Genomic DNA, 72089 nt, shown 5'->3' on the forward strand with positions numbered 1-72089 from the left:
TTGCATTGCTATCCATTGCATTCGATATATGAACTACATTATTTGTGCCTTATCGATCAATTGTATGATTTCTTAAAATTCTTTATTCACATAGAAAAATGGCCAAATTATACATAATGTACCTCAACTTTATGTCATGTACAACGACTCCTTAACTCTTATATTTTTTAAATATTACCCCTACTATTAATTTTGTTCATTTCTTGTATGCATATACCTCAAAGTCTAAGCAGTCATATGCACTCAAAAATAAAGTTTAAGGGGTATGTATATAATTGATGGTTGTGTCCATTGTATTAAAAAATACATTAATTATTTAAATATATAAATGTACGTGGTGGGGAGCATGCTTCATGCTCAGCTTGATTATTAGTAAGTCATTAATTATTAATATATAAATATTGCAAGATATGATGTAAGTCAGTAAGTGTACTTATACATGCGGTATATAGAGATTTTGTAGTTGAACTATTAAATATTAACATATAGTTTAATTTCCGTCCCCAAAAGGATTAATAATAGTTTCATATGTTTAATTTCAAGCTTTGCAATACCCCAATATTAATTAATTAATTAACGCGTCAAGCAAGAATCATTGCCTTTTGATGCCTCCAATTGATATGGGAAAATTCAGTCCAAAGTCAATATATATATATATATATATATCGAAGTAAAGTGATATTTCATTTTGAAGCTTTGGTGTGTAAATGGAAGAATAAGGAGCCTAAAGCATGAACTTTCTCATGTTATTTTTATTATGATAATACTTTTTGTTATTTTAGAATTTAGATTATTTGAGTCTGACATAAAATTCAGGTTTTTTAAAAAAAGTTAATATTTTTAAAATCATATATTTAATAAATAATTGTTTTTATTGATCTCAAATGAACTTCAAGTCAAGGGAAAACCATTAAAAGTTTTCCTTTAAAAAAAAAAACTAAGCCCAATCATATCTAATTAGGCGTGGTTCAAATAAACAAAGGCAAAAACTTATTAGCTAAAACCAACCTATGGCGTGTTTGGGTTGGCATTTAAGCCACCTCAGATCAAAATGCAATTTTTAACTAAAAGCACAAATTGTCGCTATATTGGGGAAATAGTGTGGTGGCATAGTTCCAAAGTCCAAACACAAACATTTCATTTATTTGGGGAAGTTGAAAATAAAATCAAACTTTATTTAAATCAGTCTTAATCTACTCATATTAATTCAGTTATATTAGATTAAATCGATTTTGAACACCTTTACTCCTTAATGCAACAAAACCTGTTTTAGAAACAAAAAAAAAATCTGTTTTTGGCTAAAAAAAGATATAGTTATACTTATAGAGTTATACTTGCGCAGTTGCGCATATTTTCAACTTGATTGTCTCGATTTGAATTTGTTAGCGCCTAATGTGAAACTGATAGGTATTGAATAAATAAATAAATAAATAAATGAGATGGGAGATCAGCTACTCTCTTCTTGTTTTATTATTATATTATTTTTTTTTGGCCAGCAAAAATCAGCTACTCTGATACAGACTCGATATGATATGATAATATTATATGGCAAGTAGTAAAATAAATTGAAGAAAAATAAATAATAAATAAATAAAAGAGGGAGGGGGGCGTGTAGAGTTGACTGAGTGCATGTAGGTTGAATGGCGAACCGAGGCGTGTGGGCTTAACTGCATGCAATGTGCTTTCCCACACTGACACTGTTCACTATTCTCAGCCTTTATTTCTTTTTTGTTTTATTTATTATTTATATTCCACTTGCCATCTTCTACCATTAATCCATTATATATATATATATATATATCTATATCTATGATAAAATTTACATAAACCTATAAAATAAATGTAGATTTTTAGGAGCATTTTGCAGCTCAGTTAGTTAATTACTTCCTCCATATCAAATTATAAGATATTTTTAGATAAAATCTCATATACTAATAAATTTTATTAAATACACTTAACGACTTTATTTTTTTCAAAATAAAAATATAAAATTTTAAAAATACTCATCATTTAATATATTGAAAAGAGAAGAGACGAAAATTAATTATAGAGGGATAAAGGGTAATACTCTTTTGGTCTTATTTATAAGTCGTTTCCAACATATTTCACCAGTACCATAAAAAAGTTAAAACTCATTAATTCTATTTTAAAATTTAATAAGTTCTCAACTTTACCCATATTAAATATATATATATATATATATATTTTTTAATAATATATTTTCTCTCTCCGACATTCAATGAGGGTGAAACAGGCAATTTGTGTTGAAAATTAAAATATGTGACTTATAAATATGACCAAAAAAATTTTGTCTCTCTCTGCCCTATAAATAGGACCAGATGGAGTATTAAAATTAATGCATTTAATGAAACCTTAATCTATATAAAGTGTCTTATATTTTGAGATAAAAGATTTTTTCAAAAGTGCCTTATAATTTGGGGCGGAGGGAGTACTTTCTAAGAATAAACGTCAAAATATCAATCAAGCTAATTGCTATGGTTTACCATCTTTATTTGAAATACCTGTTTAGATTTTTTTTTTTCAAAGTAATTGTTACTTTATAATTTTAATATTTTTTGTATAGTTTTTCCCAATATTACTAACGATAATCATAGGTCAAATGACCAGATGATATATCGCTTAAAAAAATAAACAATGAAAGTGTAGATGATCTATATATATATATATATATTAGTCAAATAACATCAAATGTTACGGTATAAAATTTAAGTTGTTTATTAGCTTTCTTAAACCATGAGACAAACAAAAGCTTAAAGGTTGGCAGGACGGCTGTGTCTTGGAAGGGAAGCTAGGGAAAGGGTTAAAAAACCTAAAAAGGGACTCTCTGGAAAACCGAAAATAATTAGATTCTATGGTTTTGAGAAAATGACAAATAAGGATCTACAAGACATTAATTACAATTATGAATCTTGATTTATTGAAATTCTAATAATGAACCATGGTCAACTTTACTTAGAATTAAAAAGCATGAGTTTAAAATTAAAAACAGATGCTACTGAAAAATTATTATTATAAATTGGGACTATTGTTAATTTTAGTTAGGAAAATGAAAATCCAAACTTGAAAATGGGATTAACAATAGTCATCCTAACCCACAAGAATAATTTTAGTAATCCCAACTCATAATACTTAAGATCCTAATTTTTTTAACTGAGATTAACAATAATCCCAATGTAATGTCTTTTCTTAATTTTTTTAATTGATTTATCTATATATTGACAAGCATAAAAATTTATAGTGATTGGTTTCATATTTAAAAATTCAAGAGTACCTTTTAAAAGTTTTACAAGTGAATCTCAGTTTCATACTCGAAAACAATATTTCCAAGCATGGATCCTAGTTTTTTCAACTAGTATTAACAATATTCCCAACCCAAATAGTAATTTCAATAATGTCTTTTCTTAATTTTAAACTCATACATTTTTATTTCAAGTAAGGATCATGGTGCATTATTGAGATTTTAATATTTCAAGGTCATCAATTATAATTAATGATCTTCTAGAGTCCTTAATTGTCAATTTCCCTATGGATTTTAAGATGGAAGCCATCTCCACTCATTTTCTTGGAAATATTTTTTTGGGTAAAAACCAAATATATGTTAATATTTAAAAACAAATACAAACACATAAGGGTATATTTGGAGCATGCTCCCGCTATCCCTTTGTAATATACGTAGTGTATAACATAAATTTCTATAACATAGAATTATCGGAATATAAGTAGGTACAAAAATAATTAGCAAAAAAGATGATGGAGATGAGATCCAAGGCGGATTATTGATAAACACTAAGCCATATCAAACCATCAGCAAAAGTACTTGGATGTTGTTCCTCATACATATCTTTGACTCCCTGGAGTATAATACGCAATCATTGAATACAATGTGTAGATGAGTCTTCTTGATAATCTTGGATTTTCTGATTCAACAATGAACTTTCCATGTTTTGGAACTCTGAAGAATATCTTCATTGAAATTCCATGGACAAAATTGAGTATGTGGATGTTGGGAATTTATCCATGTATGAGATGGAGCTTGAAACATATTGCAATGGAGGATGTAAAACCAGTTTCTTTGTGCCATTAACAGAGCTTCCATTGGCATGACATTCAAATTTTGAAAACACTTTTGGTTCCTGCATCTCCATATAGCGTAAAAAAAAAAAAAACAAAAACAAAAACAATGCAGAATTGTATAAAAGTTGATCCTTTTCCTCTATGAGTGATAAAATCCATTGTTTAATCCAATGACACATATAGACTAGCTTATTTCTAATTTGTAAATAAATTTTATTAGATATATTACTGTCGTGGTTTTTCTAATTATCAAATGAGACATATAGACTAGCTTATTAAGCAAAAGAATCCTACAATGCACTTTTGTTAGAGACCTAATACTTCCAATGACTTCAATCCACATCATTGCACTCGCCTTTCACTACTCAGTTTTGTGATTAGCCATCCCAGAATATTAGCCTAATAATTAGAAGGAAGAACCATTTGCACTTATAAAATAAATCACATTTCGCTTATATAAACTTCTCCAGTGTGAGACTTGTCACACGCAAATATGTACACATCCTGCTAATTACTCCACATGTGTGGCATTAGTTGAAATTATAAAAGCTTGATTAAAACAAAATAAATTATAAAAACCTACTTCAAAATTAAAGAAAACTATAGGAGACTTGCAAATTACTTGATGCTTTTTAAATATTGCTAAAATTTCAAATGGACTCTTCTCGATAATGACACCAACCCATTTTATCAAAAATACTTACTTTACGGTTTTCAATTGCCATCAAGCTAGTACCAAATATAAACATAATTAATTAGTAATATTACCGTAATTATTTATAAATGAAATCATTTATATTCATGTAATTATATATTTAAAAAACCCAAAAAATAAAAAAAATTATTTAATACAGTATCAACCTAGCTACTTGGTGGAGGGTGACAAGAAAATTCGGTGGAAGAAGTACGAGAGGTTGGATCATTGATTTGATTGCACCGTTGTCTTGATATGAACTGATAACCTTTAAGAGAGAGATGAGAAGATAATAATAGATACAGAGGAAGCTTGTTGATTGGTTGAATGAAGAATCTAATTATTTATTTATTTAATTATCAATTTGTTTATTTAATTAATTAAGTGTCAGCACCGGGAATAACGGTGTGCCACCACGCCCCCACGTTACTTTCTTCTTTCTCCTTATCTCTCCCCTTTCAATTCTTTAATTAATTACAGAAGCTACCAAATCAAATGGATCGGACCAAAACCATCTTAATTTTTTTTTGTTCATATAAATATTTAGATGAAAATTAAATTTGAGTTTCAATGGTTATTAGGGCTAAGATAGTTACCACGGCTGAAAAAATATTTACAAATTATTCACTATCATAAAAGAGATTTAATCCCGTGTTTTTTGAAAGAATATGAATTGTGTTCTTACCGGTTAAACCAAACTTATATATATATATATATATATAACCCTTCTTCCCCCCCCCCCCCAAATTCTCTCATTGTCTCCGTCAAAACGCAAACAAAACAAAATTATTTACGTAAATAAAGTAAATGGCAAGTTAGGGCGCGCCTTGGAGATATATATATATATATATATATATAGTTATGATAAATGATCCAACAAAAAAGCATCGGTTGTAATATTTGCAGTCAACGATTCCTCCCACCAACTCTTTCCCCTGCTTCTCAAATCCAAGTTTCTTCGTCACCAATATATATATATACATATATATATTCATTTTCATGCTTATGTATCTCGGGTGTAAATTATTCATGAAAAGTTTCTTTAGTTTATTTTAGTTTTCATTTCTAGGTCAAATGAATTAATTGTTTAAATGCCAAACCCCTTGATCGATATTAATGAAGAGGAGTGATGAAAAGAAAATCAAAATTCTTAAGAATGTGAACTCTCTGAGACGATCCACCTTCCTGATTCAATTATTGTTAGTTATATAACATATTTCTATATGTTCCCTCTCAATTTTCATTTTTCAGAGCCAACTCACAAGCACATAAAGCATGGCTAACATATACCTGAATTATTATTTATTTTTGTAATTTTTTTGTTCATTATTTATTCACTTTAATCACGTAGTAGTAACAGAAATGAATATGTCCACACATTTTCTCTATCAGTCTCATTCAAGGAAAATAATAATTGTGTGCGTGTCTGTGTGTGTGACACCGCCGCGTCAAATATAGCCTTCAAAGTCATGAAAATGAACCCTAATGTTTAATCAATTAGACGATAAACCTGTTTGACCATTGAAATATATTAATTAACCTAGCATTTTGGTGGTAAACTTCGAAGAAATACCTATATTGATTATATTCGTATTTGTAGCTCACATGGCACATAATGCATGCTAGTGTTAATGCTAGTTTGGCTCAAGAGGCTCACTTAACCTTAGCTTGTGTGTAGACCACTAATTAAGTCTCTTATTTATATATTCTTATTTTGATATATTACAAGAGTCTTGATTATGAATCTAACTCTTGGCACTCCACCTTTTGTTAATTACCTGAACTAGCCCTAAAGTGGAATGCATGCAATTTTTTTGCACTATTTGCAAAATTAGTGTTTTTCTTTGCCCTCAAACTTTGTATTGAAGTTCTTTGTAATTAAACCAAAAAAAAAAATCAGTATTTTAAGTTATATGCATGGTTTTAGGGTTAGGTAAGCATTTGCAGATCTCATAATTAGTTTCACATTATGCCACATCAAGACAAGGATTAATACAAAATAATACTCTTTCAATGACCTAATTATAGTTGAAAACACCCACAAGGTGTGTTGTTATTAATTAGATGATCAAACTAATGAAATTGTCCATTCATCTTAAAAAATAATGAAAAATTAACTCAATTACTAGGTAGTGTGCATAGTTCACTAATGTTATTTTATGAATTGTTCAATGAATTGAGGTTCATATATATATATATATTACAAATTTATAATTAACTTGAATCAATAATTCCCAGCTTTCTGATCAACCTTTTACACAAATGAACAGCTTTTATAAGTTACACATAAAAAATTAATATATTTTAACGAAGGTTCATGTAGTTGCAACGTTTGTGAGAAGAGCCATCAGTAAATTTTTATAAAGAAGTGCGTGTGAGTGTGTATGTAAAGCCGGACTGAAACTCCATAGCTTTCAAAAGTTGTTAATTTTTGAGTCACTGTCGTAAACTTAAAGCTGATTGAAACACCAATGTTCTGGGGTTCATGAAGTTCATTAAAGAACGTTTGATTCGCGGAATTTATTAATTAATTTAAGGATTGTTCTACCACAAGTCGCCAACTTTTAGATGCGTCTTCAGATTATTACACTTAATAATCAATTAGTTACGTTGTGTGTGTATGAACTAAAATACAGCATTAAAATACATATAATAATGACCCATATAATTACCCGTGTTTCAGAATTTCAAATCCTTGTAATTATTTGACATACTAAAAAATAGACAATAATATAATCGAATAATTAATATATTTTTGTGTATGATGTTGAGGGTCAAGTGTGACTTAATATAGGAAGAAATTTTATATTGGATATAAAGTTGGGATGAAAAAATAGGTCTACGAAAAGAAATATAATATGTATAAACTCAGTGTCTTAAGATTTTGAATCAAATTAAAACATAGTATCAAGTTTACTTATATGTGTCGTCTGTCTAGTGAAATTAAAGGCTAAGCAGTAGTTTCAACAAGTGTGCGTAAATATATTTGAATATAGGGAGAATGAAAAATAAATCTCATCCTTGGCCAAAAAAGAATACCATGAAATGGGGTAATTACTCTGAAATTCCTAAAGGGTCTTATTTGACATAATTTGTTGTGAAATTATGCTTTTGGCCCTCTATAAAATAGTAGAAAAACGTAGTTGTTAAAGCTTAAGTTAATGTTGTTAACATAAGATATGTAGTTGCTATTGCATACTAAATTGAAGTTATGATTAACGTTAATAACAATGACAAATTGTTGTTGATATAGGTAATGTTGTTGCTATCGCATAACTAAACTGAAGTTATGGTTAAGTATGTTGTTTATACTTAAACTGAAGTTATTAATCATTAAAATAGAAACCGTACTTGTTATTGCATAATTAAACTAAAAGTATATATATGCTTCGTTTATTAATAAATTTACCTTCATTATTAGCAATTCTAGTTTAAGTTTTAACATTGCACTTTCTATAATTATTTTTTTGAGGATTCAGCAGAAACATAATTCTATAAAAAAAATTATGTTAGATAAATCGTATGTAGACTTCAAAGTAATTACTTTATTTCATAGTACTCTTTTATCATTTATCCATACTTCAGTAAGATTTCTTTTTCATTCTGTCTTAATTTAAATATATATGCTTTTGAAATGTGTGAAGTGTCCAAGAAAGATAGTGTTGTCCCTTTAGAGAGAGAAGAAGTAGCAGAGAATGAAAATGAGTCCATGAGAGAGAGAGGGGGGTTATTGGAGGGTGATATTGTGAAGTGGAACAACTTTAAGAAGATGCTTATCTTAATCAAGTCTTTTTATACTAAACAAATGGAACCCATTATGGGAGTTCAAAACTTAAACAATTAATTAATTGAATTACTAGCTAGTAAAGTTAATCCAAAGGGTAAGGACCACGATTACAAAAGTAAAGGAGAAATTGTTAATTTAATATTTTTGTTGGTATTAATTAATTAAAGGCCACATGTGAAGGCCACCGTATTGCTTGGAATTGGACAAGATACTCGCATAGCAGCACGATGGTGCATGTTGTGTTGTGTGGTGTTGTGTTGTGAGTGCCACTTTTTCACTGAAAGTGGGTGAGAGATGTTAATTGCATGCTCACCCTACAACTCACATCTTGTCCTCCATGGAAGCACAATCCAAGACTTTCAAATTTAATCTTAATTAATTTAATTAATTAATTCCAAACCTCTTTCTCCTTCCAATTATTTTAAGCCCTAATTGGCCGACCAAACTGAGGTTGCCATGTGATGGACTGTGATGGATTTGGAACCTTTCTAGCTAGTATTACTCATATACATACATATATCTATATATATATATCCACCTATTGTTTGCCTAGTTCATCTTCTCTCTCTCCCTAAATTAAACTTGAGAGACTATTGGCCATCATAATGTCAACGATGTTGTGTTTAATCTTTTTTATTTAATCTAGAATCTCACATTTGTTGGCATTACTCCTTTGCTGATTTTCTCTATGTAAAACATTTTCTATACGTTATTGTTGGTCTAAAATGTAAGTTTTGTATATAGATTTTATTTAATCCATGTTAGTTAATGTGTACTTAGTAATTATGATTGGGAAATTGTGAGTATTAGTTATGAATAAGAAAAAAAACTGAAAAAAAGTCAATTATTAATGATATTTAAATAAAATTTATTTTTCTTAATTCAAGTTATATATACATTTTTTTAACTAAAAATAGAGCCAATTTTATTAATCACTAAAAAAAGAGAATTATACACGCTAATGGCCGAAACAAAAACAACACTAAAAAAAACAAGATACAAACTAACAAATAAAACTCACCAAAAAAAAAAACATAACAAGGCAAAGGTAAAACATATTAACCAATGCCTTCTTTGTTTTAACAATCAAAGTCATTAACAAAAACAAAATCTCTAGTAACCCTTACATCAATAAGTAAAAGTCTAGATAAAGAAGATTTAGCTTTATAAAGCCATTCAAGAGGACACATTTTCTTAAACTCATCACTGTTAAACAATTAACAGTTTCATTACCCTAGTAAGCCCCCAAGGAAAAAGAGACACCCTTACATGAATCTCGAGCAACCAAAATACCCTACAACAAATTAGAACAATGCCAATCATAAACATTAGAAAACTTATCTAAAAGAATAAGAAAAAGCACTTCACAATCTATCTCAATAACATCCTTCTTTCCTTCAAACATCTCAACAATCTTCAAACCCTCTAATACTGCTAAACATTTTAACATGAAAGGCGATATAACAGACACTTCTTTTACACAATCACCCAAAAACATACCTTAAAAATCCCTACACACAAGCCCAATACCAACCCATTAGAAACCGTAGAAATAGATTCATCCACATTAGATTTAATCTCATCTTCTGAAGGGAAACTCCAAGACATGTGTCTGGGAATTTTATCCAAATAATTAGTTTTCACACAAGAAGATTTGACATATTTCAAGGATTTACACTCACTAACAATCCTCTTAGAATTCAAAATCACCTTTACCGTATCCATTTTATCACCATTAAACACCTAATTGCACCTACCATTCTAAACTTCCTAACATATAGCAGAAATTAAAGCCTTGTCTAAAGCATCTAATTACTAGTTACTAGTTTATACAAAAAAAAACATCATCAAACCACTTAATAGCATTAGAGATATCAAAGTTAGAAATTTTAAATCCCAAAGTTGCAACTAACCAACAAGCTCTGACCTAAGGACAAGCAAACAAGAGATGTTCAATAGATTTAATATCAATTAAACAAATAAGGCAAAAAGCCTAATTAGAACATTTCATTTTAGTTAAAGCTTCCTTGGTAGCTATGGCCATATGAAGAACTTTCCAAATGAAACGTTTGATTCTAAGAGGAACTTCCAAACCCCATATAACATCCAAAAAAAATTTAACCCTGATTTATTAACCTAATAAGGGTAATTAGTCAGTTAATGAGGTGTGCGGTTAGAGGGGCTTAACTTGATGTATTTGTGGTAATTTCAGCCATAGTAGTAGTTTCGGATCAATGGCAAACTACCTGGGCAAGAAAAGAGGAAGAAAAAGTGAAAAATTGCCCTCTGTGTCATATGCCATGACGTGTGGTCAATCCACCATGATGCACAGAGATGAATTTGAATGCAACAGGCTCCTCTATGCTATAGGCCGTGGCAGAAGGCAGCGTGCGCTGCGGTGCACAGGCAAAAAATTTGATAAATTAGATACATTTTACGTGTGAAAAAAGAAGAAAAGGAGAGGAAAATGAAGAGCTCAACTTAAGCTTTGCTAGGGCACAGCATTGACTTCTATTGTTGACATTTTAAAGCTCCAAACACCTAAGGTAAATTTATAGTACCTTATTCTTCCTTTCTCTCCCTCATTTATGATGAGTTATGGTAGGGTTTAAGTTGAAAGATAGATTTTCAGTCCATAGAATTATGGGTTCAATTTCATTAGTTAAAATGAGTATAATGAGATTGTTTAAGGTATTAAAACATCATATTGATGATTTTGGAAGTGGTTGGTCCACAGGAGCATTTAATATTCAAAAATTAACATAAATTTGGTAGTTGGGAGAAGTTTATGTACATTAATGATGGTTTAAGGTGCTATTAGTAATAATGTGCATTAATGAAACCTAAAGAGCCCATTAGGTATAAATAGGTAGAGATTTATGAGATTGGTAGAATAGAGGAAAGGTGAAATCAATGTTGATATTTCCCTTAGAGTAAGATTGTAATGATATTCTTGCTTATGATTGTAGTGTGAATCATTTAGCACCATTCAAGCTTGTTGAAGCTTTAGAAAGTTGGCATAGTAAGGGGTAAATCTTTGACCTCTCAAAGGTTTGAGGTAACTGGGGAAACTTAATTTTTATAGTTTAATATTAATTGTGTTTGAGAAATGTGATTTATGATTTAAATCAATGATACATGTTGGCAATATAATGTGTTTGACTTGCAAAATGGTTTTGAAAAGATAACCTTGATTATGCCATCCTTTGTGTTTTACAAAATTGATTATGATTTGTTATTATGGGTGAAGAATTGTGATATATTATGTATTAAGTTTATGGAGTATTTGAGTTCATGTACTATGAGTTATTGTTAAAATGTATATTATGTGAGAAATGTGCATAGCATGATCATTGGCGGGAGTTCGCCTAAGGAAAGGAGTAGATTGATTTAAGTTCACATGATATTGGCAGTAACTGTTGAAATTGAAAACTAGCCTTAGCACCAACTATTAGAATTAGGAGGTAGCCCTTGTCTCATGGTTGATTCGGGATTATCCTACTTATTCTACAAGGGACTTAAACTTAACTAGTCTCCACCGGTTTATGAGGAGGTTAAATTAAGGATACGATACCTCATAGTTATTAGTATTGAGAGAAACTAGATTACATAAGTGAGTGAGTTCACCCTGGTCTGATAGCTCTTCACAAGTAGAAGGTTGGGTTAGTCAGTGAAGGACATAGCCATGTGATAGCTACTGGTTTCGTGTTAGAGGTAACAGGAGGATATAAGGTTGGCATATGATCATGCATATAAGTCCGGTCACATGGTTGTTAGTTTTATGGTCTGGCATATGTTAAGGGTGCATGGTTGTTATTTTTACGACCCCGTGTTATGTTTTGTGAAATAACGTGACAAGGTGTGTTGTAGCAAGCTCAGTCACATGGTTGTTAGTTTTGTGAATCATGGCTAAGTGTTATATGTGGTATCTGTGTGTTTGCTTAATTATGTCTATTTACAATTGATACGCAATTGTATAGATAAAATAAAACTTGATTACTGAGTGGTTGTACTCACCCCTTAATTCTTAATATTTTTAGGACTTAACTTATCAGATCTGAATAGGAGAAAACACACAGACACCTAGGATTGTGGAGTAATCCTCTTTATGCCTCTTTTTGTTACTTTCATGTGTATTTATTGATGTAATTGCCAATTAGGATTATTTGACATGTTTTATACACTGCTTGCATAATTTTATGTATCACCTGTGTATTTTGTGCCTTGGGTTAGTGAGTTTTGGTTATAAACATGTGGATAAGGCAAAAATACTTTGTACAAGTAGAAACATATGTATTTTGAAAGATTTGGAATGAAATTGATAATTTTGTGCAACATTCCATCCCCTTAAATATTTTGTGAAAATCAGGGTTGAGTGGTGATTTTATGATATGAGTGTGTTGTTTGTATGTGGTGTGTTGCATGGGTCCGTGAGAGTCCATTAAGTAGAGTCCAAAGGTTGGTGTGAACTATTGGCACGAGTATTTAAGTTGGGACACCCATTTGTGAAATTTTGTAAGAAAGTGGTCAAAATGGGTTTTAGTATCCAACTTATTATAAAAAATGAGTTTGAGTGTAAAACCGGTGCTATTAGTTAGAGCTAGGAGAAAGCTTCATGTAGATGCCAAAACCACCTTAATCAAATGTTGAACAAAGATTTGGGATGGGTCAGAAGTTCTCTCCTGTGCTGTCAAATGATAGCACTGACACTATTAAATTCATGCAATGCGCCGCGACACATGGCACCTCACGTCGTGATGCATGGCATAGAGAAAACAAGCCGAGGCACACATGTCGTAAGCTGTGACGCACGTGTCATTTTCTATACAAATTTTTTTTAGTTTTAAAACTCATGATTTTGGGTCCTAATTAATTTCTAAGCTTCCGCATTACTTTCAAAACTCTGATTTGAAATTATTAAATAATGTTTGAGATTTGACATATTGAATTTGGGATTCTTTTCAAAAAAGATTGGAGAAATTCCTTTTTATGAAATTTTATAATTTGGTAATTCTTTGAGGGTTAAACCCTAGATTGCCATGATTTAGAATTAAACGTGGTTTAGTAAGAGAGACCTTACAGTTTGGTCTCTTAGTTTTTATACTCCACATACTCTTCAATAATCACCTAGAAGGAAAGTAAGAATAATTTGGTTGATGATTATCTTGAACCTCAACCTTAATCTTGGAAAAATAATAACCAGACTTCATAATATATACAACAGCCCTATAATGAGGCCAAATCAATTTATCTCTACCCACCATGGAATTTATTATAATCTTGAGAATCTCTCTCTTCTCCTCATCTGATATCAAGCTACTAATAGAGATAAGATACCATTAAACCATTTGAAACTAAGACAAAAACTCTCAATTTCTTCATTTCATCTATAATACCTTCTCTTTCAAATGTATATCCTAATCCCAAAACCCATGGATCCTTCCATACATTCAGAAAATCACCATAAGAAATTTTTCACACATAATTATTTTTAAACAAATCACAATGTTCCAGAATACTACTCTAACACCATGAAGGTCTTATAACTTTCTTAGGGACATACAATCCCTTTAAGATTTCTTTAAAAATAGATTGCACTTAGGGAAATACAATCCCTTTAAAATCTAAAATGAAAAATCATTAGGATCATTAATCAATCTCTAAACTATTTTAGTTAAAAGAACCTTACTATTAGTAAGGAAATCCTTGAAACCCATGCCCCCATCACTTTTAGAATTAATCATTAAGTCCTATCTATGCCAATGTATTTTCCATCATCATCCTCTCGAAAACCTAACCAAAAATCAGAAATTAATCTATCCAATTCTTTACAAATTCTAACAAGAAAAGCAAAATAAGCCATTAGATAGATGTGAATGCATTAGCTACAGTCTTAATTAAGACCTCTGTACCTAAAAAAGTTAATAACTTTTGCTTCTAACCTTAAATTTTTAGGCCAACTTTATTCCTAACAAAAGAAAGAGAGGCAACTTTGAATCTCCCCCAGATTATAGGGAGACATAAGTATTTACCTGGCTAATTAGCATCAATAATTTGAAATATTTATAAAATCTTACTTCTTAAATCAATATTAGCATTAGCTAAGAAGAGACAAGATTCTTCCAAATTAATCTCTTGCCATGAGGCTGCATAATACACATCAAGAATCTTTTTAAAACCCTACAATTATCCTTTTTAGCTTTAATGAAAAATAATGAGTTATTAGCAAAAAAAAAAAAGTAGGACAATACAAGGCACCCCCTTCACCAACCTTATACCCTTTAAATCACCTCCCTTAACATGATATAATACCATAAATAAAAAAATCAGCAACTATAATTAAGAGAAGTGGAGAGAGAGGATCACCCTACCTTACTTCTCTTTGAGCCTTAAATTTATCCACTCTCTTCTTTGAAATCAATAATTCAAATTAAATAGAAAAAATGCATTTCATAATATTTCTCACCCAAACCTCATTAAATTCCATCCTTAACAATACAACCCTAAGCAAATCCCACTCAACTCGGTCATAAGCCTTATTTATATCAGCCTTTTAGGCTAACTCAACCTTCTTATACTCCTTTTTACCCTTTAAGTAATGAAAAGCCTCATGTGCCATAATTACATTATCATGAATCATTCCTAGAAATGAAACCTCTCGATTGTTGAGTAATACATTTGTTTTTTAACCTTCTCATTCCACTAGTCATAATTTTTACTAGAATCTTATATATAACATTGCATAAACTAAAAGGTATAAATTGAGATACAAATTTAGGTTTGTCAACTTTCGAACTAAGAACAATGCTAGTCATATTAATATCTCTTAAACTAGCATCATTATTAAAAAATTAGGCAACCAGATTACAAACATCTTCTTTCACCATAGACCAAGAAGACTAATAGAACAAACTTATAAAACCATGTAATCTAGGAGCATTAGTAGGATGCAGCTGAGACATAAACAACCCAATCTCTCTAATTGTAACAGTAGCCATAAGTGTAGAATTATCCTCATCTATGGTAACTCTTTAAACATATTGCAGTTACTTCTATCGATCTAGAGCCCACAGAAGAGAACAAATTCTTGTAAAAGTTAGAAAGCACACCGCAAATTTCATTAATAGTTTCTAGCCATGATATGTAAGGTCTCCCTTACTTAACCATATTTAACTCTATAATTAAGGTAATTGAGGGAATTAACCATCAAAGGATTACCAAAGTTATAAAATTTTATAAAAGAGAAAATTTTCAAATCATATACAATGGGATCTCAAAATTCAATAATTTCAATCTCAAATACATTTAATATGCTCAAATCAGAGTTTGAAAGTAGTGCGAAAGCTTGAAAAACAAATGGGGCCTAAAATAATGAATTTAAAACTCAAAACTGAATTTTATGCAAAAAACGTGACATGCGTCGTGGCTTGCGACATTTATGCTAAGGTTCACCTTTCTCTATACCATATGCCACAACGCATTGCATAAATTTGACAGTATAAGGAGCAAACTTTTGACACATTCCAAATCTCCATCCAATGTCTGATTGAGAGGGTTTCAATGTCTACACAGAGCTTTCTCCTAGTTCTAGCTAATAGCACCAATTTCATACTTAAATTCTTTTTCTATAAAAAGCTGGATACCAAAACTTATTTTTACCATTTTTCACAAAAATCTCACAATTTTAGTATCCTAACTCAACCACAAGTGCTAATAGCCTATATTGACCATCCGATTATACTCAATAAACTCTAGCAGACCCATGCAATATACTATACACAACCAAAAATACATAATTCTCAAAATCACTAATCAACCCTTAATTTTACAAAATGCAAGGGGAGGAAGTTCGTGCACAAAACCATCATTTTCATTTTAAATCATTTAAAATACACATGTATCTACTTGCACAAGTATTTTAATCTTATTCATGAATTTGCAACCAAAACTCACTAACCTAGGCTGCAAAATACATAAGTTGTGCCTAAGCTAATATAAGTAGTGTAAAAATAATGACATATAATCTTGGTTGGCATTTATATTGACATTTACACATAAAACAACTAAAGGCATACACATAAAACAACTAAGAGAGGCATACATAAAGGATTACTCTACAATCCTTGACCTCCGTGTGTTTTTCCTGACTTAGATCCAATGAGCTAGACCCTAAAAATATTGAGAATTGAGGGGTAAGTATAATCACTCAGTAACCAAGTTTACCTAATCTATGCAGTTGTATATCAATTGTAAATAGATACAAATAGGCAAAATACAACATTTCAACACTTACAATAGATTTAGCCATGGTTCACAATACAAACAATCATGTGATTAGCTCTAAAAACACACATATTCATATTAATTTAGAATACAAATCATGAGGTCGCAATAACACCAACCATGCGCTCTAACATGTAACATCCAGAAAATTTTAACCCTGATTTATTAACTTAATTAGGGTAGTTAGTGAGTTAATGAGGTGTGTGGCCAGAAGAGCTTAACTTGGTATAATTGATGTGATTTCAGCCTTAGAAGTGGTTTCAGATTGATGGCGGGCCACTCGAGTAAAGAAAAAGGATGAAAAGGTAAAGAGTTGTGTTTTGTGCCACACGCCGCGGCATGTGGTTGGTCCGCCACAGTGCACGAACACAATTTAAATGTAACGGGCTCCTCTATGTCATGCACTGTGGTGGAGGGCATCATGTGCCGCGGTGTGCACGGCTAAAAATCAAATGTATCTGATTCGTCTCTGCGTGAAAACAGAAGAGAGAAAAGGGAGGAAAATGAAGAGTTTGGTTTTGGCTCTACTAGGGCATGACTTTTAGTCCCATTATTGATAGATTAGAGCTCCCAAACACTTAAGGTAAGATCATGGTGCCTTCTTCTTCCTTTCTCTCCCTTATTTATGATTATTTATGATAGGGTTTGAAATTGAGAGATAGATTTTCAATCCATAAGAGTATAAGTCTGATTCCATTGGTTAAAGTAAGTTAAATGGGAGTTGTTTTATGTATTAGAACACCGCATTAATGATTTTGAAAATGGTTGGTCTATGGGAGCATTTAATATCCGAAATTTGAATTTGAGGTAGTTGGGAGAGGTTAATGTGCATTAATGATGGTTTGAGGTGTTATTAATATAATGTGCATTAATGAAATCTAATGAGCCCATTGGGTATAAATGGGTAATGGTTATGAGTTGGTAAAATAGTGTTTGTAAAGTTTTATGTTCAAGAGTTAAGTAATAATGATATCCTTGTGATATAGTTGTAGAGAGGTTTATTTTGGCACCATTCAAGCTCGTTGAAGCTTGGGAAAGTTGCTATAGTGAGGGTTAAACTTTTCGCCTCTCAAAGATTTGAAGTAATCAGGAGAAACTTAATTTTTATAGTTGTATGTTAATTGTATTGTGAAATGTGATTTATGGTTAATTTAATGATGCATGTTGGCAAGTGCGTGATTGTGAAATGGTTTCTCTTGAAAGAAAACCTTGATTTCTACCACCCTTGATGTTTTATGAAATTAATTATGAATTATGAATAGGGGTGGAGAATTGTGATTAAATATGTGTTAAAGTGTAGAGCAATTGTGTTATGTGAGTTCATGTGTTAAGAAAAGATTTTTAAAATGCATATTATGTGTGAAATGTGTATAGCATGATCATTAGTGGGAGTTCGCCTAGGGAGAGGAGTAAATTGGTTGAAATCCACGTGATATTGGCTGTGACCGTTGGAATTAGGAGGTAGCCTTGGCACCAACCACTAGAATCGAGAGGTAGTCCTTGTCCCATGGTTGTTCTAGGACTATCCCACTTGTTCTACAAGGACTCAAACCTAACTAGTCTCCATCGATTCATGAGGAGGCTAGATTAGAGGTATGACACCCTATGATTGTTAGTATTAGGGGAAACCGGATTACACAAGTGAGGACGTAGTCATGTGATAGCCACCAATTTCATGTTAAACATAGAAAGAGGATATAAGGTTAGCATATAATCATGCATATAAGTCCGGTCATATGGTTGTCAGTTTTGTGGTCTGACATGTGTTAAAGGCGCATGGTTGTTATTTTTGCGACCTTGAGTTATGTTTTTGAAAAAACATGATATAGTATTTTGTGGCAAGCTCGATCACATGTTGTTAGTTTCATGAACTGTGGGCTAATACTATATGATATGTGTGTTTATGTGCCTAATTGCATCTATTTATAATTCATATATAACTATAAGGGTTAAGTGAAACTTGGTTATTGAGTGGATGTACTCACCCCTCAATTCTTAATATTTTTTGGACCTACCTGATCGGATCCAAGTCGGGGAAAACATACTAAGGCTTAGGATTAGTGGAGTAAATCTTCTATATACCTCTCTGTTGTTATTTACATGTTATTTGTTAATCTAATTGCCAATTAGGATTAATTGTCATGATTGTGTATTACTTACATGATTTTATATTTAACTAGTGTATTTTATGCCCTGGGTTATAAATTTTTGTTGTGAACCCGAAGATAGAGCCAAAATACTTCTGCAAGTATGAATATATGTATTTTTGAGAAATATGAATGAAATGGTTAATTTTGTGCAACTTTTTCTCCCCCTTTATGTTTTGTGAAAATTGAGGCTGAGTGATGATTTTATGAAATAAGTATTTTTGATTGTGTGTGGTGTGTTGCACAAGTCCACAAGAGTCTATTGAATGTGGTCGGAGGGTTGGTGTAGTCTATTGGCATGTGTGGTTAAGTTGCGACACCCCATCTGGGAAATTTTGTGAAAATGTATCAAAATGGGTTTTAGTGTCCAACTTTTGATAGAAAATGAATTTGAGTGTGAAATTGGTGCCATTAGCTAAAGCTAGGAGAAAGTCACCTCAATCGAATGTCGGACGGAGATTTGGGATGTGTCGGAAGCTCACTCCCTGTGTTGTCAAATGACAACACTAATCTGTCAAATTTCGTGCAATGTGCCGTGGTGCTTGGCACAAAGAAGACACATCGTGATGCACGAGCCGTAAGCCATGGCGCACGTATCAAATTCTATATGAAAATTTATTTAGAGTTTAAAAACTCATTATTTGGGTCCCATTGTCTTCCAAGCTTCCGCTTTGCTTTTAAAACTCTGATTTGGAATCCTTAAGTCCTTAAATTTTATGTTTGTTTGGAGTCCTTAAATTTTATGTTTGGGATTTGAAATGACAAATTGGGATTCCTTTGAAATAATTTTAAGAAATTCTCTTTAACACCTTGGATAATTATGAGATTGGAGTTAATTTATGGTTTAACCTCTGGGATGTTACATAACACATGCAGAATCATAATACTAACAACCATGTGGCCGGACTTATATGCATGATCATATGCCAACCTTATATCCTCCTATTACCTCCGACACAAAACCGATAGCTATCACGTAACTACATCTTCACAAGCTAACCCAGCCTTTCACTTGTGAGGAGCTACCAGACTAAGGTTAACTCACTCACTTATGTAATCTAGTTTCCCCTAATACTAACAACCATAGGGTGTCGTACCCCTAATCTAGCCTCCTCATGAATCACTGAAGACTAGTTAAGTTTGAGTCCCTCATAAAATAAGTAGGACAGTCCTGAATTAATTATGGGACAAGGGCTACGTCTCAATTCCAATAATCGGTGCCAAGGTAAATTCCCAATTCTAATTATTACTACCAATACCATGTGAATTTAACTGACTACTCCTTTCCCTAGGCGAACTCCCGCTGATGATCATGCTATGCACATTATCACATATTTATGCAACTCAATCACAAATCATATCATAACTCATTTCACTTTTCTCACTCAATCATTTCATACTACCCTTCACAACAACACATTATTCTCAAATCGTCATCATTATTCATATATATGAGCACACATATCATTTTCACATTGTTAAATTAACAGTATGCCAAATTTGCATCAAAGATTTAAAATATAAATCAAATCTCAAATCAACCCATTTTTAATAAATAAACAATTAATATTCAATTATATAAAATTAGATTCCCCCAGTTACTTTAAACCTTTGAGAAGTTAAAATTTTACCCTTCACACAAATGGTGCCAAATTGAACCTCACTATATTCATAACATAAGGATATCATCATTGTCTCAATCTTGAGGATTTACCCTTACTAATCTCCACATATATATTCTATCAATCTTATAAATTTACTACCCATTCGTACCCAATGGGTTGACTAGGTTCTATTGAAGCACATTATCACTTATAGATCTTCAAATCACTATTAATGGACATAACCCTTTCCCACTTATCTCATTAATAATAATTTTCGGACATTAATGGCTCTACTTAACAAACTCTTGATACAGTCATCAATGTAGGGTTTATCTATCACAAAATACTCACATTATATCCATTTTAACTAATGGGATCGGACCCATACTCTTATGGATCAAAAATCACCATTAATGCTTAAAGCCTAACTCGAATCTCTATAAATAAGGGAGAGAAAGGAAGAAGAAGGCATAGATTGCTTATCTTGGGTGTTTGGGAGCTTCAAACTATCCTCAATGTGATCCGACAACGTGCCCTACTAGAGCTTTAGTCAAGCTCTTCATTTTCTTCCTCTGCTCTTCTCTAATTTTTCACACAGAGATGTATCTAATAAAGCAAATTTTTAATCATGTGCTGTAGTGCACATAGCCCTCCACCATGCTTCATGGCATAGAGAGGCCCATTGTAGTCAAATTTACCCCTATGTACCGCAGTAGATTGACTGCACGCCATGGCATATGGCACAGAGAGCAATCCTTCACTTTTTCTTCCTCTTTCCTTGCCCGAGTGGCCCACCATCTATTTAGACCCACTTTTAGGGTTGAAATTACAATAAATTACACCAATTAGGCCCTTCTAGCCACACATTTCATTAACTCATTAATCACATTCATTAGTTCAATTAATTCTTCATAATTTTTCTCGAATGTTACATGACCCATCATTTGCTTTCAACCTCATACATTACAATACCCTACTGTGGAAAAATATTATATTTCAATCTCCAAAGTTAATCCAATTAACCCTCACCTTTTGCCACCAAAACACTTCCTTTCTTTTCCAAGCTTTCTCAATCTGACCAACAATATAGTCATCTTTAGCCTTCAAATTTTCATCCCAAGCACCTTGATTGTAGATCTACAATTGACTAGTTTGTTATTATTAGGAAATTCCTTTTTGCTCCACTTCCACAAATCTTTTTTACAAGAATTTTAACAAGTCACAATTTCTTGACTAATACTATCCCATCCATTCTTTACTCTCTTCCACACTTAATCAACTATTGATAAATAATCCTTATGTGAAACCCAGTTAGCATCAAACCTTTTTTTTAGATTTTTCATTATTATAGCAACAATTTGGAAGAATAAGGTGATGGTCAGATCCAAGTGGTTCAAGATGAAACACCATAGCCTTCTCAAAAGCTTCTTTAAATTTAGAATTTCTCACACATCTATCTAATCTTTCTTTTACATGATCTTCCCCTATCCTTCTATTAGTCTATGTGAATTGAGGACCATGAAAACCAATATACATTAAGCCATACTTAGAAAGAGTAAGCTGAAAATTCATAATCATCCTCAAAGGTCTTGGTCTTCCCCCATCTTCTCTAAAATAGAAGCAAGATCATTAAAATTCCTAGTACAACACCAAGAGCCAACAACATCATAGGCAAGAGATTTAAATCTGTTCCAAACTACCCTTCTTTCATTTTCCAAAAGATGCCCATAAACAAAAGTTATGACATTAGGAACAAAAAAAACATAAGAGGACAGCTTAGCATGAATAAGATTCCGAGAGCTAAAAACAACATTGACAGAGATTAAATCCTCCTACCACAGCACCAAACCTCCAAACTACCAGGATTAACATAAAACTCCTTTACAAAACCATATCTTCTTCTAGTTTCCAAAAGGAAAACCATTAAGGGCTTAACTTTTTGACTAATCTCATTGAGATTTTTTAACTGTCAAGGCTTTCCAAAATATTATCTTCACGACTCCTTGGTGGCTGCTAAAGGACAGCCACCCGCTCCATTAGTCAAATTATATCGAGTATCCTCTAAAACAATCATAAAGCACTTCACAACTATCAATATTCATAAGGATTTCAACTAAAGGACCTTTACTAACCTTTAATTTATCTGAAGCTTTCCCTCAGCTTGCAGATTTCTTTCAAATTCAATGAAATTTGGCATAAAAATAGAAGTAGTTGCATCTTTGCTAACTTTCCATTAACCAATCTTCCTCTTCTTAATTGCATTAGCCCCTAGTTCTCCTTAGCATCTCTCTTTAAATGAAAAGATCTCAACTTCTTAGTAACTTCTACTAGAATTTCAAGCTTCATATAAGGTACAATGGCCTTTAAGAGAAATTCCCCTTCTTCACATAATTGAGATGAAGAACTAACTTCAATAGAAAAAGGAATATCTTGACTCTCTAAGCCCAGGCCCATCAAACAAGTTTTCAAACTAATGTAAATCACTGTTCTTAGAACCAAGCCCAACTACCTCACTACTTGAACTACCAAGTCCATTACCATAACTATCCTTATCTAATATTACAATTTTTTGACTTTTCTCCTTCAAGTCTTCACCTAAGAAACCTTCTACTAGCCTCTTTTAGATTAACACAGGGTAAAATAATTTTTCCACTAAACTCCTTTATCTCCACATATGACAAATCATTTTTCTGAGTAGACTCCATCATTTCAACCACCGATACATTAGTTAAAATACTTTTTTTCCTCTAGATTCTTTAAACTTTAAAGGTCCATTCTCCTTAATCCTGCTTAACATTCCTAAATCATCAGATAATCAAACATCCTTTCCACTAGTTTCCCAATTCATCTCCATTAATGTCAATAACATTTTTTCTACTTAACTCTTTCATCTCCAAAGATCTTAATTCATATTTTCCACTCAACTTCTTCACTTCCATTTGTAAGGACAGACTTGGATTATCTTTTCATCATCCCTTCCTTTTGCTACACCACCTTTCGATTCATACCAAACCACATTCTTCACTACTAAAGCATCATCCAATCCCTTTACCTAGTATGCAACCAACCAACTACCATATCGAGGCTTATTCAAGTCATATTTAGATTTCAATCTCTCACCATTACACAAATGAGAGTGATGATCAACCCGTCCACATTTAAAATAGTAATTTAGAAGTTTTTCATATTTAACTTTCACTTAAGATCTCCTACTATCAGGCTAATAAATCAAAAAACTAACAACTAAAGCTCTATCAACACTCCATCATGTTATATACACATGTTAAAAGTTTTAATATATTATATGTTATGATTCAGAAGGAGTAACTATAGGTTCATGAGTGTCTATGACTCTAAACTTCATTTTTTGTGTAATATTTTCCTTCAACTTTTGAAAATGGTGTGATATCACCTCTGTTATAAACAAAAGTTAACTTTAACTGTTAGTTGATTTGAAAATTAGAAAAAATAATCTCAAAAATGACAAAAATTACACTAAAAAAGAGTTTATAATCCCAAACACTCATGAACCTATATTTTAAAGCTGATTTGCCATTTAACCCTAATTTTTATCAATATAGTCTCTTTTATTACGTTTTGTTCTTTTATTTTTTAAAATTTTTGAGTTAGTTCTTTCTTACCTAAATAATTACACCTCTTTTCAATAATTTTCATGGTTACCATGAATATTCTATCATTCATGTCAGCAAATTTTAACCGTTACGTCCTCTTTAACCAATATAAAAGAACCAAATTGATAAAGAACTTAAACAAATTTAAAGGATTAAATTAATAAATACTATACTTAAGTAATCAAATTGATAATTGAAATAAATTTGAGAGACCAAAAATTTTGTTATCCCTTTTTTAAAAAATTATTGTGGTTCAAAGAATTTAGATAAGTTAAATTTTGTCATTCCTAAATGGAAAAAAAAAATATTTCTAGTGAACTTGAATCACGGAAATTAATTTTGAACGATCAAATTTATTTAAAATGATGGTCATTTAATTAATTTAACCTTGCGAGGAAAAATTCATTCATTTTCTTTTGGCTCGCTTCGATGTGGACGTTCATTATTTGTATGGCCACTCTCCCAATTCATTACTCCTCAGCGTCAATCGTTATCTCTTCTTTTGATGTACTTTGAAATTTGAATTCATTGACTTCTGTGTGCTTACTTAAAGCCATTTTTTCTCCATAAAAAGAACCCAATGCTTAATTAGTTTTAAAGTCGTAGAGGAGTGCACTGTGTATATTGATGAATAATTATTAATTACTCACTTTGTGTTAAATTATAAGATACTTTTAAATAAAATTTACATACCAATAAATTTCATTAAATACACTTAATAACATTATTTTTTAAAATAAAAATATAAAATTTTAAAAATATTTATAATTTAATATATTGAAAAAAGAAGAAATGAAAATTAATTATAGAAAGATAAAAGGTAATATTAAAATTAGTACATTTAATAAAACATTAATCTACATAAAATATCTTATATTTTAAAATAAAATTTTTTTTTAAAAGTGTCTTATAATTTAAGATGAGGGAGTAATTATTATAATTACCAATAAAAATTGAACTGGTCCATCAACCACTGCATGCAGTTGGACCCTACCAAAATTGAACTGGTCCATCACTGCTTAATTAAATATGCTTAATTAGTTTTAAAGTCGCAGAATAGTGCACTGTGTATATTGATGAATAATTATTAATTATTTAGAATAGTTACCAATAAAAATTGAACTGGTCCATCACTGCATGAGTTGGCTCGCTTTTATCAATTTGTGCAACATTTTTTAATCAAAATTAATTAATTATCCCTTGGAGATAATAAGATCGATTAAAACGTCATGTTATAAGGACTTACAATTTGGCTGTGATCGATGATATTATCTATAGAGATTGATGATAAAAACACAAAAATTTGTTTTATTTCGAATTTAGATTAATTAATTAATTGATTAGATAATTAACAAAAAGTCAAACTTGCATTCTGTTTGTACTTATCTGTTGTCTGTAGATTGATAAAAACATTATGACTGTTTGATTTGAAAATGTCAAACAAATGAACCATCATTTCCATGCAAAACATAATATATCCAGATAGAAAGTTATATTGTAATAAAAAATAATAATGTGACCTAAATCTGATCATATTTTATCTTGTACTTTTTTCTGATGAGCAAAGCACTGCATGTGAATTTTTTATCAATACAGATATTTAGATTTGTGGGTATTGATTTCCCATAATCATTTTAAAATATAAAGTAAATATAGGTTGATGTGCCCAGAGAAAAAAATTTAGCTAATATCACCATTAAAGAATTAAGTTCCAACATATTTGGAAGTGCAATTATTGAAACTTCTATGATTTAAAAAAATGTTTCTAGTGATGAATAAATTAAATTGTACTTTGGTGGAGCTTAGGAAACTTCTTCTAATTAATAACATATAGGTAGTTAAATAATAAAAAGAACACTATAGCTAGCTGCTATGAGACATTGGTTTTGATAATATCGTATGAGAGAAAAAAGGAATATTATTTTCCTTAAAAAATGAACTCAATTGGAACCATGAATTTCAAGAGTTGTTTACTACATTGTTGTTTAAGTTATCAATGAAAAGTGCTTTGCTTTGAATTTAATAACTAGGTTTTGCCTTTAAATTAACATGTATGGAAGATATGAATGTTAGCATGGAACTTAAAGAAATGAGTAGATTAATAAGAACAAAGAAAACACCATGATTGCATTTCAGACATATATATTGTTTATATATATATATATATATATATTTCTTATTATAGACACACACACATACACTCTATAGTGATAGTGTCACGATAATATTGCGTGTGATCTGCTTTTTTAGATCATTTGCCTTATAAAGAAAGATGGATTAAGCCACTTGAGATATAAAAAAGTGTGATTATTTTTTTTTTGAGATAATTATATTTTTACTTATTCTTTAATAGAAGCAATAGATTGCGAGAAAGATTTCGTCCCACATATTTATATTTCTTGTCCCTGCGCTGTCTTGTCAAAACAACATTACATGAGTATAAAATTTACGGGTTATTTATTATATACAATTATTATATTATTATATATCCAAGAATCTGGAAAAATTCTGCTTCATCAATCAATTAATCTTCTAAATGCTGAAGTCTTTGTTCCCTGCATCTTATAAATCTGTGCTCGCTGGTGAACCCTTTAATTTCTATCATAATTGTATTTTTCATCATTATTATTATGTAGCAACTAGACACATTTCCTCTTGCAATATTTTGCTATTTGGCAAATAACTCACATTACACCATTAATAATGAATAATAATTTTGTTTTAATAATGATTCAATAATAAAACTTCGTACTGCCATTAAAATGAAAATTTCACTTTAATTTCTCAAACTCTCTTTCCAATAAAAAATAAAAAAATTTTGTTTGCTCACATTCTCCTATAAGTGAGCCTGTCACGAGCTTCAAACTATTTGAAACAAAAAATTGCTTTGAGGATATTACCAGAAAAAATATTTCTTTGAGAATAAGAAATTGATATTTATTTTACCAAATAAAATAAATTGACATTTTTTAAATGAAATTTACAATAAAAATTATGAAAATAAACCTGAATCATTGAAATATAATTTAAAAGATCAAAATAAATAGTAACAATCAAATACAATGAATTTTTTTCCGGAAAAGCGTAGTTACTTTACACGCCTTAAACAATCAAACAACTATGAATATTTTTTCTTCTTAACCACTGAATTAATTAAAAAAGGATGATTAATAAAGCTGAATAAAAGGGAGGTAATTAAAAAAAAAACAAAATGAATGGTTCTGGGGTTTTCAAATGAATTATAACGATGGCCCATAATCGAAGGGCTATGGGCTTTTATTTTGGGCCGAAGGAGATAACGGTCCACCAGAAAGTCAAATTAAATGGTTACATTTGCATTGTCATTGATTCAATGGATAAACTCAAGAATTTGCATTGAATTATTATAATTGTGATTTTTTTTTTTGACCTTCAATTATTATAATTATGATAAGCATACAAGAAGATATTGACTTTTCCTCACACAAGTCATTTCACCTGACCGCGACAAATAATAATGTCCTTTGTGAATTTTATTTTATTCTCTTTAGGAAAAATTGCAAACACGGACCACTAAAGAACATTTATTGTTTTACAAGACCAAATAATTTTAAATTGTTCTGCAAAACCATGAAACTAAATATAATTAAAATTTATTATGAAAAGATAAAATTACACCTCATGCAAACCATTGTTGGTGGTTGTTGAAGCTCTAGGGTAAGCTATTAGACTATTGTCAATTAGTGGAACTCCAACGGACAAGTCTCCTTTTAAAAAAATATTTTTTTTTATTTTAATAAACAATCAATTCACTCATTAATAACTTTAGAAAATTAACTTGATAGTAACAAAAGATAAATATTATGATTTAGTAAACAAGTTACCATTTAAAAAAAAAAATCTCATTTTTATTTTAACAATAATCAATTCTCTTATCACAACACTTGTTTTTTCCCAATGGAAATGGTGATGAAGAGAAATAAGTGTTGTGATGAGGAAATATATTCATTATTGTTAAAATTATGTAAATGGGACTTGCTTTTTTTTGAATAATAACTTGTTCACTAGATTACAACACTTGTTCCTCTCTACTATTGAGTTAATGGAAATGGAATTGTTTTATTTTTTAATATATATATATATATAAAGGGTAGTTTTGTTTTCTCAAAATATTTTGATTACATTTAAGTTCTTTGATCATGTAGAGTAGTATATTTCAAAATTGTTTGGTTTTGCAAAACAATAAATGTTCTTTAGTGGTCCTTGGTTGTAATTTTTTCTAGAATTTATTGCATACCTCAAAAATATCAATACCAATGGATATATAATTATATACACAACTCACCAAAAAAAAAAAAGCATAAGTGTGTGTCCATTTTTTAAACTCTGTGTGATGCATAAAATTCAAATATAGAGTCGAAGCTAAAAATAACTTGTGAGAAGACAATATCTCATTTTAAGATATACGCATATATAACTGAAAAAACAAGTTGAGAAAGGGTCGACAATGTGTTAAACCTGCACGCCAAATAAGCATATTTATTAATAATTCGTTATTATATTCTAATTTGACTAGTTATTATTACACAACTTTGGCACAAGCTTGCAGGCTTTTGACCAAGCAAGTGAACAAAGGAGATGAATGGGGAGTAGGGATTGGGGGGCCATTTTCGTCTTAACAAATTTAATCCCAATATTTGTTTTTTTCTTCCCCAATACCAAGAGGTGTTGATATGGGATAAAATCTTGTAAATAGGAATAGGGTTGGGATTGGATTTGCTAATTAATGACCCCATACCAAACAAAAGCCGGACATTTTAATCTCAATCTCAACTCCCCAATCTCTCTTACCAAACAAAGTCAAAGAATCTCTAAAAAATAATAATTAAATTTTAAAATATTAAATTAATAATAGTTAAATTTTTGACAATTTTTTTAAAAAATAAATTAAAAATGTCGATTCAAATTATTATAAATATAAAAGTTTTAATTGCAAATGACTATTTAAATATCAAATATAACTTTTAAATTATAAAAAAAATTTCATTTGTAGATGTTTGAATTAATATTTATAATTTATTTTATAAAAAGTTTATTTTTATTAAAGATAATTATATTTAAAATATCATAAGACATTAAATGTGAGTATCTTTTTCAATAAGATTTAAATATTAATTAGCCAAATTGTGAAGAATAGATTCAATCATATTGGTTATTAATTTCTATTATTAGGAGTCTCACAAGATGAGCTCTCTAAGCAATAAAGAGAAATATCTTCTCATTTCGACACTTAATTTGTTTCTAGCAATATAATATAAATTTCCCAAAAGCATCAAAAGAAAAGAGGGGGAACAAAAGAAAAAAGAAAAGTTAATTCCACAGTCATAACGTATAACTACAGTCTCTGCTCTGTTCCAATGTGAGAATCCTACACCTACGGTCTAAGGATGAGCGCACTTTTCCTAAAATAGATTGCCACTATATACTTCAAATTCACAGAAACATCTTTGGGAAAAAGAAGAGATAACGTAAAAAACTACAGGGGGAAAAACCTTTCAATGATGCCGATTGGAAAGTACAGTAACAGAACTAGACCTCATCATTGATCGGAACTCATGAAAATCCACAAACCCATCTCCGTTCAGATCAACGGCTCCGATCATCTTCTTGCAGTCTCCAACGCTGCAATCCCTCCACCCCAAACTCAGCATCACTCTTCTCAGTTCCTTCGCCGATATCAGACCGTTCCGATCACTGTCATATATCAGAAACGCATCCCTCAGCTCTCCTTCTTCTTCTTCTGCATCTTCTTCCTCTTCCTTCATCACCACCATCATGAACTCATCCAAGTCCACGAACCCGTCTCCGTTAAAGTCCAAAACTTTCACTATCCCTTCAGCTTCTTTCTCAGCCAATTCCTTCTTCTTCTTCTTCTTCTTCTTCTTCTTCTTCTCTGCGTTTTCAAGGCATGCGAGGACGTGGCTGAGCTCGGAGGCTGATATTTTGCCGTCGCCATTAGCGTCAATGAGCTTGAAAACTTGCTTGAACTGGTTAGACACACTTACGATGGCTTCTTTGCCGTTGTGGTCGTCCCTGCTGAAAGAATTGGAAGAGAAAAATGATGATGATCTGCGAGGCTGTCTTGATCTTGTCTGTCTGTCGATGGGATTGTGATGGAGGAGGAAAGTGAAGCAGGTGGTGAAAGGATCAAACATGGTTATTGGATCAGTAAAGTGTTTGGTGTGTGCATAGAAAGGAACGTTAGGTAAGTGAAGAAGAGAAATCTGAAAACATTAAATGGGAATTGACGTTTTCTAACTTTATGAGAAACCCCCCTTTTGTCGCTTCGTGATTGGCTGGTTCAGGTTTTCGAAGTCCGGTCATCCAAGCCTCGCCGGAACGATTTGGGTATATGGGGTCGGGTATTGATTAGGGTTTAAAACAGCCTGCCAACCCGGCCCGAAATGTGTTTTTTAAAAAAATTAATTTTAAATTCTTCAACTTTTAACTCACTTATAACTATATTTCTTAACTATCACTTGTTGCAACTCACTCCTTCAATTTTTAACTCATTTATAATTTAATTTTTTAACTGTTGACTCGTCTATGACTTAGTTTCTCAATTTTTGTTAGTTTTTTTTCATGTTAGCTTACATCCCATCAAAGAGCAAGAGGAATGTATTTTAGAGCAAGATATAAGCATTTCTTTTATCCTTCTTATTTGATAAGGATATTTTTTAAAAAAAATTTGAAAAATAAAGATAGAGTTATAAGTGAGTCAAAAATTGAGGGATTGAATTATAACAAGTTATAGTTGAATGACTAAGGTACAGTGAATTATAATTGAAAAATTGAGTTATAAGTAAATTAAAAGTTAAAATATTTATACATGAATTTCTTCATTTTTTAATATTTTTGGTAAAAAATATTTATTTTATGCAGATTTTTTTTTGAAGAAATACTTTATTGAACATAACAATATGATCAAGTTAAAGATATTAACTCACACAAAAAAAAGCAGCCATTTAAAAAAGAAAAAATATAATTTTATATCTTTATGCTTTGCTCGCGTTTTATTATTGGTCTCTGCATTTTTTTGGTATTTTAGGTTTTTATACTTTTATTTTTCAATGTTTTAAGTCCCTCTATAAATAAAGTATAGAGACTTTAAAATGATCTAAAACATTGAAAAATAAAAGTATAGAAATCTAAAACACTAAAAAAAAGTACAGAGACTAATAGCAAAATATGAGCGGAATGCAAAGATCCAAAGTTATGTTTTCACTTTAAAAAATATTTGAAAAAAATTAATTTATTGTAAACAAAATTAAAAATTATAAAAAAAAAGTGTAAATAGTTTTTAAGTGAGGCATAAAAGGATCATTAGTTTACAGCAGAAACTAATCTCTTCTTAGTGCTGAGACAAAGGATAAGTATTCTAATTAATTAAGTTTACTTTATACACAAAAATTTATACTTGAGCACTGTATAAATATCTAGGTTATGGAGGAGATCCAAGTTAACTCCACCTTTAAATCCATCTCACAAGTGTATAGAAGGATGATAAATTAATAAATTAAACCAAATCAAACCTCATCCTTTTTTTTTTAATTAAAAAATTTAGGTTAACTACGTCTTAGACATTTACAAGAATAAGACATGTCTCTAGAATAAAAGAAACATTTATATGAATACTTATAAATTTTTTATTAACAAGATTCTCAGATTGATAGCAGAGTCGAAATCCACAACTTTCAAAAATTATGAGTTAAATTCTTACCAGTCCCATGAATTTTTATTGGCTCAAGTCTTGTCTTTTATAGGAAAACTTGAAAAAGAATCATTAGGCTTTCTCTAAGAGCAAAAAAGTAAAAGTGAAGCCGTTTGAATTGTGAGGTGTTTTTGATTAGGTGTAGTTTTGATTGAGTGATGATAATGACAGAATGTGAAGGCCGGCAGAACCCAAAAGAGCAGAAAAAATCTATTTTGTTGGATATCTCTGAATCATTTGGCAAACTTTGTTTTACTTTTCTTGCCGCTCTTGGATTTTTTGAAAAATCCCTTCTTGTGGGACCCAAGCATGTTCACATCTCTTGAGATATTTTAGATTTGAACAGCCTTTGCCTTGTTCATTAACACAAGTGTATTAATTCAAGATTCTAGGGTAAATTAATTTAATTCTCTTGCCTAATTGAATCAAGCATTTATGCGTTTTTATTTTCCTCTCATCAATTTTATATACTTCCTTCATTTAAAAATATAAAAAATATTTTAAGAAATTAAATGTTAAAAAATATAAAGCATGTTTAATCTTTCAAAATGTAATTGTTGCTCTTTTTTCAAAAGTACCTCAATTAAATAAATTACTTTATATTTATTTCAGGGTGAAATATGCTATTAAATAGAGATAAATATAAAAGGATAGGGTTAGTTTGAAGACAAATAACTATTTTATTGGGATGAAATTTTATTAAAAATGCATTATATTTTTTAACAAAAAGAGTATAAATCATTTTTAACTATCTCACTATGATTAAGAAGAGGTAGTTAAAGTATTGATATTGTTTAAAAAAGAAAGTAATTTTCTGGTTTAACCTTATTTTTTATTGATAAAAGATATCTTCTTATTGAAAGTAATTTTATTCAAAACATGGTTGAATACAAACAGTGAGCACTCCTCTTAATAAGAATTCAAACATTGGTTCCCACATTATAAGGGACTAACTTGTTTAGGTTGACCCACTCTTTCTTGATCTGGTTTATCCTTAAAATATCTTTGCTCTCATTTGTATCATTTTATTCTACTTATAGAAAATTGTAAAAGAATAAAATTGAAAAAAAAAAATCAATGATCCACTTTTTTTGTACAAGGTGACTTGTAAGAAGGATCACAAATTCTTTGTAGAAAGAGACTTTTATCAATGAGAATACTATTTTTATTTATTATTACTTTCCATTAAAATCTATTATCATCAACTATATGATTTTACAATAAAAAACCAATGACTTGTGAATAGTAACGGGATTTAATAGATGTGGCTTGTCTTTGGTGATGTATTTCATATATATACATATATATATATATATATAAATTTTTTAAACATTATATTTTGTTGATAATTATAATTTGTTATGATAGTAGGTCTTGCATTGTTATAATACATATGGTATGGGCAATACACAGATCACCATATTAGGTTGTTATGTTATACTCCTCCATTTTTAAATATAAAAGTAACTGCCCTGTATTTTATTATTTTTTATTATAAGTAAAATTATAAATTTTAAAAAATATTAATTATATTTTTCTCAAATTGCCCTTCATATAGTATCATTAAATTAGAGGAAAAAGTAAACATTAATTATAAAGGTATTTTAATTTAAATATTTCAATTTCAAACATAATTATTAAAAACTAACTTTCTTAAATTTTATGAGTCGGTTATAATTCTCTGGTATTTGAGAATGAAGGTAAGTTGATAGTTGTGATATCATTTTATATTTACTTTTTGAGATAAAAGCATTATCAAAATTCAATTAAAAAAATTAAGATATGAATAATGATACGGGTGAGAAAAGAAATTCTTAAGTAGCCCTGAAGCACTAAGCACTATGTTATTTATCATCTAGCCAACTAAAATATAACATTTCATCAAATTTTAATATAAGCTGGCACTGACTTAGCATTTATTTAAGAAAAAATTAATCTTTTAATCCTTTAACTTTTAACTTATTTGTAACTCATCCCTCAATTATAATTCGCTACGACTCAATCCCTCAACTTTTGATTCACCTATAATTCAATCCTTATTTTTAAATTTTTTTAAAATTTTTTGTCAAATAAGAGGAATAAAAAATGCTCATATATTATTTTAAAATACCCTCCTTAATGTGAGATATAAGCTAACATAAAAAAAATTAACAAAAATTTAGGGATTAATTTGTAAGTAATTTAAAAGTTAAGAGATTGAGTTATAGGCGAGTCATAATTAAAATATTAAGTTATAAGTGAATTAAAAGTTGAAGAATTAAAAGATCAATTTCTTATCCATTTAATTAATATTACATACATACATACATATATATATATATATATATGAAAATAACTACAATCCAATTCAATTTGAATAGAATATTTTATTCCTTTTCCCTCGAGTATATCAATCAACCTTACTCCTTGTTTGGAGGACATATGCCTAGGCTTCTGCAGCTTCTTGTTCATGGAACCCCCATGCTCTTTGCTCCTCAATCCGCTTTCATCCCCTTTTAAGTGTCTGCACCTTGTCCATCATGATTATATGGATGTTTGGATTTTTTTTAAAATATATAATTTTAAATTCATAATTAATTTTAATATAGGAGTGTTTAAATATATTTTTATAAAATTATAATTTTAACCTCTATGATTATAAACGTTATGCAAACAGGCCCTATCACTTTTAGCAGCAATCAGAGTCAAGCCTAGGAAGTAGGAACTCACTAGAGTTAACTTGAGCCTTCAAGACTCAAGTTATTGCTCAGACCATGAATATGAGAGCTTCCCTATGTCACTGACAGAAAGAGAAGAGAGCTGAGATGGGGGGAAAAAAGAAGAATAAAATATTCTATTCAAAATGGATTGAATTGTAGTTATTTTTCAAAAAATATATATATATATATATATATAAATTAAATAAAAGTCAAGTTAGTGCCAGCTCATATTAAATTTGATGGCATGTCATATTTTAGTTGGCTGGACCACAAATGATGTGGTGCCAGCTTCAGGTCTACTTTAAGAATTTTTCAGGACAAGAAGTATACACTTGACACTTCCATCTCTTTCCTTTTTCCTCAGTTCCCAAGAGAAAAGAAATAATAATATTATTATTATCTCTTATCCATTCACTTTCCAATGTCCTTGATTAATTTAAGCCCATTGTATCATATACTTGATCCCAGGTTTTCCCATGCATCCGTGTTGTCATATTCTTATTATTGTCTTTCTAAAATTATGTGGACTTGTTTTAAATGTAACTTTATTTATTGAGACAATATTGCGGCCTCAACTTGTTTGCTAACTTTATCAATGTGATGTACATCACTCGGAGTTATATATATAATTAGATTGTGGATCAATGCCTTATCCAAAGTTTTAGAAAAACTACTGTTTCTGACTTCAACATATAAATAATCCATATTTATATGAATTATATATATATATATATATAGATGTAAAATGTTTTCTTCTGGACTTCCCTTCCAAGTGTGTCAAATCTCGAAAGCTCATTAAGATTCAGATATGCTTACAAACTTAAATATAGCATATAAAGATATCTGCAAATAGCTAATCAATAAACTCTTTACATTGACAGTTTAAACCCACAAATTTGAAGAGTTATGGACCAAATCATTAAACAACCTATTAGCCCAAGTTAACAGGGGAAAAAAATCTAATTAACTGTACCAAATATATATAGTCGCCCATATGAGCCAGCCTCAACACATTATAGATTATACAACTTTTTTTACATATTTTTACATTTATGAAGTCAAAAAGGGGGAAAACATAAGATATTATTTTTTTTTCTTTCTAAATATCATATAGCTCCGCAATCATATCATAGATAAACCATAAAAATAAGTTGGCTCGAATATCTTCACCCAAAAGAGGCTATCAATTCGGGTTGTCAATAGCAAGCTCATGTATTACAACACGTTATACAATTTCGGTAACAGATTTTGTATTACCGAAACTACATAAAGTTGTAACACACGCACACATAATAAAATATTTGGAAATGGAGTGAAGTTCCGCATCACTAGCCAGCATTAACTAAATCAAATAATATATCAAGAAAATCTCAAGCTTTATAGGTATCATTCTACAGTAGAGCTCAATGTCAAAAATGAGGAAAAAGTAAGCGTACAACATTAAACCACGTGCGTCAATGCACAGAATTCTAAATACAGAAGATTTGGAAGGTACAGCTACAAGAAAACTGCTACCATCTTTTTCATATACTACTATCAAACTATATCAGAGAAAGTAGAGGCAAGCGAGGGGAAAATATAAACAAAGAGAAAAAAAATCTCAGACCCAGAAAAATAAAAAAAATATCCTACGCCTTGAAATGCATGCATGGCCAATATCAGTTTGAACGAAGCAAAACAGGACCGACTGTTAAACTAAGCATGTCACTGAGAGCTACCTGGACCTCGTTTGAGCCGTGTTCGCAACTTATCAAGTTTGAGAGAATAGGGAAAAAATGCGCCAAGTTCCTCTCGAATGAAGAATCTCCCAAATTAGTTATGGCCTGAAGGGTAGCCACAACAAGAGGTGCACGAGCGGCTAATTCTCGTCGCTTCCCAGAGCCTGAAGGAATTAACCAATGAGGCTGTCCACTGTGAGATGATTCAGGCGTTCGTCTGAGACCTGCAATCTCAATGTAGAACTCCAAGACCTCCTGACAAAGTCGGACAAGATGAGTTTCAACCTCAGCCTCCTCATAGTTATGAGGCCTGTCCTCAATAAGGTTCTGTAAAAATGTGAGGCATATTTGGTAGGATTCATTCTCAAGGCGCAATAAAGGTGGATCTTGCATTTGGGTCATTGAGCCAAATTCTTGAAGCTTAGAACGTAAACTAGTGTTGCTGTTAATCTTGTGAGCGTGCAATGCCACATCATGCAAGGCACCGAATAGGACAACCATGTTTTTGGCCGAAAGGTGAGACCGATACATGTTATAGATCTCCATCACCGCCTGCCAATTCCAGAGTGTTTACATCTTTCAATAAACAAATGAATGCCTTTTACTGGCATGCATGATTGCGATAGTCAGTGCACATTAACATGCATTCAAACAAGGCACGCTTTTATACAATCCCAGGGTCAAGAAAATTTAGATCTAAATTAATGTTAAATATTAATAACACAAGATCTTGATCACATATCCGTGAACATAGAAAGCATAGGCCCGTCCAGGATTTACAATGAATTTCTTCTTGTTTTGAAACTATATTTCAGATGAAGATGCATAAAGACTATATTGTAACCAGAAAGACAATTCTTATTTCACAAAATCATCAAATAAGCAATCTCATCAACAATATTGTGTTTGACTAGACCTACAATAACAATACTTTTCAGAGACAAATAATTCAAATTGACATGGAACTGAGAATGCCAAAAACCACCATGGGCAGTGGCAGAACCAGCATCAATGGTGGGTGGGGGGGAATTTTAATGGAAAATAATTTACATATAATCATATAATATATGAAGAAACTTTAAAAAATGATAAAGTGCAATTATATGTTCCTTCCAATTTTATTCATAAATCATTTTTAATATATTTCATCAAAGTCCATGAAAACTTTAAAATTTATTAAATCAGTCTAAAAATTTAACAAGCTTTCAATTTTGCTTTTATTAAACATGCTAACACTTAATAGGGGTAAAAAGATGCAATAAAAAGTCAATGATATACCTTGTAAATAGAAACGAAAAATTCTTCTCTTTTGAACTTATAAATAGTATCACAAGGTACGTATTAATCATAAAAAAAATGATAGGCAACACTCTTATTAAAAATTTGTAGTTTTCAAAAGACTTATATACTTAGCCTTATGTATACTTAGTGATATACTTATATCTAGTCAAATCATGAATAGTAAGTCTTAATATATTAATTAAATTAATAATAATTCATTATAGTATAACAACAACAACAACAACAACAACAAGCCTTTATCCTACTAGGTGGGGTCGACTACATGGATTGCAAGACGCCATTGTGCTCTATCATAAAAGATTTAATTAGAAATTATATGAAGTATATAAGGCTGAGTTTACAAGTTCTATCCATTCTTATTCTAACGTGAAGTTCAAACCTTAGTACCCATGAAGTGCTACATTAACTATATCTTATTGCAGTGCCACATTAACCATCAAATACAACTTTCCATAATTGTATAATATTATACGTGAATAGGTGAAGGGAAATTATTATTTCTAATAGAATATATGTCTAGCAATTTCCTATAGATGCATATTGAAGTGGCAGAACTTTTTTTTTTTTTGGGAGGGGGGGTGGGGGCAGCCACGGTCCCCTCCAATTAAGACATAGTTCCGCCACTGACCACAGGGGTGTCCCCCAAGTGTAAATTATGGGAGTACAAGAGCAGGAGGAGATATTAGCAGTGTCAAGGCAAACCCTGCAGTGTAACTAGGGTTTATAAGTGACCCAATCAATTCAGACCAGGCCAGCATGAAAAATTACAAAACAGGGCTGGCAAGAAAAAGGGCAGGCATTGTATCAGCCAAGACAGGCTACGAGCAGGGCCTCAGGCTTGCCGTTCCAATCCATATATCTTTGTATTCTCTTTATGAATAAAATTTCGTATAATGTTTGTTTCCCATACTATGTGGTGTACCCTGCTCTGTGTTCAGTGGCAAAGTTTTTATTAAATTTACAAGTCCTTGATAAGAAAGTTGAACATTTTTTTTTATTGATTTTTATATAAAATCTCAACTTAATAATAACATAATCAGAAACCCTCCTCTCAATTTTTTCTTGGTGTTTCTTTTTCTCCTCCCAATTTCATTGGACAGTCTCGTCCCCTCCTTCTCTCTTCACTCTCTCCTCTCATTAATCACCATCTGGCTGCCATCCAACAAGATCCTCACCAGCCACCAGCTCGTCTAGACTGCCCTCTCCTCATATTATTGAAACCGTCTTTAACTTCTTGTGATGATAGGATCTGCCAACCTACAACTTGGGGCTTGGAGGGCATTTTTTGTTTTCATTTTGAAGGATGAAATTGATCTAGTAGTTTTGATTTAGAAAGATATACTGAATACAGTACATGTTTTGATTTTTTTCCCCCTCATGGATTCTTCATTAAATTCAAATAAGCTTGAATTTTTCCTCTTCTCCCTCATTCTCCACCCCTCCTTTTTTTGGGAAAAGGCATGCTCTCATCATCGGGTCAGCCACAGAGGCTTAAAATGCATCTCACAGTCTATCTATCTGGGACAAGCAGCTGGCAGGGGTTCAGGCCAGCTTGTCCATACCTGTGAATAGCCCTAAACGTACCCAATCAAATGACTTTGCAACTAACATTGTTTCAAGGGTATTACCAATTTTAGATATTCACTAGTTAATCTTAAATTTTATACAAAATTTAAAAAATAAAATCACAAGCGTATAAACTATTTAGATCAATATAAACACATACATACATATACAATACAATCAAATTAGACAAAAAAGAGAGATCGTGGCAAAATTAAAGCATGAGAAAGATGACGACTATGTTGAATTGGGATATGTTCGTAATTGATGATTATGACTAATGGCACTTTTAGAAAAGTAATAATAATTTTTTACTTGTGTTTCAACTTGAATGATAAGTTCCAATTTTCTTATCCCTATGATTGAAAATAAAATGTTTTTACTACTATGTTAAAGCTTAATTGGATTTCGGGCAAACAACAGAAACTTCCAAAAACGTACTCTTTATTTTCATTTTTACTTTTGTACTTTTTCAACAATAAGCATGCCCAATGGGTCCCAACTAGTGCGCTTTTTATGTTACAGTATTCGCTGGGGACACTGCTTCACCCCCCCCTAAAAGTTAATTTTTAACCACGTTTGGAGCAACAGATTGAGAATCTACCTGAATAAGTAAAAGTTGAACAGCTGCTCGGCATTTTGCATCTGATAAATATGCATAAAGTTGATGAGTCCTCTGCCTTTCTGAATTATCCTCAGGAGAGCCAGACTCAACATGTTCATTGTCATATTCATCAGCAGCTGAATCATGCTCTTGATGTCTAGCCAATAACTCGCCATTTTCAAGGAACGAAAAGTCAGCAAGTGTTGCATTTGCTGCTTCTTTTAGCGACAAAACCACTTCTAACCACTTTTCTTCAGATAACAACTCCCCAGCATTACTCATTAAACGAACAAATGCAGCAATACCAATGCCAGCTAGGCTTTGATGAGGGCGCTTTATAAAGCTTACTAGGAGCATCAGAACCTTCTTCAAAAGTGGATTGACTGTATCATAAAATTTAACAAAAAGATCCACTACCAATTGGAGGGCTAATGTGCATGTCTCATAAAGCCATGCATCTTGATCAAGCTCACCTTCATCATCCACTTCATTCCCTAGTGCGCTACTTCCTGAAGGATCAATAGCATGGCGCACATAATCAAATATGGGAAATAGGACTGATTCAAATACCTTTTCCCATAAACCTAGTGAAAAGAGGTGGCCATGGTTACGTAATGTTTCAAACAGAACTTGCAAGGCGCTTTTTCTAATCTCTGGCCTAGGATCGAAGCTAAGTTCAGACAAACCTGCACATATTTACAAAAATCAATAATTACAATTTACAACTCACAAGCTAAGCTCCTTAATTTTCTTTTTAAATAAATTTGATATAAGCATGTCCACAAATCTTACACTATACTCACCAGCCAATAAAGGAAACCAGAAATAGAGATGATCATCCTTGTCAGTCACCTCTCCAGTATCGTGTTTCCCCTCTTTTCCTGTTCGAGGTGAAGGTGTAGTAATCTTTCCAGATGTTTCCTTGTCCTTATTCCTCGAAGAAGCACCAAGGTCTCCTTCTGCTAGTTTTGTTGCACAAAACCGGAGAAAAGCAATGGCATTTAGGCTAATCTCTTTGTTAAATCTACTGTTGGTGAAAGCAATTAGACAATTGACACAATCTGTGAAGGTGGTGGTTTCAGTCTCAGTGATATAAGGAAAGTAATCGCGAATAATCTTCTCAATTATTTCAAAAGCTAAGAGCACAATGTTTTTGTGGTCATCATAAGCTGCTGTGGTGAATACCTGAGATCAAGCCCACAAACAAAAAGCAAAAGGAGACACTTTAGCAGACATCATAACTAAAAATTGCATTCAAATAGAAGCTCTATCTAAACGACTGGGATTTATCAACTTTACCATGAACATGCTCTTCCATCCTGATTTGACATTGTTGACACGAGATAAAACCATTTGAGATACACATCTGATAATCAGTTCCCTAATTTCAACAGCACTACTCTTTCTCATAACAATGACGAAAGGCTTCATAAATTCATTTTGAAAATTATAATTAGCCAACTCCTCACGCTCCAGAAACTTCATTGACAATTGACGCAAAGAATCCATTGCAAAAATTGCAATTGAAAGGTTTCCAGAACAGCCTATGTTTACAAAAAAATCAGAGAGAACATGCCAGATGCTAGACCACACAAGCCTGATGCGGTTCATATTATAGTGCCTGTTAAGCAATGACAATGCCAAAAGTTTAACAGAAGCATACAAAATCAAGGAATCATAAACTCCATCATAATATACCTAACCCCCTCCCCCAGCTTTTTAATCAAATTGCCATCTTCACATATTTAATCTTTGGGGGCAATTGTAATAATCCCCAACTTTTTAATGTACTCCATGAGACATTTGCTCTAGTTTAGCAGGCCAACTCATTGAATTGACTGAACAAACCATATAGAGTTTTGCATAATAGATTTTGTGTAAATGAGGCGATGAGGCAAGGTACAGAGAGCAAGGGTCAAAAAGTTAATAAGCCTACTCATTAAGAGGGGGTGTAGCAATTGCCTCAAAGAACACTGAGCCATAGAGCAGTTGATTTTACTTTTCTGGAAAAAAAGAATAATCTTAACACCTGCCCAAACAGATCAAGACTTAAGAGGAAGGACAAGGAGAGGAGCATGTATTAAATTTAAATAGCAGAAAGAAAACACATACGCAATCTCAACTATCTTTGTAAGACTAAAAACCCGTGGATCAGATGGAGATTTCAGTTCTTCCATGGAGACCTTGCATAGAGCCTTAACAAAATCAATTATGGCCTCACTATTCAACTTCTGACTTCGAGTGAATATTCTATTCATTTCTGAACTTCCAACTTGTTCCAACATATTCAAATTAGAAACTAGATTGTTCATCTGTTCTGACGTGACCCCAGAAGTGTTACTTCCAATACCAGCACTATCATATGAACCCCGCATCACAGTGGCAGCGGCATACTGCATTCTCCCAGGTCCCTTCTTCTTCAAAACAGGAAGAGTGGTTGATTTTCCTTGCTTTGCTTTTTCAGAATCATTCTGAGGAAAGGCAAAGAATGTCGCATCAGGTGGAGCCCCCTCTCCAAGAAGATGTAGATGCTCAAATCGGGAAACACATGTCAAGATATGCTCCCAAGCTTCTTGTAAGTAATTCCCCTCCTCATCAGCAATAGTAACTATAGCCTATCCATAAAGAAAATGGGAAATCCAAAGTCATCCACAATAAAGTATCATTCAATTTAAGTACCAGGAATACATGAGGTTCAATATTTAATGGCCCGTACTGTGCCTTCAGACATTACAAAACTCATTTCTTTTTCAGTTTGTAGCGATTAAGGTGCTTGGACAAACAAAAATCCATTTTGCGACAAAAACATAGCATATTTCTTGAAGTGAACCTTGACATGAATATAAAAAAGGATATACTAGTGATCATGGATGAAAATGAAAATGGATCAGCATATTAAAAATGTATGAACCAAAAAAGAACAAACATGACCTGAAGATGTCATGGAAGGGCTTTTTCGATCCTAAAAATCACCAAGCATTTTGAAGTAGGTACTAAATCTACAACTCTTAAAGAACATTAAGGCTTAAGCAAAAGGAGAACTGACAGTTGATAATAACTTTAGTTTGTTACGTTGCACATAAACCAACTAGAAGAGAAGTAAAAATTTCTAACCTTGTAAAGGGAGGAAAATAAAAGGTATGCTAACCTTGATAGCATCTATGTTTTTCTGTTTAATATCAGCAGGAGAATGTAGGGAGGTGAACTTGGCTAATGAAGTCACAAAAGCATCTCTATGAGTCTTCATGGTCATTACAGAGGTAACATGAATAGCACAGCGGAAGCCTTCAAGACAAAGAGCTATTACAACTTCATCATCACTTTGATCAAGAGGAACGCTGAAGGCAGCTAACATTGGCGCCCAACACACCTCAATCATAAATCTAAGGATTACCACATCCGTAGCTGCATAATAGGCTGACCTACAAATTGCAATAGAATACACACAAAGAAGGAAATATAAGAATTTTTTTTCTCTATTTTTTTTTAAAACCTTGTAAGAAACCGCAATAAATTAGAATAAATCAACAAAATTTAAAAAGTACTGTAATCGCCATAAAAAAGAATAAAGTTCAACCAAAAAAAAAACTGCTTTGAATGTGTCAGATTCATACGTTATCCTTTGGGAAAAAAATTGACATCTAAGGCAACAGATGTATACCCATAAGAATTGTAGGACCCACCCACAAATAGCCTGGAGTTAAATGGAAACAGGAGACAGAAGATATTCATGCCAGAAAGAGAACGGAAAAAACAGAGTGAATGACCAGGGAAAGACTTTGGACAGAAGAATCTCTTCTAGTAAACAGGAAATATGAGTGTACATACTCAGACTTCCGAGCTTTTTCCTTGAACTGTTCTTGCATGTGTCTGATAAGATCATCACTGGTCTCCATATGACTGTCATCCCCACGCTTACGGATCACAACATTCAAGATAGTATCCAAGCCTAACAGTCTGTTAGGGTTCACAGCCTGCTTTTGTTGGGGAGCTAGGTTGTCATCTTTCATTTTGATCTCATTTCTAGATATTCTTTCAAACAATGACCTCAAGTATTCCTCTGGTAGATCTTTTCCATCATCAATACCTCGATTGTTTCTTATGAAATCATCAGCAGACATCTGCATGATAAAAAGGTATGATACACATGTAGGATTATAGAAATCATAATCACACATGCCTTAATATAAGGATTATACAAGCACACCTTGTTTTTCACCATAGGATTGTGAGCATCAGTATTAAGCATTATGACAGAATAAGCAAGGACATAAGCTGTGTCAGCACTAGAAAAGGCCTTAGGGTTGCATTTGCAATAGCGTTCTGCAAACTTCTCCATGATTCGATCAATCTTCTGGGCCTCACCAGGTAATCTAAACCCTTGAAGAAAAGCCCTGATTGCCTCATCAAACTCCATTCCTTGAAAATCAAATGAATCAACATATGCATGCATAACCTTCAAGGACATTTCTTCCCTTTCTCCCAGATAATCACCAATCAAAGTCTTGTTCAACCCAGATGCATCTTTTAGAAAAGAAGCTATATCTTCTGGTGAATTACCCACCTTGTTAGCATTGATGAGGAATTCAATTCCTTTCTTAGGCTTCCTATTAAAAAGGGATATACCTTCCTGCCATAAACTCAGAATTAAAATCATGGATGATGAAAAGCTAAAGCATTATGAGAGACATAATTTATTCTCAAAACATCATGCACTTGCTCACCTGAAGTTCCAGTTTGTAAGCCCGGCGTTGCTCGATGGTTGAAGCATCAGAACCTTCATTAGAGATTTCAGAATGAGAGTCTGATCCATCAACAGGCTCTTCTCCATTGCCATTTGCCATTGGAAGACCTCCTGCTTCATGGTTGTTATCAGTAGCTTCAGTCTTCTTGGTTGAATGAGGATCTGGAATGCGCAATTGTCTGTTCACCCAGTCTCCCATTGATTTTAAAACAGCAACCAAGCATTTCATGGTCTCAAATTTTAGCGTTGCCTCTTGAGGGGGCAAAAGTGAAGTCGCTACACCAGGTGGGACACCCTGAGCAGTTTTAAGAAGTCCATTGACCATCCTACAAGGACCACAACAATTAAACAGTAAAGCAATGAGTGTATTGAATGACAAGCACACCTACACCAGCTGAAATAGTTTCAAAATTGATCGAGGAATGCAATGCTAAAAAATATAATATATAAAGTAAACCAAATTTTGGGGGAAAACCTCACCTCTCAAATATGTTGATGAATTGACATCACAGTCATAATTGAGAAATATGTCCACCAATATCTGTGAATCAACACACAACCTCTCTAGAAAACGAAGAACTATCATCTTTTGCTGAAAATTAGGTTGAGCTACATTTTCTAGAACCCTCAGAACAATCATAGGGAAAAAAACTCCAATTTCTGCTTTTAATCCAGTTCTAAATCTTGATACAAGACTGATGAAAATGGAGCAAGATAACTGGAAAACTATCATAAGAGTTGAAGCACTGTTCTTCAACAACGATAAACATAAGTACTGCTTGATAGCACCCAAAACCTGTTTCATCACAAGCAAACACAAATATTACTATTCTTCGTCATCATTTAAGGAAACTTGTAGGAGCTAAACATCAAAGCAGAAGAATAACTTAAAGCAAAGAATGAAGTGCAGCAATTTCTGAACAGTTACGGGCATTTTATAAAGGAGTTAGTCATTTATTCAACTAAATAAAGTTTACTGATTTCGAAATAATAGATAGGAGAACAAAGGAAGCTTTAAATTGCATGGGCCAAATCAAAAGAAGTTTTACTGATTTTAAAATAACGAAGGAAAAAATTTACCCCATTATGCATTCATTCATCCAAATGTTCATTTAGTAGTCTAAGTACACTGGAAAATATAAAAGCAAAAACCAAAGTGGTGCAATTTATGAACATTCAGGGCATTTTTATATGTATTGACCAGGAGAGGGGGCACTTTTATTGGTTTTAATCATTTCCTCAACTAGATGCTTTCAAATGGCATCTGGTAAATCAATGGAAGTTTACTAATTATTAAAGGAAAACAGACCTACATTTGCTGTACTGTCACAGCATGCAAATAGCCTCTGCCTTAGGCCTCTAACAAGTCCAGATTGCTTATTCCAGAAGATAAAAGCAGCAGGAAAAGGAACAAGGAAAGAAGGGGCGTTGCTGACATCTGAATTCTGGAAGCCCATAAATTTGGAATTATTTAAAAGATTTAAACAAAATCCCCAATTTCCTGGTCAGAATGACACAGGTGTTCACTCATATTGGCAATGAAAAACTGCATAAATATCAATTACAAAACTCAGGAACCACCCTAATTAATGATCTTTTATTGTTACCAACATATGACCTTTATTTAATTATGCATAAACTGTATAATCATGCTCCTCTCCAATGGTCATCGACAATTTCATTATGATATCATTTCAAATAGTTCAATATACAAGTGTGGAAGCGATATCTATTCAACAGAACTTCTGGACAATGCAGTGGAGTCTAACACGTCCAAAACTAAGCTAAATGCAGAACTGCATGCTGCCTATCAATAAAATTAGACCAAGGTACAATCTTCCCCTTCCAAATAAGAATGCTCACATTAAGAACGTTCCCAAGAAAATTATCGTCTAGGAAAAGAAAAGAAAGCAACCGGTAAGTACTGATACCTTTCACTAGTCCTGAACACAGCTCCAGCATTCTCTAGCAAAATCTTTAATAACTCTAGTGCCACAATCTTCCCCTTCATTAGCTGCGGATCAGTAGATGCCTCCTTGGGGGGCGTCTTCATAGATAGTTTACAAAGTGCTCTAAACACCAAAAATGCATCCCTCCGCAACTTATTTCCGATCTGAACCTCCAAATCATCATCTCTATCGGCCTCCCCATCCACTAACTCACCTTTCCTTCCCTCCAATGCTGTCTTGTACATACTGATTTCCCAATATTTCGCATCTAGCATGTCTTTGTCCGTAGAATCCAACAAATCCGCAGGGTTAGTGGCTTCCACTGCAGTGGTCTCAAATGCACCATCATGTCCACCTAAAGAAATTTTACCGGGCGTCACAGGGTTAAGTACCCCATCTATATCCTGCATAATTTTCGTGATAAAACCTTGCACAAACTGCGTCATTGAACTGTCTGCATCGGATTTTTCAACAGGTTCCATTAACTCAGCCACTACAATTGGTTGAATTGGGACTGTGGAAGAGTCGGCCTCCATTCTCCGAAACACTATCACTAGCATTTGAACCAACGACGCCTTAGCCGTCGTCTGATTCACCACATTTTTACTACCAAGATATATATCATAGCATGTCCTTATAATGAGGAGCAGGCAGTCACCATGAATTCTCAAAGATATCGATGTTACAGCAGACAAAAGCGTCTTCAGCACCAACAATTCCATCGCATCGTCTCCCAAATCGTGGCATTTACATACTGACTCAATCAAATTAGCCAAGAGCTTAGCTTCGGCACCGCCCCCTCCGGGGTCTGCCTCGCCGCGTAGGTAACCGTGGGCAATCAATTTCTGGATAGCATCGACAGCGGGATCAGCGATCTTCAAGAACCCAGAGTTAGCCGCATTGATCAAAGGGCTAAGAATCGATTCCGACTCCGCAAGCGAGTACTCCACAGGACCACCGTCATGAAGTGGCCCCGGCACCAAACTCTCGGGTTCGCTATCGGAGGGTGAGCCAGGCAACTCCTGCCTCTGAGGCGAATTTAGCCTTTCGATAACCGATTTGCACTCATGAGCAAGCTTCGCGTGCTTCCGCCAGGAAGCGTTCTTGACGATTTTCTCAAGGGCAGGGATAACGACCTGACTCAGACGGGAATCGGCTTCCGAAGAAGCCATTCCCGAGCTGGAAAGGAGCTTTGACTCAGTGACAGTTGGGATCTCGAAATTGGAGAACGAAAAAGGACCGCTTCAAGCTAAGATCTTTCCATGAGCTCAGCGAGTTGCTTCAACAATGGCAGCGGGTTAACTCAGTGAGTTATGCGGTTGCACCCCAGCTCCACTACGGCACTCGATTCTTTCATCGAGCAATGGAGGAGGAATTGAGGTTCAGGGATCTGATCGTAAGGAAGGAGAAGGGTCAGATTTGAGATCTCGTTTAGGTTCGCTTTTCGAAGGTCCAAGATTAGGGATGAATTGACCAAAACACCCTTCCATTCATGGTGAAGAAGGGGGCTTAATTCGTAATAAAATTGATAAAGTAGGGGTAATTACGGGCTACGAAGATATTGCCCCTGTAGTAAGATGGCTTAATAAAGTGCAGATCTCGGATTGTGTCTTCACAATTCTTTTTGTCTGTTTTCTACCTATTCTCATTGCAAAGCCTTTTTATTTTTTTTAACTAGGTGAAACAAAAGCTCATTTTAGACGGGGACTTGAACGAATTAGTTATAAATAAAAATTGAGGAACTAATAAACGAGGAGTGACAGATTGTGTGAAACATGTTTATTTTCTTTTGGTTTTTTCGTCCTGATTGAGTACTGGGTAGTTCAGTGGCCAGCCATTAAATATGAACATTTTTATAGTGAAAATTTGAATATTAATTTAGAGAAACTCATTCCTTTTGCTACATCCAATTATTATTGGTGTCGTGAGACATTTTTTTATTGAAAAGTTCAAATATAAATTCAAAGTTTACAACATATCATGATTCATAATAGGATCTCTCTTATTAATTACTGCCTCTTCTGTGAGAGATAGGAGTTGATCAAAGATACAAAAGTTGTCATCTAAAGTGTGAGATATGTTTAAAAGGAAGTAACATGTGGGAATGCCAAATTTGGAATTATCTTGAATGATAAATATATTCTTATGCTTGAGCCCATTAGGAGACCCCTTGCACTGATTGTTTGGAGATGTGAGGGGGCACTTGCTTTATTTTTTACAAAAATAATAATAAAATTTTTTTAAATTATATAAATAATATTTGATCCTTTAAAATATTATAATTTTTTTAAAGTTTTTAGAAACTTTTTTATCATTAAGGAATAAATGTAAATAATCAAATTATCTTTAATTCAAATATCAATTGTTATTTATAAATTTTGTTTTAAGATTCATAATTTTTGTTCTTAAAATCACAAGAATTTAACAACAATTTGGAAGCTCGCATTTAAAATTTTAATATTTCTCAAGTGTTGCAAATATTAATTCTCATTTAAAAGTTTTGTTTTATGATTCACAACTTTTCTTCTTAAAATTACAAAAATTTAACAGTAATTTGCAAATTTAAATTAAGGATAATTTAGTCATTTATATTAATTTCTTAATAATGGAAAGTCTCAAGAGACTTCAAGAGAATTATGACATTTTTAAGGATCAAAATGTCATTTACATAATTCAAAAGATTTTATTGTTATTTTTTATTTTTGATGATAAATTTGCTTTGGGTTACATAAAAAAAAAATTGACGATCTAAAATTACAAGTAATTTGAAAAACATTTCATCCATATTCAAATTGCATTTTCCAAACTGTTAAGCTGTAACATTGCATTCAAGGTAGGAAAAAGTTCTAGTAAGTTGTACATCACATTTCATTTTTGAGCTATTTATTACATTACAAAAAGGTCTTTTTGCCGATTTGTCATCATTAATCCATACTAATTTGAGATGGCCACAAAAAGGGTAAATAAATAATTTTTAGATAAATTTTCGATCCTTCTCTTGCACACAAAAAAAATATTATAATAATAAGAATAATAAATAAATATAATTAATTGATGTACCAATGTGCAAGCTTATAGGAGCTGGTCCAAAAAAAAAAAAAAAAAAGAAAAGCTTATAAGAATAATCGATTCCACATGCCACGCCACGGAGAACATTTTAGAGCGACCTTAAAAATTTTAATTGCCCCTCAGAATTTTCAATTGCGCCAACCACTATACAAAAAATACTTACTCCCTTAAAAATTTTTACTTATCCCGTAAAAAAAATTACGATCTAAAATTTTATTTATATCGTGTGATATAATTTTGAATAGTAATAATGTGATCTAAACTTACTCCCTCAATAACAATTTGTTTATAAAAAAATTTTATCACAAAAAATTTATCTTCCATACAAAAGAAGTATATAGATTTTATTTAATAAAAATTTAAAAACATCATTTTATAAATATAAAAACTATTTATATAAAAATACTCCTTTCGTTTAAAAATGTAAGATATTTTTTGAGAAGTTGAATGTTAAAAAATATAAGATATTTTTAGTCTTTTGAGGTGTAATCATTATCTTTTTTTTTTCAAAAGTGTCCTTATTAATGAATGACTTTATATTTATTGTAAGGTATTTAATAAGGGTAAATATAAAAAGATAGAATTAGTTTGAAAATAAAAAAATATTTTATTGGAAATGAGATTTTATTAAAAATGCCTTATATTTTAAAAAGGAGGGAATAGTTTTTATGTTATTTAATTTTATCTTTTATCCATTATTTTCCAGTACTTAATTTATTAAAATCTATCATTGATATGATTTAATAAATATTTAAATTAGTTTTTACAAAAAAAAATAATATCTATTTCAATTTAGAATTGTGCTCCACTGGCTTATTTTCTGGGTCCATTATACTCAAATATAATATAAGTTTCTTAAAAAATCAAATAAATCAATCAATCGACGCAAACATAAAATTATAAACTATTGGTCATGTCACATGGATAGATGCAGATTGTGTGATTTCCACGAGACTCCACGCAACACAATGAGTTAAGATCTTGTTTATTTTTTTACCCAAAAAAAAAAACAGCTTGTTGATTTATTTTAATAGTTAAAGTTGTTCAAAGGTTGGCCAAAAGAAAAAGTTGTTCAAAGGTTTTGTTTATTAATTTTAAAACCAACCCAAACCAAATTAATTTAATCTGTGCAGAGAAAATTAGAATAGTTGTGGAATGAATTGATTTGACTTTATTTTTTTGACAATTTTATATCAGTTTAATTCAATCATGTTAGGATGATTTTGAAAATAAAATATTGTAACTTTTTCTTCTTTTAATTGTATTATTCACCACTTTAAAAATATACATACAATTATATCATGATTAAAGTATATTTTTCTTTGAATTATATTTTAGGGGCACCAATGCAATGTCAGTTCTATTAAGCTTTTGTGAATTTAAATATTAGTAGATTAAAAAAATTAAATACTAAACCAAAATTTTATTTAAAAATTTGAATGTGTTGATATTATTGGCTAAGTTTGGTTCAAGTTGATTTAATTGATTTGAATCAATTTTAAATGCCATTATATAGCAGCAACATCAAGCAACTTGCGTACGGAGGAGTTCAAATGCGAGCATGTTGCAAGTGGATGTTCGAAATCCAGGAGCTCAAGAAGAATTGGATCTAGCTAAGCACCATCGCCATGCCAAAGATTAACCATCCCCAGGTTCGAATGCATGACGTCGCCATGTAATGTCTCCTAAATTCACCACGATTTAATTCAATTTTACCATGATAATTAAAGTTAACAATAATTAATAAAAAAAAACTAACTTTGCTAGAAAAGGAAAAGGCTTAGGTTTTTTTTAAAAAAAATAAAATTGGATATCATTCCTGAAAAAGAGTACAAGATTAAGGGTCCATTTGATTTTTCTCCATTTCACGTTCAGAAAGTAAAATTTTACTTTCAGAAAGTTGAAAGTTATTTGGGTAGAACATTTTATAGAAAAACACATTCTAAAAATACATTCAAACAGTAGCTGAAAGTAAATTTCTGAAACGTAACTATTTGAAACTTTTGAAAAGTGGATTTGAAAAGTAGGATGTTATTTGACCATGCTACCTTAAGTTTAATCTCTTATTCTTTTATTTAAAAATAGTTAATTCATTAAAAATATAATTATTATTTTAATAATAATAATTAGGTATTAATTTTTTTAGTATTATAAATTGAGTAATTAATCATGTTAATTTTTAGCATTAATGTATAATAAAAATTACAAATCTTTATTACATCTTTTAAAATTACAAATTAAAAAATACAAATAACTAGAGATAAAATTTTTAGCATTATAGACCACAATTTATGTTATTTAAAATCTTTATTTTATTTTTTAAATATTTTAAATATATTACATTTGTATAATAAAAATTATAAATCATTATAAATCAATGTCCTTTTTAGTAATTGTACATTCAAAAGCACATTTCACTATCACAAACCAAACAATTTTCAATGTATCAAACTAACTTTTGAAAAAATATATCCAAATATAAATTTTGTTACAACAACTGACTTTTATTAAACTAACTTTTACCAAATGAACTTTTGACAAACTAAAAACCAAACACACACTAAGTCGCTACAACAACGTGTTTTATATCATCATCCACCACTTTTATATAATACTGTGGGGATTGATCATAAAAGTAGAAAGGACATGTAACAGCTGAGGCCTTACTAGCAAGTAAATAAGCATAAGGGCCAATTTCTCTAATCAAGGGAAATAAAACTATTCATAAACAACAAAAATCTAGCATGATCAATGATGTCTTTGTATGTGTGTTGATCAAGTTCTAGTCTCATAATAAGATATATCACTTTAGTATAGTACATATATGCCTTCACTCTAAAGTAACCCAGAGATCTACAAAGCTCTAGTCCTTGGATAAGAATTACAACCTTTGTGATAGCTAAGGGAAAACTGCATAATATGGAATTATATCCTGCAATTTAGTTTGCATTACTGTCTCTAATAATATTACCACATCTTGAGATTCTATTCTTATAAGACCCATTCACATCCATCCAAACTTCCATTTCCTTAGGCCGAATGATTTAATGATCCCTACCATGGTAGAATAGAAACAAACATAGTTAAGAAGCTGTCCTATAATAGAAAAAATAAAACTATCATGATAGAAAAGTTTGCAAGTAGGTTTATTAAATGTAAAACCTTGGAAAATTATGACCCTAATTTATTTACATTCATTTTAAAATCAACCAAGACAAGAAATATACAAATATCAAAGTTTGAAAGAATGGAAAACAAATAGGATTTGAAAACAAATCAAAATGAGACCTAAAAGGCAAATTTTCTTGAAAAACAATATGTCAGTTGTAGCCAATAGAGCATAAGTCATGGCATATGACATAGAAATGATTTGCAATGATGAAACACTCGTGCGCCACAACCAATTGCCTCTGTATTGTGCACTATGATGCATGGTGGAGATTACATGACATGTGCAAAAATTAAGGACACATTTCTACCGTGTCCTATTTCTTTGTCAAGTATCCAATTGACGTAATTTAGATGCCTATAGAAAGTTTATTCAATCAACTAACTATTAGCATCAGTCTCATTTTCATATCACATCATATCACAAAGATGGATCCTTGAAACCAAAATAGTTACTGTTTGTGTTTAAACATATCAATGGTGCAAGTATGTCAAAAGAATTGTCCTAGGTGGCAATGATATTCTTCTACACATAATAATTCAAAATAAATGGCATTACAAAAAAAAAAGATGACTAGTTCTTAGCTTCTTATGCCTCTCCCTTGCTCCTATCAACACTATCTCCTATAAAATATTAATAGATGGATGAGTATAGCCACTCAATAACTAAAGTTAATTAAATCAAACACATGTTAGTAAGGTAAACAAGTAGGCATGCAAAGTAGGCAAATAAAACCAATCAACATGTATAAATAATATGCATGATCATTAACCTCCTTTACATATTCTTGTTACCTCCGACTGAATTTGTGAGTTCTAAAATAAATAGAGTTATGTCCTTGTAAATGGACTACCGAAGTGACCCTACTAAAGGAACCATGCTTACTTTCAAACAACAGATTCTCCCATATCAAATTCAAAGGTGTCATAAGCCCTACCCCACATCTAATCCAAGGTGATTAAGGGCTATCAAATCAAGACTAAACACCAAGACCACCCAAGGTATTCATAATAACCAAGTGAATAATAATCACTACTCCTCCTATGGTGAACTCCCAACTCTCACTATGATCATGCCACACAAATAATTGCTCATTTCACATTTTCTACTTCACAGTGTAGTCAAAACAAGCATCTTCATAAAAATAACATCATTTTCATAAATCAATTCTACTTGCATACAATTTCAAACATAAAACACTCAAATTAAACTAAGAAATACCCTAATGTATATAGGGAGCAACTTAGGTCGAATCTCTCATAGAGTTGATTAAAAATTAAAATCTTAACTAATTAAATCTATTAAAAGTATTAACAATTTGAGTGGCTTTGATTATTTGAATTAAAACAAGTAAAGATTAAAAAATAACTATTTTTTGTGTATTTTTTAAGATTTAATAAATTTGGAAAATTGATTAGTTTGTAATTAAAATGAAAATTGATGGTCTTCCTAGGCACATGCACTGCCTCTCTTATCATAGCTCTATCTAAATAATTCTCTCTTGACTCTAATTGGTTTAAAATACATTCTTCTAATCATTAGAAATTAGCACTCTTAGGCCTTTTAGATTAACTAAGATCCTAAGTTAACATCTAGAACTAATTATGCTCAAAGAAAACCAATTGATTTGAAGTTAATTACCAATTCTAGCCCTTACCTTAACCAAATGAGACCTCAATTGATTAAGAAAAATGATTAGCCAACCCTAAATATGCTTAATATATAACCGTGACTCACAAGCTTATAAAAGGCAACTAGAAATTAAATACAATAAGAGATTAAATAAAATTAAATTTGGAAGGCCCCAAATTCAAACTTGTACCACCTCTATTGGAAAATTAATAACATAATAACCTCATATAATACTCAACTAAGTATCACAAAGTTTAATTCGAGCAACCATTGTCACTACAATATTATAAGTATCAAAATTGAAGGAATTAACAAAAGGTAAGAGATAAGAGTTCATCCATGCATCCTAAAAAGAGCAGACAAGCCTAGCGACTCTTTTTTAGCGTTTCCATAATTTCTCATTGTTGACCAACTTTGAAAACCACTGTGGATGATAGATTTTTTTAGTAGGTTATGGTGTGGACTATTAGGGGAGTTGAATGGTGGGTTTGAATGGTAAAATGAAAGGGTTTAAGATGAAAGAATGGTAAAAGAGGTTCTAGAGTTCATCGATGTTCTTAAAAGAAATGATGAAAATGAGTGAAAATTGTGAATAAGAGGACTATGATGTTGTTGTATGAAATTATGATGTTTTGGGGGTGTTTGAGGTTCCAAATGATTGATCTAGGATTCATGCCCTTCAAGTTCCTTAAGGTGTTGTAACCCTTATGTGCATCTAAAGATATTTTTACATAGTATTTCATGTATGGCCATGAATTTTAGAAAAAAATATTTAAATAATAATTAATGGAAATGGAAGACAACTAATAATTTAAAAATGGAAGGATAAATTAAAAATAATAATATGATTGAGATAATGGAAAAATGTATAACAAAAATAAAGAAAAACGAAATTGATTTTGGAAGATTGAATTGTTATGACTATCCTTATACTTTATTGAGATTTTATCAACTATTTGTGCCCTTTTGATCATCCAAGGGCTGCCATCATCATTCAAAAGTTTCCTATGGCCTAAAACACATAATGAACCCATTAAATAGTAAGTCGTGCACAAATAATTTTATGTATCTTATGAATTTATCCAACTTAGATATGAATTATGAAAATTTGATGGAGTGAAATAAAGTGATAAAATAGAAGATTAGGAGATGAAATTAGTTATGAAAAGTTTTCTAGGAGTTCTTGGTTACAAAAACTAAACCTATTACACCTTCAAAGTTTATAAAAAGTACAATTAAAGTACCAAAAATGTGTACTTTAAATAATATTTTAGTGAATAACTCACAATCTAAATTGAATTAATTGAAATTAAACTCATGGAATTAATGAAGAACTAAATATTATCAAATTATTTAAATTTTTTATTTTTCAAAAATTATTTTTGAAAATTATAGTTTTGCTTAAAACTTTCATAAAGCACTTTTGCCCCAAAAGTTCTAAAAATTACACAATTGGCCTAAGATGATGTAAAATGCTTCTAATATGCACAAAATACCCCTAAAAAGTGTTAAAAACAAAAAAAAATGATATGAATAAATGATAGTTATTACCTACAAACCAACCAAATAAGCAAAACGTAAGACTTAGTTTTCCCCCAATTACTTCAAAATCTTTGACTATCAATGATTGCTTCCTAGAGCTCATCTTCGTGCTCGAATTGTTCTCAACATGATTTAGTCTATAATTTCAACAACCATTATCAAATATCCAATCTAAACTCACAAATTTCTATATATATATATATATATAACTCAATAGACAAACTTTCATATTTTCTATAACTAAAGCATACAAAATCATCCATTAGCTTTAACTAACTCCTATTAGCTTAACTATCATCATTTTACAACTCCTAACATCTTCAATCATCACTTTTATTTCTAAGGTTCACCCAAAATTAATGACCCATCCATATGACTTCAAATAAACCTTCATCTTAGGTTTAAAGACAAATAACAACTTTCATTGTTCCTACTAGAACTAATGTGAGTTCGGCCAAAACATCCCTACATCAAAAACCATCAACATCCACCATAAAAACCTAACTCAAATTCACACAAAGGATGTGAGGGAGAGGTATTAAAGACTTACCAAGGTGAAGAGAAGTTCAAATCACCTTAAACCCTTTGAAAATGGTATGCCCTTACAGAGGAATGGGGCTCTGTAACCTCCTTGAGGATAAACCATAATTAACTCCAAATCATAGTTATTCGAGATTTTAAAAGAAGAATGTTTTAAAATTATTTCATAGGAATCCCAATTTGCCAATTTGAACCTCAAACATAATTTTAGGACTCCAAATCAGAGTTTTGAAAACAAAGCAGAAGCTTAAAAATCAGTTGAGACCCAATTAATGAGTTTTAAAGCTCAAAAACAAATTCTATGCAGAAATGAGACGTACGCCGCAGCGTATCTTCTCTATGCCATATGCCGCGGTGTATTGCATAAAATTTGACAGATCAGTGCTGTCATTTGATAGCATAGGGAGCGAACTTTCGACGCTTCCCAAATCTCCATCCGACGATGAAGGTGGTTTTGGTGTCTACATGGAGCTTTCTCCTAGCTCTAGCTAATGGCACTGATTTCACACTTAAATTTATTTTCTATAAAAAGTTAGACACCAAAACCCATTTTGACACATTTTCACAAAATCTTCCAAATGAGGTGTCCCAACTCAACCACTCATGCCAATAGCCTACACCAACCCTCCTACCACATTCAATAGACTCTTATGGAGACACCACACATAACCAAATACACTTATTTCACAAAATTACCACTCAACCCCAATTTTCACAAACATAGAGGGGGAGGAAAAGTTGCATGAAATCAATCACTTCATTCATATTTCTAAAAAATACATATGTTCCTCTTTGCATAAGTATTTTGGCCCTATCTATAGGTTCACAACAAAAACTCACTAACCTGAGACGCAAAATGCACTAGTTGAATACAAAATCATGCAAGTAGTGCACCAACATGACAATTAATCCTAGTTGGCAAAGGCATTAACAAACACACATGTAAAGAGCAAAAGAGAGGCATATAAAGGATTTATTGTACCAATCCTAAGCCTTAGTATGTTTTTCTTGACTTGGATTTGATGAGCTACGTCCTGAAAATATTGAAAATTGAGGGGTGAGTACAACCACTCAGTAACCAAGTTTCACTTAAACCTTACAGTTACATATTAATTGTAAATAGATGCAATTATGCACATAAACACATATATCACATAGCATTAAGCCACAGTTCACAAAACTAATAACCATGTAACCAGGTTTGTCACAAAATACCATATCATATTATTTTCAAAAACATAACTCAAGGTCACAAAAATAACGACCATGCACCCTTAACACATGCCGAACCATAAAACTAACAACCATATGGCCAAACTTATGTGCATGATCATATGCCAACCATATATCGTCCTATTACCTCCTACATGAAACCGGTGGCTATCATATGGCTACGTTCTTCACGGACTAACCTGGCCTTTCACTTGTGAGGAGTTACTGGGCTAAAGTTAACTCACTCACTTATGTAATTCAGTTTCTCCCAATACTAACAAGCATGGGGTGTCGTACCCCTAATGTAGTCTCTTCATGAACCGGTGAAAGTTAGTTAGGTTCGAGTCCCTCATAAAACAAGTGGGACAATCCCAAAATAACCATAGGACAAGGCTACCTCCTAATTCCAATGGTCGGTGCTAAGGCTAGTTCTCGATTCCAATAGTCATTGCCAATACCACGTGGATTTTCAATCAATCTATTCCTCTCCCTAAACAAACTCCCACCAATAATCATCTATGCATATTTCACACATAATATGCATTTTAACAATCATTTCTTAACACGTGAACTCATATAACACAAATACTCCACAATTTAATACATAATTCATCACAATTCTCCACCCATAGTAATAAATCACAAGTAATTTCATAAAACATCAAGGGTGGCAAAAATCAAGGTTTTCTTTCAAAGAAACCATTTCACAAATCAACACTTTGCCTATATACATCATCAATTAAACTCATATATCATATTTCACAAACACAATTAACATTCAACTATAAAAATTAAGTTTTCCCCAATTACCTCAAACCTTTGAGAGGTCAAAAGTTTACCCCTCATTATATCAACTTTTCAAAGTTTCAACAAGCTTGAATGGTGCCAAAATGAACCTTTATTCATCCAAACCATAAGAACATCATCATTACTTAACTTTTTGAACATAAAATTTCATAAACATTATTTTATCTGACTCATAATCACTACCTATTTATATCCAATGGGGTCATTAGATTCTATTAATACATATTATCATTAATAACATCTCAAACCATCATTAATGTATATTAACCTCTCCCAACTACTTCATAAATGCCAATTTTTGGACATTCAATGCTTCTATGGACCAACCACTTGTAAAATCATTAATGTGGTGTTCCAATACATTTAATCACTCCCATTAATCTCATTTTAACTAATGAAATTAGATCCATACTCCTATGGATCAAAAATCCATCTCCCAACTCAAACCCTACCATAAACAATCATAAATGAGGGAGAGAAAGGAAGAAGAAGGCACCATGATCTTACCTTGGGTGTTTGGGAGCTCTAATCTATCAATAATGGGATCAAATATCATGCCCTAGCAAAGCCAAAATTGAGCTCTTCATTTTCCTCCTCTTTCTCTCTTATATTTTCATGCAAAAATCAATCAAATATATCTGATTTTTGACCGTGCGCCGTGGCACACGCTACCCTTTACTGCGGCACATGATGCAGAACATAACTCTTCACTTTTTTATCCTCTTTCCTTGCCTGAGTGGCCCGCCATCGATCCAGACCCACTTTTAGGGTTGAAATTACATCAATTATGCCAAGTTAAGCTCCTATGGCCACATACCTCATTAACTTACTAACTACCCTTATTAAGTTAACAAATCAAGGTTAAAATTTTTTAGATGTTACAGGCTCTCCTTCATTTCTCCCGTTTCTTCCCTTTTGTTTTTGCTGATGAACATGTTTGATTTAGTTAAATTATCACACATCTATGGCAGCACATTGCGCCTCTACCATTACGGATAGTACAGAGAGCCCAATTTGTGGTTGTCTCTTCCTCTTAGTCTAAAATGTTCCAAATTCCCAATAGACATCTCTATCTTGATTCCTTTACTGCCCACAAACACAATAGGCCCATTGACCATCTAAAAACCTTATTAAACTAATTAACTAGCCAATTTACTAATTTACTCCTTAATGATTTAATAAATCTAGGTTTAAAAAATTTAAGATGTTACAAGTCACATGCACTATCAAGAAATGATAAATTAATCATCTCCAGTGTTGACATCAGGCAACCACCCTATGTTCTCCCATGCCTATGGTGTAATATCTCAAATTTTAATCCAAGAGTTATATTAATTAATAACTACTAGAAAAATAGAATCGGGAGAATAACATTAAAGTTCCACATAAAAAAATTAATTACTGCAATATCATTAACAATTAAATTAAACTGCATTGACAACATAATCAGTTATCAATGTAGTTTAGTCCAGTTGTCAATAGACCTTATAGTAATTAATTTCTTTATATGGGACCTCTTTGTAATTCTCCTAATGGAATTTAGCGACGAACAAATCTCTTTCTAAATTCCATCGTAATCCCTTGCTAAATGCATAGCTAAAAAACGGCATGCTAAATTTAGCAAGGAATCATATTTTTCTCATTAATTAGTAAGGGACTAATTTTAAGCAAGGGCCATACCCTCGCTAATACTATTCAAAATCTGACAACTTTAGCAAGAATCTATCGCTAAATATGCCTATACTTAAAAATGGTGATGCCACATTACTCATTATGTGTGCGTTAACTTATGACATGTTGCTAACAATCTCATGCCTCGTCAATTGTCATATCACCTACCATCTCGTACCCCATCCCTTGCCACATGTGCGACAACTTATGTCATGTCATTGTCTACCTCATGCTATGTCACTTACTCCTTATCATATCACATATTTATTATATTTATGCCAAAGTCAATACTTAAACCTTTAACCTCCTACCTTCCAAGTATTATGCTTTCCTTCTTTGCCAGTTGAACTGAAAAACACTTGCAGTCATTATATGAAAAATTAAATATATATGATTTAACTACACAAATATATCAAATAATATATTATAAAAATACATACATCTATTGAATTTTATTTTTAATTATTAATATGTTAAAAATATTTATATTTTATTTACATTATTCTTTATATTATATTTTTAATAAAATATTATTTTATTAATGAAAATGAACTTAAATATTAAATAAAATAATTTTATTATGAATATTTTAGTTAATTTTAAAATTTAATTTTTATTTTTAAATGAAAATAATTAAATATATAATTAAAAATCATTGCTAAAAGTCAATTTTTTGAGGTAATTAGCTAGGGATAGAATCACTTGCTAAATCTCTCACTAATTATCATATTTTATAGAGGCATTAGCAGTCTCTCACTATTTTACTTACTAATTATCTTATTATGGAAAAAGATTGATAGTCGTTTGCTATTTTTCTTACTAATTATCTTATTTTAGATAGGGATTTAACAGTTCCTTGCTATTTTCCTCACTAAGTTTAAATATAGCTATAAAATCAACATCCTTTACTAATTTCCTCACTAATTTGATATTTTAGAGAGGAATAGATAATCTCTCTTTAAATTTCTTAGCTAATTTACATTTTTTAGTAGTAAATTAAGAGATTTAATTAATTAATTGTGATATCTAGAGGTTAATAATAGAGTTTGGAAGGCCTTTTGAGCTCACTAGACCTTAAAAGGGTTCTAAAATAAGACTTAAAGAGCTTTTAGGCTATCTTATGCCTAAATTAGTAGACTTTAGTAGGATTTGCAATTTTTGGCTAATCCGTCATGATGGACCCTATGCACTATGGCAAAAGCTTTGAAATTTTAAATTTCATATCACATTTCGAGCAATCAAATGAAAGAGAAATGTTGAGTAAGTATTCAAAGAGTTTCATTCATAGTTTTGGTAGGGTTTGAGTTTGAGGGTCTTTAGAGGCTATATAGGACATGTTTCACCTTGGGTAAGCCTCTATTCTACTCTTCTTCCACTTCTACTCATTTTCTTCAACATTCTTAGGGGTGAAATTTATTGTCCAAACTTAGGCTCATTGAGTATCCCTTCTTATAACTCTAATGAAGTCTATGGGAGTTATCAAATATTTCTAACCTTGGATTCTGGTTGTTGGATGCATTAAATCCTATTAATAAGGGTTTCAAAGTTAATCATAATGTTAAATAATTAAATTTAACATTGTTATTAAGCTTAATGGGAGTTATATAAACTAATAAAAGTGAGTTTAGGGCTAGTTGTAGTTAATCACACTTAATGAAGGTATTAGGACTTAAACATTATTAAGGGTTAATTAATTATGATTAGTCATTAATATTGTTTTCTAGCCATTGCTTGTAGAGAATTGTTTTTTGAAGCTCATATTGGTGGGAAGCTTCCTTAAAAATCCAAAGTTATATTCTTGGGGTGGTAAACCCAAGATTTGAGGTAATTGATAATTTAATTTTAGTATATCATTGTGTTTACAAATTGTGTTTTCTATAATGTTATTGATGGATTAAAATGACTTGAAAGTATGATGATGAATATGTTGCCTTTGAGTTGATACCTGAGTAATGAAGCATGTCTTTTCATGATGAAGTGTGCTTGATGATTACCTATTTATAGTTTATTGTGTGATTATGAATTGTTGAGCCTAGATTGGCCATGTAATGGTTATGTCATATGTCATCATGAAGTTATGAGTTGTTTCGAATATGATGATATATGTGTTGTGATAAGCACTTAAGTTTTTGAATTTATAAAAGTATTGAATTATTGAGATATGCATTTGAAAATGTCTTGCATATGTTGGTATGATCATAGATGGATAGGAGTTCACCTAAGAGTAACAGAGGGTGTGATTGGAAAATCCATGTGGTGTGGCCTTTATTTAGTTTGCGTACAGTGGTTGGCATATCTATTTATTAAATGTTCTTAGAATTGCCATTAACCTACAAGTATGGCATAGGTCAGGCATGACACTCAGTATCATCGGTTCTTGGGGGGACAATATGAGTCAGGCAATTATGACATCCTACAATTTAAGTAGGAGGAATCTATGATTTGAGAGTAAGTGTGGTAGCCTTAAGCCGAGTAACCCTTACAAATGGGGAGCGAGGCTAAACATATATGAGTAGTGGCCCATGAATTCAATTAGATGATTTAAGGAATGGTATAAAATGGTTGAATTGATCATGGAGATTATGATTTAATGATGCATTGTGATTAATGTGCGGTTTCCCTTTTGTGATATATCTACTTATTTGATGTGAGTGCTGTACTTAAATATGCTTTAATTAAATTACCTGATTATTGAGATTGTTTAATCTCACTATTTATTAATATCCTTCCAAGAGATGACAAAATTTCTTACTCTGTCTTGCCAAAATGACTATTTTGCCTTTGTTTGACTCAATTTTAAATGTTCAATCAATTCACATATTTTTGCAATATTTTCTACTCTAAATTTTAAGCATTTTCAAGGGTTGTTGTTTTATAATCTATTTCCAAATAATTTTGGGATCTTAATCTTGTAATACATTTAAAGTGTTTTGTCTTAGGAGGGTTCTACCTAAGGTTGTTCCTTGTTTGCATTAATCATTTTAGCTAGTAGAATTTAGCATTGGTTAATAACGTTAGTGATTGTATATGGCCACTCCTTTAGATGTCCCTCACATCTACAAGCTCATCCTCAAATGGCTGTGTTTGAGTGCCTTACCTACTCTCAACTATCTTGTCCTCTCTCCTTAACTCTCTTTGATTCTCAGCCCTTCCTCTCCTTCACCATCTTCATCCTTGAAGTTTCCCCTAATGATGAAGAAGCTGATGAGCGAAGGAGAGGGAGATCATAGAGATAATAGATTGAGCGACATAGATCAATGTGAGTGAGAACTCAAGCTTGATGATGAAATGCCTAGAGGTGGCGAGACAAGGTGGAGAACCTAAATGATATGATAGCCTTAGAGGCGGTGGGAGATGTTGAACAATCTAATCTACCTTGGAATTGAACCGGATGTGGACTCACTGATTTTGCAAAGAGAGAGAATAGGGTTTTATGAAGAGAAATGAAAAAGGAAAAGATTACGTGACAAAGTGGGGCATGTTGTTGAAGGGGGTAGAGTTGGAAAAGAAAGGGAGGAGAGCTTTTGGGCTTGTGAGAGACAAAGGTAAAAGGACAAGGGCTAGGTGGAAGATTAAGTGACAAGTGGGCTTCTAGGTTATGTTTTCGGTCAACAAAAATTATTTAATAGTCAAAATTAATGTCAAGGCAAAAACGAATGCATTTTATAATGCTCAAGGACATTTTAATTCAAAATTAATTTCAAGATGTCAGGTATCTCCTAGCAAATACTTCAAAGATAAAAGTAACATTTAACCCAAAACGTTTTATCATCATTGTGTTTCCACTCCTGAATCCTCACCTCTTTGCATGCTCTTGTTGTCTTGTCTTTAATTTATTGGTTCTTGCATACTTTTTGTCGTTAGAAGGTTTTACATGCTTGTCACTTACTCAATTCTCAACCATATCTATAATCTATTATCTATAATCGTTCTTCATCATTCTGAATAATTAATTTACACAAACAAAATGCTTACTTATTTCTTTCAAATCATTCAGGCTGATTTCATTCACACTTAAAAAATACCCTTAATAAAAATGAATAAATGTTAAATCATTCACACTTATTTCTTTCAAAAACTAAATCAATCAACAATTCCGCATTAAGAATACTACTGAAAAAAAATTAATTGTTTCAAAGAGTTTGCAAAATAATTTATAAATAGGAATATAAAAAACTTTTAGAAGGTGATAGATAAATAATAATAAAGGAGGGCGTATCACATTTTGAAGAGTTTTTTTTATCAATCTATTATTTCAAAATTTTAAGAGAATGTTAATTATTTTTTATTTGTATCTTTATCTGAATTATATTCACTAACTTTAGAAATACAAAGCAATATTAATTAATACAATGAATTAAGAATTAATGATATATTAAATAAGTTAAAATAAACTTTGACATAATTGTATTTCTTGATCAATGTATAAAACCGTAAGCAATAGATGAAAAGAAACGGAAAGAATAATAAATGGATTGTACCTTCGGCAATTTATAATCAATATGATATTACATGACTTGTTTTAAATTTTATATTAATATTCAATGTTAATATTAATATCTATTATGCTTCAAAATAACCTAATATTTTTTGTTTGGGTAAATTAATTAAACATGAATGGGCAAACCATGGGGGATATTATTAGATTCGATCAATTTTTGCATAGACTTGGTGCAGCATTCCATCCATACTTTATTCAGTAAAATTGTACTAGTTTAAGTAAATAAAATCTCATGTGTCTTTTATTTTTAGTAATTTTATAAATTATGTGGTAATCATGTTTTATGTAAGAATTTCTCTTGATTTGATTATAGTTTTTTGGGCTTAAGTTTGACCCAACACCTTAATTTTGTTAGTCTTCGGCTCAAGGAGTCAAGTCACCTGACTTTAGATAAATTCGTCCTTAACATGGTTATTCTTTTTAGGAATTAAATAGTAATTTAATTTTTAAATTACAGGTTCAAGAATATATGAAACTCTAAACTTGTATTTTGTGAAATGTTTACTTTCAACTTTTAAAAATGGTGTAATATTACTTTTACCAGTAATAAAATTAATTTAACTATTAGTTGACAAAAAAAATGGACTTAAAAAATTGCAGAAAAGGAAAAAAAAATTCTTTATCCTTTTCTATATTTTTTAGGTTTTTGTTTGTAATTTTTGGATCATTATTTTTATAATTTTCTTAATTTTTTTCTATTATTTTCTGATCAATTAATGATTAAAATTAATTTTTGTTAATAATACTAAGAGTTATATTATATTGTTTTTAAAAGTTGATGAAGAATATTACATAAAAAATGAATTTAAAATCTCATATACTTAATATATAATTTATGGATCAAATTAACCTTTAACCCTATTTTTCTCAAAACATTTTTTTACCAATTTTTAATGAATGTTAACATATAGCAAAATGTTGAGTTTACAGAGGCCTTGCATTAAAGAAAATGATAAATGAGCAAATTACTCATTAAACTTTTGATCCAGTGGTACTATAGATTTTAAACTCGTTTATTGTGTAAATTATTTTTTTAACTTTTAAAAATGGTGCAATCTAACCCTGATACTAACAAAAGTTAATTTTAACTATTAATTAATTAAAAAATGAAAAAACAAACCTTAAAATTAATACAAAAAAGGACCAAAAAATTTAGTCATTTTTTGTAATTTTTTGGAACCTTGTCTATAACTTTTAGGGCCTTTATTTTTATTTTCTGATTATTTTTTTGTAATTTTTGAGATTTGTTTATGTTATTTTCTTATTAACTAATAGACAAAATTAAATTTTATTCATGGCAGGGGCAAAGTTCCATCGTTTTTACAAATTAAAAAAATAATTTGCACAATAAACAAGTTTATGATCTATGATGTTATTGAATCTAAAATTTTGAGGATAATTTACTTATTAACCCTAAAGAAAATATATGAGATTCCTTTTTAGCATGGTAAGCAGTATTTGTGATCTAGTAAATAATGTTAGAAATGGTAACAAGACCCTAGTAGAGGATAAAAGATAAATTAATGTTTGTCAGATTTTCTCTAATTTTGAGACTTTTTCTGAATTTAAAGTATAAATGTATATTAGATGAAGCACAAGTTTCAAAAGCTTATTTGCAAGAATGCTTTAACAGTTTGACAACTTCAATAAGTTTATATCCTAGTTTTTTAAAGCAACTTCCAAAAGGAATTTTTGAATATAAGATTACAAATACTTTAAATAAAGCTTTAATAAAAATAGAGTAGAAGTCAAGCGTGTTGAAAATGAAAAGAATTGAGGAATAGAGAAAGTGCAATGCAAACTATAACATCCTAAATTTTTTTTTAACATTAAACAAATGCAATTGAACTCATAATGACATTTATGATGATCGAGTTATTGGGTTTAGGACTGATAAGTGTTCTACTTGAAGCTTAGAAACACTTAGGAACAAGAAGAAATGAGATAGGGAGTGAATTGGTTGTAGAAAATAAGTTTATAATCATATTCATCCTCAGAAGTAGAATCAAAAGGGCTGTTCATCCATGGATATCAATAAAAAGGGGAAGGATTTTGGGTTTAACATTTTAGGGAGCATCTTGAAACTTGTAATCATTGAAATATGATCCTAGACCATAATTTCTATCCTTATTCATTGGATTTTTGAGGATTTAGAGAAGACTGTTGATCCTAAACTAAACCATGATTTCTACCTCTCTTTTTTTTTTGCCAATTTGGGATGGCTAAAATAGTCCAATTAACCTTAAATCTTATCTTTTCAAGTCCAAACCTAAAGTTAAGTGAGTCTAAACAGACTAGCTCTTCTAGATGAACCTAAATTGTTAACTCCCAAACCTTTTATTTTGTATTCTTAAGTGCAACCTTTATTTTATGTGGGGAACTTGGTTCCATGCATTATTATATTTTCATTTTAATATTGATAGAATGATTATGTAAAATAAATTAAATACCTATATTTGCAAATTTTGAGGTTAACTTAATCATATAACTCTAAAGTAATACAAAACAACAATACAAAAACAACTTAAATTTAATTTATGAAAATTTAAAAATTAAAAAAAAAGTTTTGAGGGCTAACTTGCAACTCATCTACAATGCGTTGGGTTAAAAAATTTCAACCTTCTAGGAGGCAAGTTAAATCAACCTACAATTTGCAATGGGCTAACATGTTTTTGATAGGTTGACCCTTTTTCAAAATTAGTTTCAGTGCTTATCTAATCATACGAATGAACATTGAGAGTTAATCATCTTTAAACTGTTCAGATTTAATTTAGATGATCTAAATTTATAGCCTTTTACTTTGATATTTTTTTAAAAAATTATTTTAATGGATACATAATATAAAATAAAGACAATATTTTAATTGTCAGTGTTTTAAAAAAATATTTAAAAAAACACTAGCTGAAAAGCTGTAAATCCTAAACCATCTAGATTAGACTGAACAATCCAATGATGATGATCTCCCAATGCTCAAATGTATCATGAGCATTGAAATTAGTTCCCCCTTTTTCTCAACTCCACCAAACACCAGAAATAAGGTCTCCATCAACCTTTTCCATCCCACCTCTTCCACTCCGTCAGGCAAAACCTAAGATAGTGTTTGAACGAGTAGATTTGAATTTGGATTTTAAATTTAAAATCTTTATTTGTGTAGTTTAAAAAATTTTAAATGAAGAAAAGAGATGAGTTAAAATTTAAAATGAAAAAGAAAAATTAAGAGTAATGAATTTACCTCTATTTTTTCATCGATGAGAAATAATTAAGAGATAAGAAAAAAACACAAGTGTCACATAGACATCACTAGTGAAAATACAAAGAAAACAAAAGATTAAAAGTGGCTAGAATTTGAAATAATTAAGATGTATAAAAAATTTAAAATTACAAAAAAATTATAATAAAAAATGAATTTGAATTTGATCATAAATTTTTGTTTAGCTAAATGAAGAATTTAATTCAAATTTAAATCTAAAATTTCATTAATCCAAACACACTGTGAAGTAGTGTTTGAATGAATGGATTTAAATTTTTGATTTGAAATCTTGTATTTCAAATCTTATATTTGAAATCAATGTATTTAAAATGTTTATTTGATAGTTTAAAATATTTTAAATGGAGAGAGATGAATTGAGATTAAAAGTGAAAATAAAAAAATAGAAATGAAGAATTTATTTATATCTTTTAATTGACAAAAGGTGAGAAAATATATGAGTTATAGATGTCTTAATAGTTAAAACACTAAATGAACAAGATATTTGAAGTAATTGAGATTTCAAATCATATGTTGTAGAGAGACTTTAAAAATACAAAGAAATTACAATTTGATATGAATTTAAATTTGAATCAATAAAATTTACAGCCTATTCATTTTCAATGTATACAACAAAGCCATCGATAATTTATATTGTTGAAAAGATTGTGGAATAAGCTTTCTAAAGCCACTTAAGATCATCAAAGCCTGAGTTAAAATGAGTGAAACATGTTGCTTTGAAATTGGCCACCCAGAAATCTACAGCCTCACTGGTTTGACGTTTGCTAATTATTGGTCAACTAGACAAATTAAACTATTAAAGCATGCATGTTTGCGATTTCAGAAGAGAAGATTTGGTTGAATATTGGGCTATCAAAAGCCCAAAATCCATGTTTGCCCAAGAAAGAAGCCCAAAATTGATGAGAAAGAGAGTGATAAGAGGGCCCAGAAAGAGAATTATTACATATATGGTATTCACGAGCTGGTCGATTGTTTCTTGCCTGTACTACAAAAATTGTAGGATTTTTATTTCTAATAAAGTTATCTCCTTTGTAACTCGTGAATGTAATCGCATACGAAAAATCATACTTTATTTTTAATTTTTGGCTCATTTTCCCCTGGTACTACATTACTATTGATGTGTGTGTCCCCTTTTTATTAATTTTGTTTTAAAAAAGGTCTCATTAAAAAGGAAATATTACCCCAGATATTGATGGATTGTTTGGATTTAAACCGGACATGAATTTTGGCACCCAGAGAACAATTTCAAACAATATAAGTCGAACTGAAAATTTTATGAAAATTAATCAGGTCATATTAGGAATAGAGTGAAGAAATTTTAATTCTACTTTTAAATTCTCTAGCTATATTGCTACCATAAAAATAAATTGTTCAGTGCAATTATAAGCTTTCTGAAGTTGCTAAGACAAGCAAGAAGTGATGATGAAAACAAAATATTGAAAATGAGAAATTAAAAATGTAGGACTACAATATATAATAAGTTCCTCAGCCAGTTTTTAACCAAAAAAAGGGGGGCCAGGGATAAAGATAAAAAAGATTCAAAGAACAGTTATTAAAATTACTGGCTAATTTGAACATCTTTGAGAAATTATATGAAGACCCCTTTTCCTAACTGAAGGCCAAGATCGGTTGATGAATATATGAATCATCATTTGGAAAGTGATGGAGATGAAGAGGAAGCTTTAGAGCAAGCCATAGGTGATGAAGATGGAGGAGACCCATGTCTGTTGAGGAGTTCTCTTGCTAGGGCATGAAGATCGCCACCACCGCTACCACCTGATGATGAGCTGCCAGGCCCATATTGGCTTAGGTCCATGGGCCGTTGTGGTAAGGCCCAAGATGTTTGGACTATTGGATCAAAGAGAGATGATAAATCATATGTTGCCGGGAGAGAAGAGGTCATCCCGGTTGAAATGTTGGCAATAGAAAGTGTTGTTGGTGTTGGTATTGCTTGTGGCAGTGGAGGTGGTGGTGGTGGTGGTGGTTGGGGCAATTGTAATGTAGCAAGGTGGCCTTGCAAATAGGAAAGTTCTGCTTGTAGATTTACAACCTGTTGGATCAATCAACTTAAAAAATGTCATGAATATAATAATAATACAAATGTCAAGTACATTTTAAAATCTATTTTATTCTATACAACTAATAAACTCAATAAGCATTTATTATTTAAAAGTCATGGATGATCAATAATATGATTTATTACATGACATTATGCATGATACATAGATTTTACATTTTAATTATTATTATTTTTTTACAAGTATTTTCAAATTTCATAAGCTTCAAGTTATCTGCTTCCTTAATAAATATAGTTAAGACAGGATAATTGATTTTTTTTTAAAAAAATTAATATATACTTAAAGAGCGGTAAGCTAAAGAATGACTAGTATGAAAAGTTGACTTTGAAACAAACTGATTGAGGTTAAAAACTAGAGTTTTTCAAGAAACCACGTCATTGAAGGAATTAAACAAATAATTATGTGATTAATTAATTAGCTTATGAAAAGCATAAAAATATTACTCCCTCTATTCAAAAATATAAAACATTTTTAACTGAATCTCACCTCTCAATAAAGTATTTATTTACTATCAAATTAATCTTACTTTTTCATATTTATTTTTATTAAACACCCTACAACAAAAATAAAGTCATTTATTAATAAGGATACTTTTTAAAAGAATACAATAATTACACCTTAAAAGATTAAAAATGCCTTATACTTTTTAACATTTAAGTTTTCAAAAAATACCTTATATTTTTTAATAGAAGAAGTATATAAAATTATACTAATTTTAGTACCCTCGATGCTCATCAATTTTTCAGCATTCTATATATTGTATTCTATTTCTAAGTTCTCATCCCATAATAAATTGGCCATGAACTTATTTTTTAACACAATGGAACTTTTTCAATAAATAATTGACATCTTGGATTTAAGATGTGTTTGTGTGTGTTGATTATTTAATTAGTGGTATTTGCATTCCTAATACACATATTAGAAATTTAATAATAAAACTTAACACATGATTGTTATATACTAAGTATTTTAATTATTTTTTTGGATTAATCAGAATTTGAGAAGAATGACCAATAATGAGAGCGTGAGGATTAGTTATAGAGATTAAATTAAATAATGTGGCTACTATTAATCAAAGACCAGGAGGTGACTAATAATAGTTAAACACACACATGGCAATAGATAATTAGGATCATTAAAATACTCAAAAGTAATAAGATCATTGACTAATAATAGTTAATTATATATTATTAAACATAACTTCTAAAGTAATTTGTCTCCTCATTAGAAAGTTTGTCTTATTTGGCTCTATCTGCTCGCATGGTCATGAACAATATAGTAATACAAATATTGTTGACAAGTTCTCCCCAACAACAAATGGAAAAGAAAAAAAAACTAAGAAAACACACACGCACACACACAGAGGTTTAGTAATATGAAAGTTATCATTTTAAAGGAAAAAATTGCTGATGAGTTAGTTGGTTATATTTTCTCTATTCCCTTAACATTGAAAAAATGGGACTTAATGTAAATTTTGTGTTAGAATTAAAAAGAATTCAAATACGTCAGTGCAAGAACGCGTAAAGTACCTTTTTGGTGCCAAATTAAGTTTTTTTTTTTAAATCCATCCAAAATACTATGGAATAATATAAAACTCAATTTGAATGATAAAATATGATAATTTAGTTCTAATGTAGAAAGATTAAAGAGAAAGGCGCTGACATATATAGGAACTTATTCCATAGGTTATGTTAATCATAAAACACTTTAAAGTCAAATAACCCAAATTACTCAATTATTCAAATAATTTACTTTTTTTTTTTTGCATAAACAACTTACTTATGTAGTTCAAAGAGAATAGCATAATTGGGCTTTCTACCAAATAAAGAAAACTTATAGATAAAAAAATTAGGCCAAGTTATTTTTTTCAAATTACAACAATAAATAAATATTGGATTTCTCACGTGACTCCTCTAAATGCCTAAGTGTGTTATGATTTAAATTTGTTATTATTTTCATAAGGAAAAATATAAAACCATGAAAACAAGAGGAGTGAGAAAGGATAGGGACAGAAAAATAGAGTTGGGGA

At 31.2% G+C, this 72089-nt stretch overlaps 3 protein-coding genes across 3 annotated transcripts in view; all 3 read right to left on the reverse strand.

The window, feature by feature from the left end:
• Positions 1 to 29678: 29678 nt before the first annotated feature.
• On the reverse strand, positions 29679 to 30513 carry LOC129291728 (probable calcium-binding protein CML23). The gene has a single exon (XM_054929231.1). It carries the CDS (start codon positions 30434 to 30436, stop codon positions 29777 to 29779), a length of 660 nt encoding a protein of 219 aa, XP_054785206.1. The 5' UTR covers positions 30437 to 30513; the 3' UTR covers positions 29679 to 29776.
• Positions 30514 to 36048: 5535 nt separating this feature from the next.
• Positions 36049 to 47989, reverse strand: LOC129290317 (brefeldin A-inhibited guanine nucleotide-exchange protein 2). Its single transcript, XM_054927056.1, has 10 exons — positions 46554 to 47989; positions 44603 to 44948; positions 44086 to 44508; positions 43707 to 43999; positions 43027 to 43300; positions 41991 to 42493; positions 41178 to 41499; positions 40682 to 41063; positions 39879 to 40564; positions 36049 to 36961 (listed from the first exon to the last, which is right to left on the reverse strand). Exons 1-10 carry the CDS (start codon positions 47741 to 47743, stop codon positions 36350 to 36352), a joined length of 5031 nt encoding a protein of 1676 aa, XP_054783031.1. The 5' UTR covers positions 47744 to 47989; the 3' UTR covers positions 36049 to 36349.
• A 21416-nt stretch (positions 47990 to 69405) lies between these two features.
• The window catches only part of LOC129291732 (LOB domain-containing protein 18-like), a 6079-nt gene continuing 3395 nt past the window's right edge, over positions 69406 to 72089 (reverse strand). The window contains exon 2 of the mRNA XM_054929240.1: positions 69406 to 70032. Coding sequence (XP_054785215.1) covers positions 69631 to 70032 — 402 coding nt within the window. The 3' untranslated portion in view covers positions 69406 to 69630. The remainder of the gene's footprint in view (positions 70033 to 72089) is intronic.

The sequence above is a fragment of the Prosopis cineraria genome, unplaced genomic scaffold, assembly GCF_029017545.1.
Source record: "Prosopis cineraria cultivar Desert tree isolate PC_DT_omini unplaced genomic scaffold, ASM2901754v1 PC13, whole genome shotgun sequence".
Taxonomy (NCBI): Eukaryota; Viridiplantae; Streptophyta; class Magnoliopsida; order Fabales; family Fabaceae; genus Prosopis; species Prosopis cineraria.

Excerpts from the sequence above, each read along its gene's own strand:
- LOC129291728 (XM_054929231.1), bottom strand. The coding sequence starts at position 30,436 with ATGTTTGATCCTTTCACCACCTGCTTCACTTTCCTCCTCCATCACAAT.
- LOC129290317 (XM_054927056.1), bottom strand. The coding sequence starts at position 47,743 with ATGGCTTCTTCGGAAGCCGATTCCCGTCTGAGTCAGGTCGTTATCCCT. Across the intron at positions 41,500-41,990 it reads ACAAAGATAGTTGAGATTGC|GCACTATAATATGAACCGCA; the intron begins GTATGTGTTTTC and ends ATTGCTTAACAG. Across the intron at positions 40,565-40,681 it reads CTGGTTTCCTTTATTGGCTG|GTTTGTCTGAACTTAGCTTC; the intron begins GTGAGTATAGTG and ends AAATATGTGCAG.